Source organism: Salmo salar, unplaced genomic scaffold, assembly GCF_905237065.1.
Source record: "Salmo salar unplaced genomic scaffold, Ssal_v3.1, whole genome shotgun sequence".
NCBI classification, from domain to species: domain Eukaryota; kingdom Metazoa; phylum Chordata; class Actinopteri; order Salmoniformes; family Salmonidae; genus Salmo; species Salmo salar.
This window is the reverse complement of record NW_025550919.1, coordinates 503,210-567,500: the sequence shown is the minus strand read 5'-3', so window position 1 is coordinate 567,500 and position 64,291 is coordinate 503,210. Positions and strand designations below refer to the sequence as shown.

Below are 64,291 nucleotides of genomic sequence, written 5' to 3'. Positions count from 1 at the left end.
CTGGCTCTGTCTCAGATCAGTCCTCCCTCCCTCCTCTGGCTCCGTCTCAGATCAGTCCTCCCTCCTCTGGCTCCGTCTCAGATCAGTCCTCCCTCCCTCCTCTGACTCCGTCTCAGATCAGTCCTCCCTCCCTCCTCTGGCTCCATCTCAGATCAGTCCTCCCTCCCTCCTCTGGCTCCGTCTCAGATCAGTCCTCCCTCCCTCCTCTGGCTCCGTCTCAGATCAGTCCTCCCTCCCTCCTCTGGCTCCGTCTCAGATCAGTCCTCCCTCCCTCCTCTGGCTCTGTCTCAGATCAGTCCTCCCTCCCTCCTCTGGCTCCGTCTCAGATCAGTCCTCCCTCCCTCCTCTGGCTCCATCTCAGATCAGTCCTCCCTCCCTCCTCTGGCTCCGTCTCAGATCAGTCCTCCCTCCCTCCTCTGGCTCCGTCTCAGATCAGTCCTCCCTCCCTCCTCTGGCTCCATCTCAGATCAGTCCTCCCTCCCTCCTCTGGCTCCGTCTCAGATCAGTCCTCCCTCCCTCTCTGGCTCCGTCTCAGATCAGTCCTCCCTCCTCTGGCTCCGTCTCAGATCAGTCTTCCCTCTGGCTCCGTCTCAGATCAGTCCTCCCTCCCTCCTCTGGCTCCGTCTCAGATCAGTCTTCCCTCCTCTGGCTCCGTCTCAGATCAGTCCTCCTTCCTCTGGCTCCGTCTCAGATCAGTCCTCCCTCCCTGTTAGAGAGGTTAAAGACACTGCTATCCTCACACACTGAGATACTTCCAGGGAGAGAAGAGAGAGGAAAGGAGAGAGTGGGGAGAGAGAGGAAAGGAGAGAGCGAGGGGGAGAGAGGGCGAGGGGGGAAGAGAGGGGAGGGGGAAGAGAGGGGAGGAGAGAGGGCGAGGGGGAAGAGAGGGGAGGGGGAAGAGAGGGAAGGAGAGGGCGAGGGTGGGAAGAGAGGGAAGGAGAGGGCGAGGGGGAAGAGGGCGAGGGGGGAAGAGAGGGAAGGAGAGGGCGAGGGGGGAAGAGAGGGAAGGAGAGAGCGAGGGGGGAAGAGAGGGAAGGAGAGGGCGAGGGGGGGAAGAGAGGGAAGGAGAGAGCGAGGGGGGGAAGAGAGGGATGGAGAGGGCGAGGAGGGAAGAGAGGGATGGAGAGGGCGAGGTGGGGAAGAGAGGGAAGGAGAGGGCGAGGGGGGGGAAGAGAGGGGGGGAAGAGGAAAGGAGAGGGGGAAGGAGAGGGCGAGGGGGGGAAGAGAGGGAAGTGGAGAGAAAAATGAGGATGACATGCATTTTGATGAAGTAGGTACAACGACCCTCGTAATGTTGTCTTCCTGACGTCATCGTCCTCAGTTTCCTGTCTCTGTGTTCCCTACCGCCGTCCAATCAAACTGAAACTTCTATTGCGGGGTTGGTTTTCATACTGCTCCACCACAAATATTGTTACCTTGTATCACTGATGGGGAAAAAACACATTTTACTATGGTGAAGTCTCCTGGGGGAAATTAGGGGTTAGGGTATTGTAGAGTAGGGGTAGAGGGGGTTAGGGTATTGTAGAGTAGGGGGGTAGAGGGGTTAGGGTATTGTAGAGTAGGGGGTAGAGGGGTTAGGGTATTGTATAGTAGGGGGTTAGAGGGGGTTGTGGTATTGTATAGTAGGGGTTAGAGGGGGTTAGGGTATTGTAGTGTAGGGGTTAGATGGGGTTAGGGTATTGTATAGTAGGGGTTAGAGGGGGTTAGGGTATTGTAGTGTAGGGGTTAGAGGGGGTTAGGGTATTGTAGAGTAGAGGGGGTTAGGGTATTGTAGAGGGGGTTGGGGTATTGTAGAGGGGTAGAGAGGGTTAGGGTATTGTAGAGTAGGGGGGTAGAGGGGGTTAGGGTATTGTAGAGTAGAGGGGTTAGGGTATTGTAGAGTAGATGGGGTTAGGGTATTGTATAGTAGAGGGGGTTAAGGGTATTGTATAGTAGAGGGGTAGAGGGGTTAGGGTATTGTAGAGTAGAGGGTAGAGGGGGTTAGGGTATTGTAGAGGGGGTAGAGAGGGTTAGGGTATTGTAGTGTAGGGGGTAAAGGGGGTTTGGGTATTGTGGAGTAGGGGGTAGAGGGGGTTTGGGTATGGTAGAGTAGAGGGGTTAGGGTATTGTAGAGTAGGGGGTAGAGGGGGTTAGGGTATTGTAGAGTAGGGGGTAGAGGGGGTTTGGGTATTGTAGAGGGGTAGAGAGGGTTAGGGTATTGTAGTGTAGGGGGTAAAGGGGGTTTGGGTATTGTGGAGTAGGGGTAGAGGGGGTTAGGGTATTGTAGAGTAGAGGGGGTTAGGGTATTGTAGAGTAGAGGGGGTTAGGGTATTGTAGAGTAGAGGGGGTTAGGGTATTGTAGAGTAGGGGGTAGAGGGGGTTAGGGTATTGTAGAGGGGGTAGAGAGGGTTAGGGTATTGTAGTGTAGGGGGTAAAGGGGGTTTGGGCATTGTGGAGTAGGGGGTAGAGGGGGTTAGGGTATTGTAGAGTAGAGGGGGTTAGGGTATTGTAGAGTAGGGGGTAGAGAGGGTTAGGGTATTGTAGAGTAGGGGTAGAGGGGGTTAGGGTATTGTAGAGTAGAGTAGGGGGTAGAGGGGGTTAGGGTATTGTAGAGGGGGTAGAGAGGGTTAGGGTATTGTAGAGTAGAGGGGGTTAGGGTATTGTAGAGTAGGGGGTTAGTCCCCTCTCTCTCCACAGAGAGTGATATCTTTAAAGAGTGGACTGGGCTGGAGGGGACAATGTGCCAGATGAATAATCTCCTATTGAAGAGATAAATAACGATATCCAAATGGCCAGAGCATCACACATAAAGCAAAAATCACATGCGAGCGTGACTAAAACGAACGTAAACGTACTATGTACATAAATAGCTCCTCCACTTCCTGGTTGCTAACAGTCTAACAGTTCTCCTAATTTCAGTTGATGTGAAAAGTCTAGATAATCAGTTTCCCGTCTAACCCACCTGTGAAATATATTTTCAATAATAACCAAAACGTTGTATTTTTTAGCTGTTTCAAGCTGGTCTACAAAACTGAAAGTAAAAAGGAACCAAAAAAAAAACGAAACTTCAGAACGGCAAGCGTAGAAATAGCACACATAGAACAGATGTGCCGCTTCTTAGACTTTCAGTGAGAACGACAGATCTACATCTCGTATCTCTTTGTGAACTTGGTCGGGTCGTCCAAAAAATGACATATTGCTGCTTTTAATATTTAACAATAAAAAATTATATATATTTTTAATTGTACTTAGGGAGATACTTGGCCATGCCTGTCTATAACCACTAGTCCTCACTACCTCCTTCCCAAGGAGTGGACTAAGGAGTGAATTTAGCTGTACTGTATACTGACCCCTATACTGAGGACCCTAGAGAATCCCCCTATACTGAGGACCCTAGAGAATCCGTCCCTCTCATTCCTCTGCTCTGTGCGTGTGTGTGTGTGTGTGTGTGTGTGTGTGTGTGTGTGTGTGTGTGTGTGTGTGTGTGTGTGTGTGTGTGTGTGTGTGTGTGTGTGTGTGTGTGTGTGTGTGTGTGTGTGTGTGTGTGTGTGTGTGTGTGAGAGAGAGAGAGGACAGATTAGATAAGGATAGTATGGCCACTCATCTAATTTAGAAAGTCGTTGTTTGTTTATTGATACAAATGGATGGACGGGGTGTGTGTGTACCTGTGTGTGTGTGTTCCTGTGTTTGTGTGTTCCTGTGTGTGTGTTTGGGGGGATGACTTGTTCTTTCTCCTTTTTTTCACTGACTACGCCTCCATCTCCCCCTCTCTCTATTCTCTCCTTTACTCCCCCTCCCTCCCCTCCATCTCCCCCTCTCTCTATTCTCTCATTTACTGTCCCTCCCTCCCCTCCATCTCCCCCTCTCTCTATTCTCTCCTTTACTCTCCCTCCCTCCCCTCCATCTCCCCCTCTCTATTCTCTCATTTACTCTCCCTCCCTCCCCTCTCTATTCTCTCATTTACTCTCCCTCCCCTCCATCTCCCCCTCTCTCTCTATTCTCTCCTTTCCTCTCCTCTCCCTCCCCCTCCATCTCCCCCTCTCTCTATTCTCTCCTTTACCCTCCCTCCCTCCCCTCCCCTCCCTGTCCCCATTTCTCAATTATATGTCTTGTAATTACATAATGAGGGACACCACTTATAGCAGCCTATAAATAGTCTCAGGGGCGTTGCCTCCCTCCCTCCCTCTCTCTCCCTCCCTGCCTCTCTCCCTCCCTCTCTCTCCCTCCCTGCCTCTCTCCCTCCCTGCCTCTCTCCCTCCCTCCCTGCCTCTCTCCCTCCCTCCCTGCCTCTTTCCCTCCCTGCCTCTCTCTCTCTTCCTGCCTCTCTCTCTCACTCCTTGCCTCTCCCTCCCTGCCTCTCTCCCTCCCTCCCTCCCTGCCTCTCTCTCTCCCTCTCTCCCTCCCTGACTCTCTCTCCCTCCCTGCCTCTTTCTGCCTCCCTGCCTCTCTCTTCATCCCTGTCTCTCTCTCTCCCTCCCTGCCTCTCTCTCTCCCTCCCTGCCTCTCTCCCTCCCTGCCTCTCTCTCTCCCTCCCTGCCTCTCTCTCTCTCCCTGTCTCTCTCCCTCCCAGCCTCTCTCTCTCTTCCTGCCGCTCTCTCTCCCTCCTTGCCTCTCTCCCTCCCTCCCTGCCTCTCTCCCTCCCTGCCTCTCTCTCTCTTCCTGCCTCTCTCTCTCCCTCCTTGCCTCTCTCTCCCCCTGCCTCTCTCTCCCTCCCTGCCTCTCTCTCCCCCTCCCTGCCTCTCTCGCCCTCCCTGCCTCTCTCACCCTCCCTGCCTCTCTCTCCCTCCCTGCTTCTCTCTCTCCCTCCTTGCCTCTCTCTCCCTCCTTGCCTCTCCCTCCCTGCCTCTCCCTCCCTGTCTCTCTCTCTCCCTCCCTGCCTCTCTCTCCCTCCCTGCCTCTCTCTCCCTCCCTGCTGCTCTCCCACCCTGCCTCCATCTCTTCCGCCCTGCCTCTCTCTCTCCCTCCTTGCCTCTCTCTCCCCCTGCCTCTCTCTCCCTCCCTGCATCTCTCTCCCTCCCTGCCTCTCTCTCCCTCCCTGCCTCTCTCTCCCGCCCGCCCTGCCTCTCTCTCCCTCCCTGCCTCTCTCTCTCTCCCTCCTTGCCTCTCTCTCCCCCCTGCCTCTCTCTCCCTCCCTGCCTCTCTCTCCCTCCCTGTCTCTCTCTCTCCCTCCCTGCCTCTCTCTCCCTCCCTGCCTCTCTCTCCTTCCCTGCTGCTCTCCCACCCTGCCTCCATCTCTTCTGCCCTGCCTCTCTCTCTCCCTCCTTGCCTCCCTCTCCCTCCCTGCCTCTCTCTCCCTCCCTGCCTCTCTCTCCCTCCCTGCCTCTCTCTCCCTCCCTGTCTCTCTCTCCCTCCCTGCCTCTCTCTCCCGCCCTGCCTCCATCTCTTCCGGCCTGCCTCTCTCTCTCCCTCCTTGCCTCTCTCTCCCTCCCTGCCTCTCTCTCCCTCCCTGCCTCTCTCTCCCTCCCTGCCTCTCTCTCCCTCCTTGCCTCTCTCTCCCTCCTTGCCTCTCTCTCCCTCCCTGCCTCTCTCTCCCTCCCTGCCTCTCTCTCTCTCTCTCTCCCTCCCTGCCTCTCTCTCCATCCCTGCTGCTCTCCCACCCTGCCTCCATCTCTTCCGCCCTGCCTCGCTCTCTCCCTCCTTGCCTCTCTCTCTCCCTCCTTGCCTCGCTCTCCCTCCCTGCCTCTCTCTCCCTCCCTGCCTCGCTCTCTCCCTCCCTGCCTCTCTCTCCCTCCCTGCCTCGCTCTCTCCCTCCCTGCCTTTCTCACTCCCTCCATGCCTCTCTCTCTCCCTCTGTTCACTTCATCATCTTGTTCGCTGACTGTATTGTTCACTTTATCATCTTGTTCATTGACTGTATTGTTCACTTTATCATCTTGTTCGCTGACTGTATTGTTCACTTTATCATCTTGTTCACTGACTGTATTGTTCACTTCATCATCTTGTTCGCTGACTGTATTGTTCACTTTATCATCTTGTTCACTGACTGTATTGTTCACTTCATCATCTTGTTCGCTGACTGTATTGTTCACTTTATCATCTTGTTCACTGACTGTATTGTTCACTTTATCATCTTGTTCGTTGACTGTATTGTTCACTTTATCATCTTGTTCACTGACTGTATTGTTCACTTTATCATCTTGTTCGCTGACTGTATTGTTCACTTTATCATCTTGTTCACTTTATCATCTTGTATCTTTCACAGTCTTGTAATTGAATAGTTCCTGTGAATAGCAGGGCTCTGCTCTGGGGTAGACCAGACTTGTTGTGACAGTTTTCAGTCTTGACGGGGTCCTGGGATGGAACCAGTGAGGTCACAGAAGGGGATCCATGCAGTGTCATGTCAAGTCCCCGTCTCAGACTCGACAGCCAACCCCCCCCCTCTACCTTGCCCTTCCTGGCTTTCCCCTGTCAGAAAAGGTCCTGCAATGGGACTCACAGGGGAGAGGGTTTTTTTGAAGAAAAGAAAACACAACTGGTAAGAGATGTGGCAGTCCTGCTCTGTTCATTACACTACTGTTTCATCCCATCAAAACATCTCTGTCTCAACACAACCACCAAGGGAAGGAGATGAGGAAAGGAAGCCGTATCAGACTATTGAGACATGGCCCCGAGTCTTCTATCCAGAGATATGAGATGTCTCTGCTACATTAGGAGGTTAGGAAAGGAAGCCGTATCAGACTATTGAGACATGGCCCTGAGTCTTCTATCCAGAGATATGAGATGTCTCTGCTACATTAGGAGATGAGGAAAGGAAGTCGTATCAGACTATTGAGACATGGCCCTGAGTCTTCTATCCAGAGATATGAGATGTCTCTGCTACATTAGGAGATGAGGAAAGGAAGCCGTATCAGACTATTGAGACATGGCCCTGAGTCTTCTATCCAGAGATATGAGATGTCTCTGCTACATTAGGAAAGGAAGCCGTATCAGACTATTGAGACATGTCCCTGAGTCTTTTATCCAGAGATATGAGATGTCTCTGCTACGTTAGGAGATGAGGAAAGGAAGCCATATCAGACTATTGAGACATGGCCCTGAGTCTTCTATCCAGAGATATGAGATGTCTCTGCTACATTAGGAGATGAGGAAAGGAAGTCGTATCAGACTATTGAGACATGGCCCTGAGTCTTCTATCCAGAGATATGAGATGTCTCTGCTACATTAGGAGGTTAGGAAAGGAAGCCATATCAGACTATTGAGACATGGCCCTGAGTCTTCAATCCAGAGATATGAGATGTCTCTGCTACATTAGGAGGTTAGGAAAGGAAGCCGTATCAGACTATTGAGACATGGCCCTGAGTCTTCTATCCAGAGATATGAGATGTCTCTGCTACATTAGGAGGTGAGGAAAGGAAGCCGTATCCGACTATTGAGACATGGCCCCGAGTCTTCTATCCAGAGATATGAGATGTCTCTGCTACATTAGGAGATGAGGAAAGGAAGTCGTATCAGACTATTGAGACATGGCCCTGAGTCTTCTATCCAGAGATATGAGATGTCTCTGCTACATTAGGAGATGAGGAAAGGAAGTCGTATCAGACTATTGAGACATGGCCCTGAGTCTTCTATCCAGAGATATGAGATGTCTCTGCTACATTAGGAGATGAGGAAAGGAAGTCGTATCAGACTATTGAGACATGGCCCTGAGTCTTCTATCCAGAGATATGAGATGTCTCTGCTACATTAGGAGATGAGGAAAGGAAGTCGTATCAGACTATTGAGACATGGCCCTGAGTCTTCTATCCAGAGATATGAGATGTCTCTGCTACATTAGGAGGTTAGGAAAGGAAGCCGTATCAGACTATTGAGACATGGCCCTGAGTCTTCTATCCAGAGATATGAGATGTCTCTGCTACATTAGGAGGTGAGGAAAGGAAGCCGTATCCGACTATTGAGACATGGCCCCGAGTCTTCTATCCAGAGATATGAGATGTCTCTGCTACATTAGGAGGTGAGAAAAGGAAGCCGTATCCGACTATTGAGACATGGCCCCGAGTCTTCTATCCAGAGATATGAGATGTCTCTGCTACATTAGGAGGTTAGGAAAGGAAGCCGTATCAGACTATTGAGACATGGCCCCGAGTCTTCTATCCAGAGATATGAGATGTCTCTGCTACATTAGGAGGTTAGGAAAGGAAGCCGTATCAGACTATTGAGACATGTCCCTGAGTCTTCTATCCAGAGATATGAGATGTCTCTGCTACATTAGGAGATGAGGAAAGGAAGCCATATCAGACTATTGAGACATGGCCCTGAGTCTTCTATCCAGAGATATGAGATGTCTCTGCTACATTAGGAGATGAGGAAAGGAAGCCGTATCAGACTATTGAGACATGGCCCTGAGTCTTCTATCCAGAGATATGAGATGTCTCTGCTACATTAGGAGATGAGGAAAGGAAGCCGTATCAGACTATTGAGACATGGCCCTGAGTCTTCTATCCAGAGATATGAGATGTCTCTGCTACATTAGGAGATGAGGAAAGGAAGCCGTATCAGACTATTGAGACATGGCCCTGAGTCTTCTATCCAGAGATATGAGATGTCTCTGCTACATTAGGAGGTGAGGAAAGGAAGCCGTATCCGACTATTGTGACATGGCCCCGAGTCTTCTATCCAGAGATATGAGATGTCTCTGCTACATTAGGAGGTTAGGAAAGGAAGCCATATCAGACTATTGAGACATGGCCCTGAGTCTTCTATCCAGAGATATGAGATGTCTCTGCTACATTAGGAGATGAGGAAAGGAAGCCGTATCAGACTATTGAGACATGGCCCTGAGTCTTCTATCCAGAGATATGAGATGTCTCTGCTACATTAGGAGATGAGGAAAGGAAGCCGTATCAGACTATTGAGACATGGCCCTGAGTCTTCTATCCAGAAATATGAGATGTCTCTAATACATTAGGAGATGAGGAAAGGAAGCCGTATCAGACTATTGAGACATGGCCCTGAGTCTTCTATCCAGAGATATGAGATGTCTCTGCTACATTAGGAGGTTAGGAAAGGAAGCCATATCAGACTATTGAGACATGGCCCCGAGTCTTCTATCCAGAGATATGAGATGTCTCTGCTACATTAGGAGGTTAGGAAAGGAAGCCATATCAGACTATTGAGACATGGCCCTGAGTCTTCTATCCAGAGATATGAGATGTCTCTGCTACATTAGGAGATGAGGAAAGGAAGTCGTATCAGACTATTGAGACATGAACCTGAGTCTTCTATCCAGAGATATGAGATGTCTCTGCTACATTAGGAGATGAGGAAAGTAAGTCGTATCAGACTATTGAGACATGGCCCTGAGTCTTCTATCCAGAGATATGAGATGTCTCTGCTACATTAGGAGGTTAGGAAAGGAAGCCATATCAGACTATTGAGACATGTCCCTGAGTCTTCTATCCAGAGATATGAGATGTCTCTGCTACATTAGGAGATGAGGAAAGGAAGCCATATCAGACTATTGAGACATGGCCCTGAGTCTTCTATCCAGAGATATGAGATGTCTCTGCTACATTAGGAGATGAGGAAAGGAAGCCGTATCAGACTATTGAGACATGGCCCTGAGTCTTCTATCCAGAGATATGAGATGTCTCTGCTACATTAGGAGATGAGGAAAGGAAGCCGTATCAGACTATTGAGACATGGCCCTGAGTCTTCTATCCAGAGATATGAGATGTCTCTGCTACATTAGGAGATGAGGAAAGGAAGCCGTATCAGACTATTGAGACATGGCCCTGAGTCTTCTATCCAGAGATATGAGATGTCTCTGCTACATTAGGAAAGGAAGCCGTATCAGACTATTGAGACATGTCCCTGAGTCTTTTATCCAGAGATATGAGATGTCTCTGCTACGTTAGGAGATGAGGAAAGGAAGCCGTATCAGACTATTGAGACATGGCCCCGAGTCTTCTATCCAGAGATATGAGATGTCTCTGCTACATTAGGAGGTTAGGAAAGGAAGCCATATCAGACTATTGAGACATGGCCCTGAGTCTTCTATCCAGAGATATGAGATGTCTCTGCTACATTAGGAGATGAGGAAAGGAAGTCGTATCAGACTATTGAGACATGGCCCTGAGTCTTCTATCCAGAGATATGAGATGTCTCTGCTACATTAGGAGGTTAGGAAATGAAGCCATATCAGACTATTGAGACATGGCCCTGAGTCTTCTATCCAGAGATATGAGATGTCTCTGCTACATTAGGAGATGAGGAAAGGAAGTCGTATCAGACTATTGAGACATGGCCCTGAGTCTTCTATCCAGAGATATGAGATGTCTCTGCTACATTAGGAGGTTAGGAAAGGAAGCCGTATCAGACTATTGAGACATGTCCCTGAGTCTTCTATCCAGAGATATGAGATGTCTCTGCTACATTAGGAGATGAGGAAAGGAAGCCATATCAGACTATTGAGACATGGCCCTGAGTCTTCTATCCAGAGATATGAGATGTCTCTGCTACATTAGGAGATGAGGAAAGGAAGCCGTATCAGACTATTGAGACATGGCCCTGAGTCTTCTATCCAGAGATATGAGATGTCTCTGCTACATTAGGAGATGAGGAAAGGAAGCCGTATCAGACTATTAAGACATGGCCCTGAGTCTTCTATCCAGAGATATGAGATGTCTCTGCTACATTAAAAGATGCCGATCTTCATCAGAGTCGGTGTCATCTCCTCGTCCCGTATATCCGTCTGTGTCATGTAGGGGAACTGCATTAAAGAGCTCTGACGGGACGAAGGAGTCCGGCTCCCAGCATGCCCCATTATCTCCTCAGGTTTAAACAGGAAACTGATCAGATCACAGCTGATTACAAGCCATCTCCTGCTACAGGAGGGAAGGAGGCATACGTAGTCCATATATACAGGTCCTTCATTTAAAACTATCTGTCTCTCGCTCTGCCTCTCACTCTCTCTCTCTCTCTGTCTCCCTCTGTCTCTCTCTCTATCTGTCTCTCTCGCTGTCTCTTTCTGTCTCTCTCTGTCTGTCTCTCTCTCTGTCTCGCTCTCTGTCTATCTATATCTCTCTCTCTATCTGTCTCTCTCGCTGTCTCTTTCTGTCTCTCTCTGTCTATCTGTCTCTCTCTGTCTCGCTCTCTGTCTATCTATCTATCTCTCTCTCTATCTCTCGCTCTCTTTCTCTGTCTATCTATCTCTCTCTCTATCTCTAGCTCTCTCTCTCTGTCTATCTGTCTCTCTCTCTCAAAGTCCTAGAAACAACCTTGCCAGACCCTAGAGTCCTGAGAGTAGAATAGATTCTTCTCCAACACATGAAAGACACTTTTCACACAGGGGATTGTTCATACCTGGTCATGGTGTGGCATGTTAACATGGTCATGGTTTGGCACGTTAACCTGGTCGTGGTTTGGCACGTTAACCTGGTCGTGGTTTGGCACGTTAACCTGGTCATGGTTTGGCACGTTAACATGGTCATGGTTTGGCACGATAACCTGGTCACGGTTTGGCACGTTAACCTGGTCACGGTTTGGCACATTAACCTGGTCACGGTTTGGCACGTTAACCTGGTCACGGTTTGGCACGTTAACCTGGTCACGGTTTGGCACGTTAACCTGGTCACGGTTTGGCACGTTAACCTGGTCACGGGTTTGGCACGTTAACATGGTCATGGTTTGGCACGTTAACCTGGTCACGGTTTGGCATGTTAACCTGGTCACGGTTTGGCACGTTAACCTGGTCACGGTTTAACACGTTAACCTGGTCACGGTTTAACACGTTAACCTGGTCACGGTTTGACACGTTAACCTGGTCACGGTTTGGCACGTTAACCCGGTCACGGTTTGGCACGTTAACCCGGTCACGGTTTGGCACGTTAACCCGGTCACGGTTTGGCACGATAACCCGGTCACGGTTTGGCACGTTAACCTGGTCATGGTTTGGCACATTAACCTGGTCATGGTTTGGCACGATATCATGGTCATGGTTTGGCACGTTAACATGGTCATGGTTTGGCACGTTAACATGGTCATGGTTTGGCACGTTAACCTGGTCATGGTTTGGCACGGTAACCTGGTCATGGTTTGGCACGGTAACCTGGTATTTCAATGTATCCCCTGAGACACACAGTTTTAATAAGGTGATCGATCTATGACTGTTGGTGGGTGGAGGATGGAGAGGAGGGGAGGGGTTAGTTAGGGTCCTAGGAGAGGTTCAACAAGGTCCGGCCGGCCATGTGATTGATCCAGAACAATGGGACATCGGGTTCGGGGTTTAGAGGATGTTGTCCTGTTTATCAGTTGATGGAGAGTTCTGGAACTCGTGGAGGAAAGGTTTGTCACTTACTCCTGTGTCAAAATCCAATCCAAATTGATTTTATAATGCCCTTTTTTTTCCTGTGTCATGTCTTTGCCATAGTAGTAGAATGACATATTTGATGGTGTGCTTCTATATTCTACACTAATCTGGGACCAGTTTAGAAACTAACCCTGTTAACTTGTCATTCTGTTCCACATCCTTGTGAGTTGAATCTGGGTCTGGAAAAGCACATCGAAACTCGTAACGTCTGCAAGATATCAACGACACGTCACAAGGACCTTTTAAATACATCCAAGTTTAAAATATCCATGAATGAATCTGTATTTGGTAGCGTCCAAATGCTATTTTTTCCTCCAACATCAAGGAAGGAGAGCCAAGTTGGACATCATGAGCCCCTTCCTCCTTCCCCCTTCCTCCTTCCCTCCTTCCCCCTTCCTCCTTCCCCCTTCCCCCTTCCTCCTTCCTCCTTCCCCCTTCTTCCCATTCCCACTACCAGAGAATAAGTGGATTGACTTTTGGCTGAGTTTTTCCCTGTCATAATTGTTAATTATGGTGAGTGCACTGTGCTGTTCCTTTGTGAATGAGACTCTCTGGCTGCGTGTCTTTATGGGACTGGGTCCCGGAGCCCAAGGGCACAGCGGAGGACACAGTAGGGGGGGACAAGGGAGGGTGGTTGGGACAAGAGAGTGTTTGTGAGGCCTTTGCGTCATCCCCTCAGGGGCGACGGCTCTAACAGGCTACATTAACCCCCCCCCCCAACTCCTCTACCCCCCCTTCCGTACCAGGCGAGTGCAGCACTTAAGGTAATATAACTAACAGGATCTATTTTAAGACCACGGGTCTTTTGACTGAGGCCATCTGATGGATAAAGACGCAAGCCGAGCGTTGTAATTTTTGTCACGTTTTCGGGTCGTGTTCTCTTTCTCTCCGCCCACCAGAAGGTAGCTATCAGAGTCGCCCGACAATCGACGCTGGCTTCCAGAGTCGCCTACCAATCGACGCTAGCTTCCAGAGTCGCCTACCAATCGACGCTGGCTTCCAGAGTCGCCTACCAATCGACGCTGGCTTCCAGAGTCGCCTACCAATCGACGCTGGCTATCAGAGTCGCCCGACAATCGACGCTGGCTTCCAGAGTCGCCTACCAATCGACGCTGGCTTCCAGAGTCGCCTACCAATCGACGCTGGCTTCCAGAGTCGCCTACCAATCGACGCTGGCTATCAGAGTCGCCCGACAATCGACGCTGGCTTCCAGAGTCGCCTACCAATCGACGCTGGCTTCCAGAGTCGCCTCCCAATCGACGCTGGCTTCCAGAGTCGCCTACCAATCGAGGCTGGCTTCCAGAGTCGCCTACCAATCGAGGCTGGCTTCCAGAGTCGCCTACCAATCGACGCTGGCTTCCGGAGTCGCCTACCAACCGTCGACGCTGGCTTCCGGAGTCGCCTACCAATCGACGCTGGCTTCCGGAGTCGCCTACCAATCGACGCTGGCTTCCGGAGTCGCCTACCAATCGACGCTGGCTTCCGGAGTCGCCTACCAATCGACGCTGGCTTCCGGAGTCGCCTACCAATCGACACTGGCTTCCGGAGTCGCCTACCAATCGACGCTGGCTTCCGGAGTCGCCTACCAATCGACGCTGGCGAAAGGCTTCTAACTGGCCACTGATTTAATACGATGACCTTTTCTTGTATCAAAAGAAAGATGGGAAAACCAATCAACAACGTTGAAAACACACCATAAATAGACAATAATAGTTCCTTTATAATAAAAGGAATGTACTAGAATGCTTCAGAGTTCTGAAAGCGCCAAATGGTTTGATGAAGTTATTTGTCCATTTGTGGAAGAGGAAAGGCTCTGACAAGTGACAGGACTAGACTATAGTTAACAGGAGGGTAACCATTAGAGAGTCTTCTCTCTCTCCTCAGTGACAGGACTAGACTATAGTTAACAGGAGGGTAACCATTAGAGAGTCTTCTCTCTCTCTCCTCAGTGACAGGACTAGACTATAGTTAACAGGAGGGTAACCATTAGAGAGTCTTCTCTCTCTCTCCTCAGTGACAGGACTAGACTATAGTTAACAGGAGGGTAACCATTAGAGAGTCTTCTCTCTCTCCTCAGTGACAGGACTAGACTATAGTTAACAGGAGGGTAACCATTAGAGAGTCGTCTCTCTCTCCTCAGTGACAGGACAGAGTCTTCTCTCTCTTTCTCTCTCTCTCTCTCGCTCCCTTTCGACTGCCATTTTAAAATATCTCCCTGAGAGAGAAGAGCAACAAAGAGCTGTGGTTGGGAGGCTGGGAGGTCAGACAGGGAAAATGACAAACAGCAAAAACAGGAACATTAAAAATCCCCAAGCCCTGATGATAAACTGTACAGTACTGTATGTAGATAAACTAAACTGTACTGTATGTAGCCCTGAAAATCCAGATTCCACATGTTGATAAAGGACTATTTCTATAATGACAGCGCAACTACAAAAACATTAAACATTAAATTGTTTAAATAATAATTTATTCAATTTCAGCATTGTTTCTTTTTAAGACATCAAAAATAAATAAAGATTTTGTGAGATTTAGGGGGTCTCTGTTGTCAAACTGATATATGACTTCTACCAGCGTCGTCTAAAATGTATTTCTTCATATTATATACAGATACACATATAATTATCATATTATATACAGATACACATATTATATATAAATATACACATTATTATTATATACAGATACACGCTACACAAAACACTGTACAATGCTGTTGAAAACAAATAAATGCATACATTTCGGACTGGAACCCATGGAATAACCCAGTAAGGCTGTATATAGACAGACCTTCAGTAATAACCCAGTAAGGCTGTATATAGACAGACCTTCAGTAATAACCCAGTAAGGCTGTATATAGACAGACCTTCAGTAATAACCCAGTAAGGCTGTATATAGACAGACCTTCAGTAATAACCCAGTAAGGCTGTATATAGACTGACCTTTAGGAATAACCCAGTAAGGCTGTATACAGACAGATCTTCAGTAATAACCCAGTAAGGCTGTATACAGACAGACCTTCAGTAATAACCCAGTAAGGCTGTATATAGACAGACCTTCAGTAATAACCCAGTAAGGCTGTATATAGACAGACCTTCAGTAATAACCCAGTAAGGCTGTATATAGACAGACCTTCAGTAATAACCCAGTAAGGCTGTATATAGACAGACCTTTAGTAATATCCTAGTAACCGCTGTAGACGTTATGACATAAGTCACCATTTAAAACCAAAAGCGTGTAATTAAAGCCATTAAATTACTACATTTTACTATAAATACTTTGCTGTTTATATTCCTTCCATGTAGATTTTAAATCATTACATTTTTTTAAAAATCAGGTTTTTTATACCCAACATTGAATGAAATAAAAATGAGCATGCCTGTATTGTATTGTACAGCGCTGTAAATCGACTACCTATTTCTAAATGTTTTCTACTCAACATGGTAATAAGAGTATTGTGTGTTTTTGTTGTTGAAAGGATATTAAAATGTTTGAAATGACCTCTATGATAAGCTGCTGTCTATACTAGGATATAACTCACATTAACAGTGTTGTGGGGAAAAGCCATTTGATTTCAATACCTTTTTTTTGAGAGAGAGAGAGCATCCCAAAACGTTTTTCTACGTGTTCGTCCGTAGAGGAAGTGGTCAGAAAGTCGGTTGGCCGTTCAGGAGATAAAAGGTGCTGAAAGTTTAACAATTTTTTGGGGGTGTTTCCCCCCACATGTATATCTTCATCACTGGAAAATACGAATTGTTGAGTTTGATATCATTTAAAAAAAGCTTACAATAAGGGTTGTCAAACAATTTAAATAATTTCTGTAAAATATTAAGACATTTTTTTTGTGTTGTGCCTGACATAGTTTTGTTGTTGTTGAAATTATTAAATAGTTTGACAGCCCTGTTGGTAAACTTTTAAATGACATCAATCTCAGCCATTTTGTATTTTCCAGTCTCATGGTATGGTAAGGCGGAATATCTCAGCCGTTTTGTATTTTCCAGTCTCATGGTATGGTAAGGTGGAATATCTCAGCCGTTTTGTCTTTTCCAGTCTCATGGTATGGTAAGGCGGGATATCTCAGCCGTTTTGTCTTTTCCAGTCTCATGGTATGGTAAGGCGGGATATCTCAGCCGTTTGTATTTTCCAGTCTCATGGTATGGTAAGGCGGGATATCTCAGCCGTTTTGTATTTTCCAGTCTCATGGTATGGTAAGGCTGGATATCTCTGCCGTTTTGTCTTTTCCAGTCTCATGGTAAGGGTAGGGAAAGTAGGTCAATTTGATCTCTTTCTGTCACTTTCTGCCCAATTCTACAATGGAAGGTTTTGTTCAAATCAAAAGGGAGTGGAGTACAGTGGACTTCCCCTTTATCCATCATCCTGAACCAATCATATAACAGTACAGTGGACTTCCCCTTTATCCATCATCCTGAACCAGTTATATAACAGTACAGTGGACTTCCCCTTTATCCATCATCCTGAACCAGTCATATAACAGTACAGTGGACTTCCCCTTTATCCATCATCCTGAACCAGTCATATAACAGTACAGTGGACTTCCCCTTTATCCATCATCCTGAACCAATCATATAACAGTACAGTGGACTTCCCCTTTATCCATCATCCTGAACCAGTCATATAACAGTACAGTGGACTTCCCCTTTATCCATCATCCTGAACCAGTCATATAACAGTACAGTGGACTTCCCCTTTATCCATCATCCTGAACCAGTCATATAACAGTACAGTGGACTTCCCCTTTATCCATCATCCTGAACCAATCATATAACAGTACAGTGGACTTCCCCTTTATCCATCATCCTGAACCAATCATATAACAGTACAGTGGACTTCCCCTTTATCCATCATCCTGAACCAGTTATATAACAGTACAGTGGACTTCCCCTTTATCCATCATCCTGAACCAGTCATATAACAGTACAGTGGACTTCCCCTTTAACCATCATCCTGAACCAATCAGTACAGTGGACTTCCCCTTTATCCATTATCCTGAACCAATCATATAACAGTACAGTGGACTTCCCCTTTATCCATCATCCTGAACCAGTCATATAACAGTACAGTGGACTTCCCCTTTATCCATCATCCTGAACCAATCAGTACAGTGGACTTCCCCTTTATCCATCATCCTGAACCAATCAGTACAGTGGACTTCCCCTTTATCCATCATCCTGAACCAATCATATAACAGTACAGTGGGTTGAACACAGGAATATGCCATGTCACAAAAATATCCAAAAATCCAGATTTGATAATTGATAAATTATTGTCCGTCTGCTTATTTGGTTATTTGATGTTTATCTTTCTACAATACGACTCAGAACATTACACTTCCCATTCAGACCAAAACTTAATTCATCAGTCAAATTAAAAACTAAGTGTTGCTGTTTGTAACTAAAATAACAGTGACAAATTATTTTAATCTTTATACTCGGAACTATTTATCTTTCCTGTCATTATTACATCTGTAAGTTTGTCTGTCCATTTTGGCTCAATACAATTTCTATTGGATCAAAACTAGGTTTTTAAGTCTCTGTACATGTCCAATAGTTATAACTGCTTTATCCCGTTATGACCCACTGTCATTTCATCACAGACTGAGACCAGGGAGAGTTCAGGTCTGATACGTACCAACATGACGGTCCGTTCTCCACTGGTGACTCACATTCAGAAGCAACATTAGTCTTGTCTCGTTGCCAATGATGTCCTCTTATCTCTATCTTCTATTCTGTTCCATCTTCATAATGTCTTCTTATTTTTAACCTTTATTTAACTAGTCAGTTAAAATAAAAAAGTATTATTTTCAACAACGGCCTACAGGGGGTTAACTGCTTTGTTCAGGGGGCAGAACGATAGATTTTTACCTTGTCGGCTCGGGGATTCGATCTTGCAACCTTTCGGTTACTAGTGCAACGCTCTAACCACTAGGCTACCCTGCCTCCCCCAATAGATGGCGTTATCTCCATGTCATCTATTCTGTTCCATCTTCATAACTCACTTGGCCATGATGGGGATCAAATCAAATCAAAGTGGTTAAATATCAAACTAGTAAAATGTGTATTTCAGTCTCCGTCACTTCAGTCTCTTTACTTCAGTCTCTTTACGTTCCCAGACGTTCCTGTTTAAAGGTCCCGGGGTTTTTAGTCCAGGGTCTTGTGGTTGGGGCTGTCTTCAGGACTAGAGTCCTCCTCGGCCAGAGTGTCTTTACGGGTGAACGTAGCAGCCAGTTGAACGCTGAGCCGTGGTTTGACAGGCGCCATCTCAGACAACACGATGTTGTTACGATTGACCAACGTGGTCTTGTCCATGTTCTCTATGCTGTGCTGGGCCAACACCGCATCCAAGAAGTCATACTTGGGCAACAACTTGCCGCTCTCAAACAGATACTTGGCCAGGTAGGAGAAAGCCACGTTGCCTAAGAAGGAGGCCAACATGGAGACGGTTTTAAACGGGAACTTCTGCACCACTATGTGCTCCACCTCTCCAGTCAGATGATGAATCCGGTCCTCCAGCTGCCAGCCTGGGTAGTAGATGAAGGGGGGTAGTGAGAGGTAAGGCTCCCCTCCTCCGATCCTCAGGATCAGACCGAAGACGTAAGCGGCGACGGAACCGTATGTGTTGGTTCCCTTGACGAAGAGAACAGAGATGAGCTGAGGGAAGATAATAACGTAGACCAGGTCGGAGCTCAGGTACCACAACCCGTACACTGTCCCCGTTAGCAACGCCATCGCCGTGGCCAGGCCACCGAACACAAAGATGGTGACACGCATTACCCACACGATCTCCGTGTCCGATGCCTGAGGGGAGGAGGAGGAGTGTACAACGTTACACACACACACACAAATACACACAACAACAACAACAACACAGAGAACAGCGTCTCAACTGCTTCTATGAAGTTGAGATATTTTGTGAACAGGAAGTAGCAAGTGGTGTTTTTTAGTCCCGCCCCCCCTTCCAACTAACCGATTGGCGGAAGGCCAGCTGGTAGATGTTCCGAGCGAACATGGAGCTAGCCGATAGGATGGAGGAGTCGGCGGATGACATCACAGCAGCAGAGACCGCCCCCAGGCCGAAGAAGGAGACGAAGGGAGGACAGAGGTACTGGAGGACTATGGGTAATATCATGTCTGCCTGGTCCCTCTCCTTGGGAGGTACAGGTCCATACGCAGTCTGGTTCCAGTCTGAAGAACATGAGGAACACAACATATCGTTTGGAACCTGGAACCACAGCTGAATCTAAAGGACTCCCCTTTCTCTGGTTCTAGTCTGAGGAACATGAGGGTCAGTACACACAACCGTCAAGAACCCAGAACCAAGAACTTAGAACCAGAAAAACAGGTAGACAGTAGTCAAACTAAGGAACCTACTGAAGAACTACAACTGTGGAAGAACAGCTGTCAAAGGAACCTATTAAAGAACTACAACTGTGGAAGAACAGCGGTCAAAGGAACCTACTAAAGAACTACAACTGTGGAAGAACAGCGGTCAAAGAAACCTACTAAAGAACTACAACTGTGGAAGAACAGCGGTCAAAGGAACCTACTAAAGAACTACAACTGTGGAAGAACAACGGTCAAAGGAACCTACTAAAGAACTACAACTGTGGAAGAACAGCGGTCAAAGGAACCTACTAAAGAACTACAACTGTGGAAGAACAGCGGTCAAAGGAACCTATTAAAGAACTACAACTGTGGAAGAACAGCGGTCAAAGGAACCTACTAAAGAACTACAACTGTGGAAGAACAGCGGTCAAAGGAACCTACTAAAGAACTACAACTGTGGAAGAACAGCGGTCAAAGGAACCTACTAAAGAACTACAACTGTGGAAGAACAGCGGTCAAAGGAACCTACTAAAGAACTACAACTGTGGAAGAACAGCGGTCAAAGGAACCTACTAAAGAACTACAACTGTGGAAGAACAGCGGTCAAAGGAACCTACTAAAGAACTACAACTGTGGCAGAACAGCGGTCAAAGGAACCTACTGAAGAACTACAACTATGGAAGAACAGCAGTCAAAGGAACCTACTAAAGAACTACAACTGTGGAAGAACTCGTGTGTCAGGTTAGAAAGACCAATGTGGAACTTCCATAACAGTACAACCCTATTACAGCTTTATACATGATGCTAAACAGTCATGTCAGATTGTCTGTTCTACTGTAACTATATATCATCCCTTAACATAGCATTTCACCTCCCATCACTGGACGTAGTCCTACTGTAACTATATATCATCCCTTAACGTAGCAATTCACCTCCCGTCACTGGACGTAGTCCTACTGTAACTATATATCATCCCTTAACGTAGCATTTCACCTCCCGTCAATGGACGTAGTCCTACTGTAACTATATATCATCCCTTAACGTAGCATTTCACCTCCCGTCACTGGACGCAGTCCTACTGTAACTATATATCATCCCTTAACGTAGCATTTCACCTCCCGTCACTGGACGTAGTCCTACTGTAACTATATATCATCCCTTAACGTAGCATTTCACCTCCCGTCACTGGACGTAGTCCTACTGTAACTATATATCATCCCTTAACGTAGCATTTCACCTCCCATCACTGGACGTAGTCCTACTGTAACCATATATCATCCCTTAAACGTAGCATTTCACCTCCCATTCCTGACTCTGTAACTGAGTGTACAAACAGGGATTCAGCAGGACTTTGATGCTGGAGTTAAAACCTGGAGATCAAACCTAATTCAGTCCCTTCTGCTTCTCCTCAGTAGTAAACGGAGAGATGGAGAGAGAGACGGATAGAGAGAGTGAGATATTGAGAGATTGAGAGGGAGAGAGACGGATAGAGAGAGAGAGATTGAGAGGGAGAGAACGATCCTCCATAATGGATGAAGGGACCAGCTGCTGATGTTTTTTTTTTGAGCTTTCCAGAGATCTGAGGGGGAACACGGTTACACCCTGAGGTGTCCCCCGGACCCCCTCCCTCCCCCCCCAACGCCCAGCAGGGGGACATACCTCTGGAATATGTGTCATCATTAGGCTACCAGATGAGGAACTCTCAATCAGACGTTTGGGAATGTTAAGATCAAGCAACGCGACAGAACGAGATGTCCCAGGTAGAACCGCTCAGACATAAAGTAACTGTAGCCCAGCTGTGTGTGTGTGTGTGTGTGTGTGTGTGTGTGTGTGTGTGTGTGTGTGTGTGTGTGTGTGTGTGTGTGTGTGTGTGTGTGTGTGTGTGTGTGTGTGTGTGTGTGTGTGTGTGTGTGTGTGTCCTGCGTGTCTCACCTGTGGAAGCCCCTATAGCCCCGATCATTACTGAGGGCACAGCCATGACCAGGCACCCTGCAGCCGCGATGAACGAGAGCACCTGGGCGTACGTAGCTGAAGAGGCAGAGAGAACTCGTTGAAAATATACCTGCCAGGGAATCCCCCCCAACATCTAGAACACAGAGAGGAGACAGTGAATTCATCAAGAACACAGAGAGGAGACAGTGAATTAATCTAGAACACAGAGAGGAGACAGTGAATTAATCTAGAACACAGAGAGGAGACAGTGAATTAATCTAGAACACAGAGAGGAGACAGTGAATTCATCTAGAACACAGAGAGGAGACAGTGAATTCATCCAGAACACAGAGAGGAGACAGTGAATTAATCTAGAACACAGAGAGGAGACAGTGAATTCATCTAGAACACAGAGAGGAGACAGTGAATTCAACAGAACACAGAGAGGAGACAGTGAATTCATCTAGAACAGAGAGGAGACAGTGAATTCATCTAGAACACAGAGAAGAGACAGTGAATTCATCCAGAACACAGAGAGGAGGAGTGAATTCATCTAGAACAGAGAGGAGACAGTGAATTCATCCAGAACACAGAGAGGAGACAGTGAATTCATCCAGAACACAGAGAGGAGACAGTGAATTCAGCTAGAACACAGAGAGGAGACAGTGAATTCATCCAGAACACAGAGAGGAGACAGTGAATTCATCTAGAACACAGTACTAGACCCAGTCCTATCCAGACACAGTATTATCCAGAACCAGTCCCAGTCCTATCCAGAACCAGTCCCAGTCCTATCCAGAACCAGTATTATCCAGAACCAGTATTATCCAGAACCAGTCCTATCCAGTACTGTACATACCAGCAGACAGAAGTTGTCTATCCAGACCCAGTCCTATCCAGAACCAGTATTATCCAGACCCAGTCCTATCCAGAACCAGTATTATCCAGAACTAATCCTATCCAGACCCAGTATTACCCAGAACCAGTCCAATCCAGACCCAGTATTATCCAGACCCAGTCCTATCCAGACCCAGTCCTATCCAGACCCAGTATTATCCAGAACCAGTATTATCCAGACCCAGTCCTATCCAGACCCAGTATTATCCAGAACCAGTATTATCCAGACCCAGTCCTATCCAGACCCAGTCCTATCCAGACCCAGTATTATCCAGAACCAGTATTATCCAGACCCAGTCCTATCCAGACCCAGTATTATCCAGAACCAGTATTATCCAGACCCAGTCCTATCCAGACCCAGTCTTATCCAGAACCAGTCTTATCCAGACCCAGTCTTATCCAGACCCAGTATTATCCAGAACCAGTCCTGTCCAGAACCAGTATTATCCAGAACCAGTCCTATCCAAAACCAGCATTATCCAGAACCAGTCCTATCCAGAACCAGCATTATCCAGACCTAGTCCTATCCAGAACCAGTATTATCCAGACCCAATCCTATCCAGAACCAGTATTATCCAGACCCAGTCCTATCCAGACCCAGTCCTATCCAGACCCAATCCTATCCAGAACCAGTCCTATCCAGACCCAGTCCTATCCAGAACCAGTCCTATCCAGAACCAGTATTATCCAGACCCAGTCCTATCCAGAACCAGTATTATCCAGAACCAGTATTATCCAGAACCAGTCCTATCCAGACACAGTCCTATCCAGAACCAGTCCTATCCAGAACCAGTCTTATCCAGACCCAATCCTATCCAGAACCAGTCCTATCCAGAACCAGTCCTATTCAGAACCAGTCCTATCCAGAACCAGTATTATCTAGAACCAGTCCTATCCAGAACCAGTCCTATCCAGACCCAGTCTTATCCAGACCCAGTCCTATCCAGAACCAGTCCTATCCAGAACCAGTCTTATCCAGACCCAGTCCTATCCAGAACTAGTATTATCCAGACCCAGTCCTATCCAGACCCAGTCCTATCCAGACCCAGTATTATCCAGAACCAGTCCTATCCAGAACCAGTATTATCCAGAACCAGTCCTATCCAGACCCAGTCCTATCCAGACCCAGTTTTATCCAGAACCAGTATTATCCAAACCCAGTCCTATCCAGAACCAGTATTATCCCGACCCAGTCCTATCCAGAACCAGTCCTATCCAGAACCAGTCCTATCCAGAACTGTACGTACCAGCAGACAGAAGTTGTCTATCCAGACCCAGGCGTCTTCTCTCTTGATGTTTCCCTTCCAGGGAGCTTGGTAGATCTCCTTCACTGCACTGATCTTGATGTCAGACACGGCTGGGTTGTTCAGAGCGAACGGTACTGAAACCCACTGACACAGAGGCAGAGACAGCGACACACAGGAACACGTCAAACCCGGGTCAAACACACACTGCTACAGCCAGAATGTCACGTTTTAAGTAGTTGTAGAAATATAGTATAATGTATTAAATAGCTGTAGAAATATAGTATAATGTATTAAATAGTTGTAGAAATATAGTATAATGTATTAAATAGCTGTAGAAATATAGTATAATGTATTAAATAGTTGTAGAAATATAGTATAATGTATTAAATAGTTGTAGAAATAGAGAATCGTGTTTTAGTAGTTGTAGAAATATAGTATAATGTATTAAATAGTTGTAGAAATATAGTATAATGTATTAAATAGTTGTAGAAATATAGTATAATGTATTAAATAGTTGTAGAAATATAGTATAATGTATTAAATAGTTGTAGAAATATAGTATAATATATTAAATAGTTGTAGAAATATAGTATAATGTATTAAATAGTTGTAGAAATATAGTATAATGTATTAAATTGTTGTAGAAATATAGTATAAGGTTTTTAATAGTTGTAGAAATATAGTATAATGTATTAAATGGTTGTAGAAATATAGTATAATGTATTAAATAGTTGTAGAAATATAGTTTCATGTTTTAAATAGTTGTAGAAATATAGTATAATGTATTAAATAGTTGTAGAAATATAGTATAAGGTTTTTAATAGTTGTAGAAATATAGTATAATGTATTAAATAGTTGTAGAAATAGAGAATCGTGTTTTTAGTAGTTGTAGAAATATAGTATAATGTATTAAATAGTGAGAGTTGTCCCTACTCCTTCTCAAATTCTTTCAAATGTTTCAGCTACAATGGAACCCAACGGAATTGGTCCCCAAAGTACAAACTCCCAGGCAAAAATGAAATCCAGCTGAAATAAGTATTTCGTACGGGCCGAGTGTCTCACCAGTCCCAGGAAGATACAGAAGAGTTGCACCACGTCGGTGTAGGCTACAGAATACAGACCTCCAACTAACGTGTAGAAGATGGCAATACAGGCAGAGATCACCACAGACATCTTGATGTTTATGTCTATGATCACACTCAGCGTGGCTCCTAGAGGGACAGACAGACAGGGACCTGATCAGAGATAGTAACAACACAGACAAGAGATGACCACAGACATCTTGATGTTTATGTCTATGATCACACTCAGCGTGGCTCCTAGAGGAACAGACAGACAGGGACCTGATCAGAGATAGTAACAACACAGACAAGAGATCACCACAGACATCTTGATGTGTATGTCTATGATCACACTCAGTGTGGCTCCTAGAGGAACAGACAGACAGGGACCTGATCAGAGATAGTAACAACACAGACAAGAGATCACCACAGACATCTTGATGTTTATGTCTATGATCACACTCAGTGTGGCTCCTAGAGGAACAGACAGACAGGGACCTGATCAGAGATAGTAACAACACAGACAAGAGATCACACTGTGCTGTAATATATCATTCATAATAACTTGCCCAGAGCAGATAAAATGGCCGCAGACCAGAAGATCTCTCCCATTAGAGCAGGTATGAAGAGCAGACCACCCATTCTCTTCCCATACTTCTGCTGGAAAGGGTCCAGCATGGTGACATAACCTCGGGAACGCATGGGCTTGGCGAAGAACAGGCCTCCTGCACACGGGAGGAATGTTGGCAGGTTTAAACGCACAGAATATTGGGGATTTTCAGAAGAATGTAAAATATATTTGGATTATTTCACAAGTAAGTCTACATTGTTAATTTGTATATTCCAAACTGTAGTCTATTATACAGTGGCATTCTGAAAGTATTCAGACCCCTTGACTTTTTCCACATTTTGTTACGTTACAGTCTTATTCTAAAATGGATTAAATTAAATGTTTTCCTCATCAATCTACACACATACCCCATAATGACATCACAATACCCCATAATGACATCACAATACCCCATGATGACATCACAATACCTCATGATGACAAAGCGAAAACAGGTTTTGAGAAATGTTTGCAAATGTATAAACAATGAAAAACAGAAATACCTGATTTACATAAGTATTCAGACCCTTTGCTATGAGACTCGAAATTGAGCTCAGGTGCATCCTGTTTCCATTGATCATCGTTGAGATGTTTCTACAACTTGATTGGAGTCCACCTGTGATAAATTCAATTGATTGGACATGATTTGGAAAGGCACACACCTGTCTATATAAGGTCCCACTGTTGACAGTGCATGTCAGAGCAAAGACCAAGTAATGAGGTTGAAGGAATTGTCCTTAGAACTCCGAGACAGGATTGTGTCGAGGCACAGATCTGGGGAAGGGTACCAAAAAATGTCTGCAGCATTGAAGGTCCCCAAGAACACAGTGGCCTCCATCATTCTTAAATGGAAGAAGTTTGGAACCACCAAGACTCTTCCTAGAGCTGCCTGTCTAGGGAGAAGGGCCTTGGTCAGAGAGGTGACCAAGAACCTGATGATCCAGAGTTCCTCTGTGGAGATGGGGGAACCTTCCAGAAGGACAACCATCTCTGCAGCACTCAAACAATCTGGCCTTTATGGTAGAGTGGCCAGATGGAAGCCACTCCTCAGTAAAAGACACATGACAGCCCACTTGGAGTTTGCCAAAAGGCACCTAAAGACTCGCAGAGCACGAGAAACAAGATTCTCTTATCTTGAGTGGCCCAGCCAGAGACCGGACTTGAACCCTATCGAACATCTCTGGAGAGACCTGAAAATAGCTGTGCAGCGACGCTCCCCATCCAACCTGACAGAGCTTGAGAGGATCTGCAGAGAAGAATGGGAGAAACTCCCCAAATACAGGTGTGCCAAACTTGTAGCTTTATACCCAAGAAGACTCTAGGCTGTAATCGCTGCCAAAGGTGCTACAACAAAGTACTGAGTAAAGGGTCTGAATACATATGTAAATGTGATTTTTCCGTTTTCTATTTTAATTTATTTTGTAACATTTTCTAAAAACCTGTTTTTGCTTTGTCATTATGGGGTATTGTGATGTCATTATGGGGTATTGTGATATCATTATGGGGTATTGTGATGTCATTATGTGGTATTGTGATGTCATTATGGGGTATTGTGTGTAGATTAATGGGGGGGGGGACCATTCAATCCATTTTAGAATAAGGCTGTAAGGTAACACAATTTGGAAAAATTGAAGGGGTCTGAATACTTTCCAAACACACCGTTTATATTGAGATGACTCACCTACGACTAGACTTAGCGCATATCCAAAAGGCGCTTGTGCCCAAGCCAAGCCATACCCAGGAAGATAGACGTACTCCGCTGTTCCGTTTATATATCCACCACCAACCCAGGTCGCTACAATGACAACAACAACTAAATGTAAATGTTCAGCCTACAGTAATTCAGAGAGTAAAATCACGATTACCCGATGCGCGTAAAACCAAACGACAAGGTTACAACATTGCGCTTATTTTGAATTGTGCTTGAAAATGAACGCTTGGTCCGATTATGAGTTTCTTCACGGAATAATGTATTTAAAAAAATTAAAATCTGTAAACTAAAGATGTTCAATGTTGCAATTCAAACATGTTAGTTAGCGTCTTTAGTTAAAGCATTTCTCCTAACCATCGAGCATGAGTTATCAAATTGAAGTAGCCTTTATATGTTTTTACAACCGGTTTTTATATCAGTCAAGTAAAACATGTTTTTAAAAGGGTGTATCGTCCTAGAACATTCTGTTAGTAAACTTCTAGAATCCAGAATCACCTTCATTTAGAAATCAACTTACAAATAGGAAATCGACTAACCTATCTCAATCATTCACACACAACGAAACTCACCGGTCATGGTAAAACCACCAACAAATAAACCAATGTCTCTGCCACCGACCATGATGGTTTCACTGCGGTCTGTACCCTCCGCTTCCCCGGCGTGTTTGTTCTTCCACGCTGCCCAGATCCCCACCGCAAGGATCAGAACGTAGAAGAGGGCGATCGCCGCCAGTCCCTCCACGTGGATGCCAGTCATCTTGTCTTGTTTTTGTTTTGTTTTTTTAGCTCGTAGCTGAGCCGTGTGTCCTCGCTAGGAACCGGATGGCATTGAGACCTGCCTGGTGGGGTGCGGAGAGAAAGTGGACATTGAATTGAGTGCTAGTGAAGGATAGATGAATAGCCTAAAAGACCAAATAAAGACAAAACATTATACTTGTAATTATCTTTTGTTATGCTATTTCGTTAGATTTATTATGTTACTATTTTATAACATCAGAAATAAGACAACAATCTTAATTTTTTTTAAATCCCCAGACTAGTTTCCAAAATCTCTATGTATGTGCGCAAAAAGCCCATTACGCACAACCCTCAGACAGACAACCCTCAAACATCTATTTAAAATATCAAATGTGTCCTTTTTAACACAACCCTCCTCAAATCGGAAAATGATTATATAGGCTATATCTGGAGCAATGGTATATATTTTTTTAAATAATAATAATACAGACTGATTTACTTTACAATGATGTAGAGATTCCTTTACATGGCCTAACATGTCTTCAGCAGCAACAACAACAACAACAACAAAAAATGAGAAAATAGACAAGTTACCTGAAATGTCTCTTGGCTCTACCGGAAACTTGAGGTTTAAAGCTGCTTCTCAACGAGCTGAGTGTACAGATAGACACTGGCCCCGGTGCGTTATCCTCCGGTAACCCTGCTTGAAAACTAAGTAATGATCAACTCAAGAGCTCGTGCTGGGATCGTCCCTCCCGGTGACTTTTATAAGAGTGGCGTCAGATGTCCGGTGTTCACGCGCGGTCAGAGAGAGAAAAGTGAACATCCTTTTGATGAGAATAATGAGCACGAGAAACGTCACTGGGTTTTTCCTACCGTTACTAGTGGTGTACGAGAGAGAGAGACCACTGTGACTGACCCCAAATTAAGGAAATCTTAGACTAGGTACAGACTCAGTGAGCATAGCCTTGCTATTGAGAAAGGTCGCTGTGGGCAGACCGGGCTCTCAAGAGAAGACAGGCTATGTGCAACACTGCCCACAATATGAGGTGGAAACTGAGCTGCATTTCCTAACCTCCTGCCCAAATGTATAACCATATTAGAGACACATATTTCCCTCATATTACACAGATCCACAAAGAATTAAAAAACACATTTTTATCAACTCACATATCAATTGGTTGAATGGTCACTGTCCATGCTTCTGAACTGGGTACAATTTTTAAAAACAAATTTAATCAGTTAAGAACAAATTCTTATTTATAATGACGGCCTACCGGGGAACAGGAGCAGAACGACAGATGTTAGGCCACCTTGTTCAGCTCGGGGAATCGATCCAGCAACCTTTCGGTTACTGGCCCAATGCTCTAACCACTAGGCTACCTGCTGGTTACTGGCCCAACGCTCTAACCACTAGGCTACCTGCTGGTTACTGGCCCAACGCTCTAACCACTAGGCTACCTGCTGGTTACTGGCCTAACGCTCTAACCACTAGGCTACCTGCTGGTTACTGGCCCAACGCTCTAACCACTAGGCAACCTGCTGGTTACTGGCCCAACGCTCTAACCACTAGGCAACCTGCTGGTTACTGGCCCAACGCTCTAACCACTAGGCTACCTGCTGGTTACTGGCCCAACGCTCTAACCACTAGGCTACCTGCTGGTTACTGGCCCAACGCTCTAACCACTAGGCTACCTGCTGGTTACTGGCCCAACGCTCTAACCACTAGGCTACCTGCTAGTTACTGGCCCAACGCTCTAACCACTAGGCTACCTGCTGGTTACTGGCCCAACGCTCTAACCACTAGGCTACCTGCTGGTTACTGGCCCAACGCTCTAACCACTGGCTACTTGCTGGTTACTGGCCCAACGCTCTAACCACTAGGCTACCTGCTGGTTACTGGCCCAACGCACTAACCACTAGGCTACCTGCTGGTTACTGGCCCAACGCTCTAACCACTAGGCTACCTGCTGGTTACTGGCCTAACGCTCTAACCACCAGGTTACCTGTCGTAATTGATACACATTCTAACCGAAAGTGTTGAGTTGCCTCTGTGAACAGCCAGGTCTGGTCTAACGATAACTCCTTGCACGGAGTTCAAACCCTAATTGACGGATTCGGACGTGGTTGTTTTCTGAATAAATAAAAACAACAATTTAGCCACTTTAAATAGAGAAAAGAGAAGCCTTGGTTTCAGAAAAAAAATCTTTCTTGAAAAAGAGTCGTAATTTCTCCCATCTCTTTTTTGACTGAGCTGTGAGTCAATTTAATTGCTACAATCTTGTGTCCTGGTATGATGTGAGACGCCTGATTTATCTTTGACCAACCTGACAGACAGCCCAATTAAGATAGAAGAACTGACAGACAGTCCAATTAAGATAGAAGAACTGACAGACAGTCCAATTAAGATAGAAGAACTGACAGACAGTCCAATTAAGATAGAAGAACTGACAGACAGTCCAATTAAGATAGAAGAACTGACAGACAGCCCAATTAAGATAGAAGAACTGACAGACAGTCCAATTAAGATAGAAGAACTGACAGACAGTCCAATTAAGATAGAAGAACTGACAGACAGTCCAATTAAGATAGAAGAACTGACAGACAGTCCAATTAAGATAGAAGAACTGACAGACAGCCCAATTAAGATAGAAGAACTGACAGACAGCCCAATTAAGATAGAAGAACTGACAGTAGATCCATACAGAAGTTGTGTTTCCAGAGTGAAGAAGCATCGTTTAGATCCAACAGACCAGCCTAAAAAGCTTTTTATGTGTCCACAGTATTTATCCCATCTTGTCCATCAAGTTTTGTCCTTGAGCTTTTCTGATATGAACATATATATATATTTTTTAATGCTTAAAATGACAAAAGAGCTTTTGCATAATACTACACACATAATGTAACTGTATCCCATGAATGGAGGTGACAGCTTCTTCACATCCCAAACCTTCTTGGCACCAGTCTGGAAGGCAGCATCGTGCAGGCAGACTGCTCATGTTCCCCCCAGTCCCAGAGAGACAGAGACAGAGAGAAAGAAAGACAGATAGAGGTAAGAGAGAGAGAGAGAGAGAGAGAGAGAGAGAGAGAGAGAGAGAGAGAGAGAGAGAGTAAGAGAGAGAGAGAATCAGTCAGAGAGAAGAGGACAGGTTTGGGGACTAGGAGTGGTTGGTAGGGAACTAATGTATTTCCTCACTGAGGAGGCGTCGTTAGGGAACTACTTCCTCACTGAGGAGCCGTCGTTAGGGAACTCTCTCTCTCCCCATCCTCTTTCTCTCTCTCTCTCTCTCTCTCCCATTCTTCCTTCTCTCACTGTCTCTCTCCCTATCTCCACCCACCCTCTGTCTCTCTCCCTATCTCCCCCCACACTCTCTCTCTCTCCCTATCTCCCCCCACCCCACCCCACCCTCTGTCTCTCTCCATATCTCCCCATCCTCTTTCTCTCCCCCCACCCCACCCTCTGTCTCTCTCTGTCTCTCTCCCTATCCTCCCTCTGTCCCCCCCCGATGTAGCAGCTGATTGGTTAGTACCAGGTGCTGTCTGGTCTAACGTAGCAGCTGATTGGTTAGTAACAGGTGCTGTCTGGTCTGGTGTAGCAGCTGATTGGTTAGTAACAGGTGCTGTCTGGTCTGATGTAGCAGCTGATTGGTTAGTAACAGGTGCTGTCTGGTCTGGTGTAGCAGCTGATTGGTTAGTAGAGAGAGAGAGAGAGAGAGAGAGAGAGAGAGAGAGACAGAGAGAGAGAGAGGGAGACAGAGAGGGAGACAGAGAGAGAGAGATTAAGAGGAGAAAAGGATCTCATCATTGCTTTAAACAACTCCAGTGGTTTCCGTATTTTGCCCTTGAGGGATGGAGAGAGAAAACATGTGTTGAACCGTGACCACATCAGTTCCCTGTGGTTTAGTTTATGAGATAAAGGCCATGGATGAGATCACTGGAGACAGGAGTCTGAGAATGGAAACAGGAAGAGGGGTTGAGTGTGTGGTATGTGGTGACAGTGGCTCCCTTCGTTCTACCTGTCTCTACCTGTATACCGCAATACCTGTCTATGCTGACAGTGTGTGTGCCTGGGTGTGCGTTGTGATAGAGTGGGGGTAGAGGCAGAGCAGTAACCCTCCTTTCCTCTCCCTTCCTGACTGACAGGCTCTGCCCGATGTGTGTGTGTGTCTCTCGCCCCGCGTCGTCTCTGGGTCACATAACAACAGTCTGACTGATGGGTGAAGAGATGTAACCAAACACAGTTTAAACACACTCAAGTAAAAACCCGACAAAACTTTATTTTGTCTTGTCAGACCTTTCAGAAAGAAGAAATACATTTGATTTCAAAAACTTTATATTCAAAAACTTAACAAAAATAAAAAAAATAAACATATTTCCTTTCTCACAAACAAACATTTTTCTGTTTGTAGGTCATTCTGAGTGTCCGTGTCAGAGACCTGCTGTTCTCGCACTGAGAAACAGAAACTTGGGAAAAAGCTCCTTTTCACCCAAAACATAATTATAAATGAATTAATAGTAAAAAAACAGAAACAGTCAAAACAAAATACGTAAAAAAAAAAAACACGTGTTTATTTTGGACCTGTGCAAAAAATATCTATACACATGAAAACCTCCGGGTCAGAATGACCTACAGCATCATGTTCGTATACAAAATCTACACAGACATTTCACAACACATCAGTGTGTCCAACATTTTGAAGTTAGGTTCACGACCCTGAATGAGGAAAAGTTATTTAATGGAGAAAAAGAGAGGTTAACTAGTATTTTAGAAAATTCAGAAGTGGAAAATAGGTGCAATTGACCCGCAACATAATAGGAGGGTTATTAAACAGGGTAGAGGGAGATCCATTATATTGTCCTCTTATTCAGCAGGGTAGAGGGAGATCCATTATATTGTCCTCTTATTCAGCAGGGTAGAGGGAGATCCATTATATTGTCCTCTTATTCAGCAGGGTAGAGGGAGATCCATTATATTGTCCTCTTATTCAGCAGGGTAGAGGGAGATCCATTATATTGTCCTCTTATTCAGCAAGGGTAGAGGGAGATCCATTATATTGTCCTCTTATTCAGCAGGGTAGAGGGAGATCCATTATATTGTCCTCTTATTCAGCAGGGTAGAGGGAGATCCATTATATTGTCCTCTTATTCAGCAGGGTAGAGGGAGATCCATTATATTGTCCTCTTATTCAGCAGGGTAGAGGGAGATCCATTATATTGTCCTCTTATTCAGCAAGGGTAGAGGGAGATCCATTATATTGTCCTCTTATTCAGCAGGGTAGAGGGAGATGCATTATATTGTCCTCTTATTCAGCAGGGTAGAGGGAGATCCATTATATTGTCCTCTTATTCAGCAGGGTAGAGGGAGATCCATTATATTGTCCTCTTATTCAGCAGGGTAGAGGGAGATCCATTATATTGTCCTCTTATTCAGCAGGGTAGAGGGAGATCCATTATATTGTCCTCTTATTAAACAGGGTAGAGTGAGAGATCCATTATATTGTCCTCTTATTAAACAGGGTAGAGGGAGATCCATTATATTGTCCTCTTATTCAGCAGGGTAGAGGGAGATCCATTATATTGTCCTCTTATTAAACAGGGTAGAGGGAGATCCATTATATTGTCCTCTTATTAAACACAGTAGAGGGAGATCCATTATATTGTCCTCTTATTAAACAGGGTAGAGGGAGATCCATTATATTGTCCTCTTATTAAACAGGGTAGAGGGAGATCCATTATATTGTCCTCTTATTAAACACAGTAGAGGGAGATCCATTATATTGTCCTCTTATTCAGCAGGGTAGAGGGAGAGAGCCAAACGTATCGTTCATCCCAAATATCACCCTCTCCCCTATGAGCCTGGGTCAAAGGTAGTGCTCCACATAGGGAATAGGGTGCTATTTGGGCCGTCGTCATACATGGTTTTCATCCTCCTGGTGCCCAATTATCATCCTGTATCCCTCCATGTGCCTGTGTGACCTTCTGCTAATGGAGCTAGAGGCATGGGATCTCTCTCTCTCTCTCTCTCTCTCTCTCTCTCTCTCTCTCTCGACACCTGCTCGTCCAACATCTTATTCCATATTTAGGGGCATTAATATGGAGTTGGTCCCCCCCTTTGCTTCTATAACAGCCTCCACTCTTCAGGGAAGGCATTAATATGGTCCCCCCCCCCTTTGCTGCTATAACAGCCTCCACTCTTCAGGGAAGGCATTAATATGGAGTTGGTCCCCTCCCACCTTTGCTGCTATAACAGCCTCCACTCTTCAGGGAAGTCATTAATATGGAGTTGGTCCCCCCCTTTGCTGCTATAACAGCCTCCTCTCTTCTGGGAAGTCATTAATATGGAGTTGGTCCCCCCCTTTGCTGCTATAACAGCCTCCACTCTTCAGGGAAGGCATTAATATGCCCCCCCCCCTTTGCTGCTATAACAGCCTCCACTCTTCAGGGAAGTCATTAATATGGAGTTGGTCCCCCCCTTTGCTGCTATAACAGCCTCCACTCTTCAGGGAAGTAATTAATATGGAGTTGGTCCCCCCCTTTGCTGCTATAACAGCCTCCACTCTTCAGGGAAGGCATTAATATAGAGTTGGTCCCCCCTTTGCTTCTATAACAGCCTCCACTCTTCAGGGCAGGCATTAATATGGTACCCCCCCCCTTTGCTGCTATAACAGCCTCCACTCTTCAGGGAAGGCATTAATATGGAGTTGGTCCCCTCCCCCTTTGCTGCTATAACAGCCTCCTCTCTTCTGGGAAGTCATTAATATGGAGTTGGTCCCCCCCCTTTGCTGCTATAACAGCCTCCACTCTTCAGGGAAGGCATTAATATGGATTTGGTCCCCCCCTTTGCTGCTATAACAGCCTCCACTCTTCAAGGAAGTCATTAATATGGAGTTGGTCCCCCCTTTGCTGCTATAACAGCCTCCACTCTTCAGGGAAGTCATTAATATGGAGTTGGTCCCCCCCTTTGCTGCTATAACAGCCTCCACTCTTCAGGGAAGGCATTAATATAGAGTTGGTCCCCCCCTTTGCTTCTATAACAGCCTCCACTCTTCAGGGCAGGCATTAATATGGTACCCCCCTTTGCTGCTATAACAGCCTCCACTCTTCAGGGAAGGCATTAATATGGAGTTGGTCCCCTCCCCCCTTTGCTGCTATAACAGCCTCCACTCTTCAGGGAAGTCATTAATATGGAGTTGGTCCCCTCCCCCCTTTGCTGCTATAACAGCCTCCACTCTTCAGGGAAGTCATTAATATGGATTTGGTCCCCCCCTTTGCTGCTATAACAGCCTCCACTCTTCAGGGCAGGCATTAATATGGTACCCCCCCCCTTTGCTGCTATAACAGCCTCCACTCTTCAGGGAAGGCATTAATATGGAGTTGGTCCCCTCCCCCCTTTGCTGCTATAACAGCCTCCACTCTTCAGGGAAGTCATTAATATGGAGTTGGTCCCCCCTTTGCTGCTATAACAGCCTCCACTCTTCAGGGAAGTCATTAATATCGAGTTGGTCCCCCCCTTTGCTGCTATAACAGCCTCCACTCTTCAGGGAAGTCATTAATATGGATTTGGTCCCCCCCTTTGCTGCTATAACAGCCTCCACTCTTCAGGGAAGTCATTAATATGGAGTTGGTCCCCTCCCCCTTTGCTGCTATAACAGCCTCCACTCTTCAGGGAAGTCATTAATATGGAGTTGGTCCCCTCCCCCTTTGCTGCTATAACAGCCTCCACTCTTCAGGGAAGTCATTAATATGGATTTGGTCCCCCCCTTTGCTGCTATAACAGCCTCCACTCTTCAGGGCAGGCATTAATATGGTACCCCCCCTTTGCTGCTATAACAGCCTCCACTCTTCAGGGAAGGCATTAATATGGAGTTGGTCCCCTCCCCCTTTGCTGCTATAACAGCCTCCACTCTTCAGGGAAGTCATTAATATGGAGTTGGTCCCCCCTTTGCTGCTATAACAGCCTCCACTCTTCAGGGAAGTCATTAATATCGAGTTGGTCCCCCCCCTTTGCTGCTATAACAGCCTCCACTCTTCAGGGAAGTCATTAATATGGATTTGGTCCCCCCTTTGCTGCTATAACAGCCTCCACTCTTCAGGGAAGTCATTAATATGGAGTTGGTCGCCCCCCTTTGCTGCTATAACAGCCTCCACTCTTCAGGGAAGTCATTAATATGGAGTTGGTCCCCCCCTTTGCTGCTATAACAGCCTCCACTCTTCAGGGAAGGCATTAATATAGAGTTGGTCCCCCCTTTGCTTCTATAACAGCCTCCACTCTTCAGGGCAGGCATTAATATGGTACCCCCCCTTTGCTGCTATAACAGCCTCCACTCTTCAGGGAAGGCATTAATATGGAGTTGGTCCCCTCCCCCTTTGCTGCTATAACAGCCTCCACTCTTCAGGGAAGTCATTAATATGGAGTTGGTCCCCTCCCCCTTTGCTGCTATAACAGCCTCCACTCTTCAGGGAAGTCATTAATATGGATTTGGTCCCCCCCTTTGCTGCTATAACAGCCTCCACTCTTCAGGGAAGTCATTAATATGGAGTTGGTCGCCCCCCTTTGCTGCTATAACAGCCTCCACTCTTCAGGGAAGTCATTATTATGGAGTTGGTCCCCCCCTTTGCTGCTATAACAGCCTCCACTCTTCAGGGAAGGCTTTAATATGGAGTTGGTCCCCCCCTTTGCTGCTATAACAGCCTCCACTCTTCAGGGAAGGCTTTAATATGGAGTTGGTCGCCCCCTTTGCTGCTATAACAGCCTCCACTCTTCAGGGAAGTCATTAATATGGAGTTGGTCCCCCCCTTTGCTGCTATAACAGCCTCCACTCTTCAGGGAAGGCTTTAATATGGAGTTGGTCCCCCCCTTTGCTGCTATAACAGCCTCCACTCTTCAGGGAAGGCATTAATATGGAGTTGGTCCCCCCCCTTTGCTGCTATAACAGCCTCCACTCTTCAGGGAAGGCTTTAATATGGAGTTGGTCCCCACCTTTGCTGCTATAACAGCCTCCACTCTTCAGGGAAGGCATTAATATGGAGTTGGTCCCCCCCCTTTGCTGCTATAACAGCCTCCACTCTTCAGGGAAGGCTTTCCACTAGATGTTGGAACATTGCTGCGGGGACTTGATTCCATTCAGCCACAAGAGCATTAGTGAGGTTGGGCCCTGATGTTGGGCGATTAGGCCTAGCTCGCAGTCGGCGTTCCGATTCATCCCAAAGGTGTTCGAGTGGGTTGAGGTCAGGGCTCTGTGCCGGCCAGTCAAGTTCTTCCACGCTGAGCTTGACAAACCATTTCTGTATGGACACGGCTTCTGTGCACAGGGGCGTTGTCATCCTGAAAAAGGGAAGGGCATTATGGGGTATTGTGGGTAGATTACTGAGGATTTTTTTGGTATTTAATCCATTTTAGAATAAGACTGTAATGTAACAAATGTGGAAAAAGCCGAGGGGTCTGAATACTTTCCGAAGGCACTGTATAGGATGAAATGATTTGAGAATTGGTCTAACCAGGAATGTCCAATCTAGAAGAGATACTGATGGACAGAGATATGGAGGTTCTTAGTTATTCTATGCTATTCTGTTCTATGCTAATATGTTCTAATCTATTCTGTTCTATTATAATCTTTGCTTTTCTATGATATGCTATTCTATGCTAGTCTATGCTATTCTGGTCTATTTTATTCTGCTCTATTCTGTTCTTTGCTTTTCTATGATATGCTATGCTAGTCTATGCTATTCTGGTCTGTTCTGTTCTGTTCTATTTCATTCTGCTCTATTCTGTTCTGTTCTATTTTATTCTGTTCTATTTTATTCTATTTTATTCTGTTTTATTCTATTCTATTCTATTGTATTCTATTCTATTATTTTCTGTTGTATTCTATTCTATTCTGTTGTATTCTATTATGTTGTATTCTATTCTATTCTGTTGTATTCTATTATGTTGTATTTTATTCTATTTTATTATATTCTGTTCTGTTTTATTCTATTCTGTTGTATTCTATTCTATTCTATTTTAGGAACAGGGACTGTCTAGGAGTCCCTGTTCAGTCACTTACTGTAGATAGCCTGCTCTCAGACCACTATCGGGACTGTCTAGTAGTCCCTGTTCAGCCACTTACTGTTGATAGCCTGTGCTACTGCTCTCAGACCACTATTGGGACTGTCTAGTAGTCCCTGTTCAGTCACTTACTGTTGATAGCCTGTGCTACTGCTCTCTCCACTGGTGATACGTGATAAGAATGAAGATGTGCTCAAGTCATGTTCCTATCTGCATTTTTCTACATTGGACACTAGATGTCACTCTTGTTCAATTATCTGGAGGGTCTCTGTATATTGAGAACCACTGAAGGCTTGGAGGGTCTCTGTCTATTGAGAACCACTGTTGGCTTGGAGGGTCTCTGTCTATTGAGAACCACTGTAGGCTTGGAGGGTCTCTGTCTATTGAGAACCACTGTAGGCTTGGAGGGTCTCTGTCTATTGAGAACCACTGAAGGCTTGGAGGGTCTCTCTCTATTGAGAACCACTGTAGACTTGGAGGGTCTCTGTCTATTGACTTGGAGGGTCTCTGTCTATTGACTTGGAGGGTCTCTGTCTATTGAGAACCACTGAAGGCTTGGAGGGTCTCTGTCTATTGAGAACCACTGTTTATACAGGCAGCCCAATTCTGATCCTTTTTTCCCAATTATTGGCAAAAGATCTGATGAGATTGGTCAAAAATAACAATTTACTTTACACCTCCGGTCTTGAGTGGATTCATAGCTTTACTTGTAATAAAAGAGAAGTCTTCCATACTGACTGAAGGGGAAGTCACAAACTCTGTCCGTGAAGAGTTAACTTTTCAGCAATATTCTGCTGCCTCTCCTGTCTGTCTCCTCCTCCTCTCTGCTCCTCCTCTCTCCTCCCACACAACTCCAGCCATATAAACAAAACCCGTTACATTTGTACTGTTGTTATTTTTTGTTCGTTTCCTGGATTCTCCAAGTCAGTTGGAGTTCTACCCAGCCAGGCGCGCAGGAGAGAGATGGCACACAGCGAGAACCAACAGTCGTCCTTTTCTGATATAATAGAATTAAACGTCGGCGGACAAGTGTATGTAACTCGACATGCAACTTTAGTCTCCGTCCCAAACTCTCTCCTGTGGACTATGTTCAGACAGAAGAGCCCTACAGAACTACCGAAAGATCGCAAAGGACGATACTTCTTTGACCGGGATGGATTTCTGTTCAGGTATATTCTGGATTATCTGCGGGAAAGGGACATCGTCCTACCGGACTTCTTTAAAGAGAGAGGTCGGTTACAGAAGGAGGCAGAGTTCTTCCAGCTGCATGAGCTCACACAGCGTCTCAGACGGACAGTGGGTAAAGACGTCTCTCTCGGGGACGAGCTGGGCGCCCATGGGGACCCGGAAGAGGCTTCGCTTGCGTGCGCTCTGAGTAGTAGCAGCATCACCGCGACGGCCGTGAGCAGCCCGACACCGAGCCTTCCCTCCCCGTTCCAGAAGCATGGCTTTATTACCATTGGTTACCGGGGTTCCTACACCATCGGGAGGGATATTCAAACGGACGCCAAGTTCAGACGAGTGGCCAGAATAACGGTTTGCGGAAAGACGTCCCTGGCCAAAGAAGTTTTCGGAGAGACTCTGAACGAGAGCAGAGACCCGGACAAACCACCTGAGAGGTACACCTCCCGGTATTATCTGAAGTATAATTTTCTCGAGCAGGCGTTCGACAGGCTCGCGGAGGTCGGTTTCCACATGGTGGCTTGCAGCTCCACGGGGACGTGCGCGTACGCGAGCAGCGACCCGAACGAGGACAAAATCTGGACCAGCTACACCGAATACGTGTTCTCCCGGGACTGACCAACCCGTTCCGTTACCCGGCCGTTAGGTAGCCTTACTACCCGACGGTACTGGGACAGTGACGTCATGTGACGCTCACCTGTAAGGTAGAGAGACTACCTGCGGAAATGTGAAAACTCCTATCTTCTTTATATTGTCCCATGTGATTGTGGGAAAGGTTAAAGGTTACTGAGGATTATTCTGAAAGTATGGACGTATTGGTTGTTGTTTTGCCGAGGCCTATATAAGTCTAACGGAGGTATATTTCATGTTGCAGACCAGTCTATATTATACAGTTATACGACTGTTGTGACAGGAGAAAGCTGTTCTCAATGTTTTTCTACTAACATGCCAACACACACACACTACAAACATTTACACACACACCGCAAAAACATTTACACACACACCGCAAAAACACTTACACACACACACCGCAAAAACATTTACACACACACACCACACAAACATTTACACACACACACACACCACACAAACATTTACACACACACACCACACAAACATTTACACACACGCACACACCACACAAACATTTACACACACGCACACACCACACAAACATTTACACACACACACACACGACACACAAACATTTACACACACACACACCACACACAAACATTTACACACACACACACCACACAAACATTTACACACACACACCACACAAACATTTACACACACACACACACACCACACAAACATTTACACACACACCACACAAACATTTACACACACACCACACAAACATTTACACAGAACAAGCACAAGGTAAGGCGTGTGAGGGTTGACATGCTGTTGAACCTAACTCTCTCTGGGCTGTTGAACCTAACTCCCTTTTGGCTTTGTCTTGGGTTGACATGCTGTTGAACCTAACTCCCTCTTGGCTTTGTCTTGGGTTGACAGGCCTCTACTGGATAAGTTGCGTTATTTGTGTTTCAACATCTAAAGCTGTATTTTCAATTTTAAAATAAATCATATCAAAGTAATATTTGTATTTATGTGTTCCTGAATTTGTTTGTATCATGTCTAGAACAGACCAAAACATCTGGGCTAAAGATTATGATGACAAAGTCATTCTAGGATTTAATCGAGCAGCCGAGAGATATTTTTCAGTAGGGGAAAAAGGAGCCATATTCCCAACACTCTGCAGTCACTATGAAAGTTATACATTGTTTCACACCCTTGTTAATCTCATGTGGACAGACTAACCAAACTACATGAGATTTCACTTCTGGGTAAACAGAGAATACACCCTCATAAATGTTTATTTTATGTTGGTGTCAAGCATTGAAACAGGATGGAATCCACTCTGACAGGAAAGTGTTCTATAGAATCCACTCCGACAGGAAAGTGTTCTGTAGAATCCACTCTGACAGGAAAGTGTTCTATAGAATCCACTCTGACAGGAAAGTGTTCTATAGAATCCACTCCGACAGGAAAGTGTTCTATAGAATCCACTCCGACAGGAAAGTGTTCTATAGAATCCACTCTGACAGGAAAGGGTTCTATAGAATCCACTCCGACAGGAAAGTATTCTATAGAATCCACTCCGACAAGAAAGTGTTCTATAGAATCCACTCCGACAAGAAAGTGTTCTATAGAATCCACTCTGACAGGAAAGTGTTCTGTAGAATCCACTCTGACAGGAAAGGGTTCAATAGAATCCACTCTGACAGGAAAGTGTTCTATAGAATCCACTCTGACAGGAAAGTGTTCTGTAGAATCCACTCTGACAGGAAAGTGTTCTATAGAATCCACTCTGACAGGAAAGTGTTCTGAAGAATCCACTCTGACAGGAAAGTGTTCTATAGAATCCACTCTGACAGGAAAGTGTTCTATAGAATCCACTCCGACAGGAAAGTGTTCTATAGAATCCACTCCGACAAGAAAGTGTTCTATAGAATCCACTCTGACAGGAAAGTGTTCTGTAGAATCTACTCTGACAGGAAAGTGTTCAATAGAATCCACTCTGACAGGAAAGTGTTCTATAGAATCCACTCTGACAGGAAAGTGTTCTGTAGAATCCACTCTGACAGGAAAGTGTTCTATAGAATCCACTCTGACAGGAAAGTGTTCTGAAGAATCCACTCTGACAGGAAAGTGTTCTATAGAATCCACTCTGACAGGAAAGTGTTCTGTAGAATCCACTCTGACAGGAAAGTGTTCTATAGAATCCACTCCGACAGGAAAGTGTTCTATAGAATCCACTCTGATAGGAAAGTGTTCTATAGAATCCACTCCGACAGGAAAGTGTTCTATAGAATCCACTCTGATAGGAAAGTCTTCTATAGAATCCACTCTGACAGGAAAGTGTTCTGTAGAATCCACTCTGACAGGAAAGTCTTGTATAGAATCCACTCTGACAGGAAAGTGTTCTGTAGGTATCCACTCCGACAGGAAAGTGTTCTATAGAATCCACTCCGACAGGAAAGTGTTCTATATAATCAACTCTGACAGGAAAGTGTTCTATAGAATCCACTCTGACAGGAAAGTGTTCTAAACTTCCTCTCACAGAGCTCAACAGCAACACTGTATGGAGTTAATGTCTGTATCTGATAAGGTTTCTGATCTCTCACACACACACACACACACACACACACACACACACACACACACACACACACACACACACACACACACACACACACACACACACACACACACACACACACACACACACACACACACACACACACACACACACACACACAGCAGATTGTGTACTGTGTGGTCTGTGGAAACAGATGTAGAGACGCCACAAAAGGAAAGAGGAACAAGACTTTTACCCAGATGATGAAAGACTATGGTCAATGCTTCTCTATAGCTCTACCGTATTTACATGTGGGTTGTGGCAATCCTGCAGATACAGGCTTCATTTAGACATTTTTGCTACACGTTTCCTCCCCCAGCCTGTTCATACAAACAAACACACATTTGTTTTTCTATCCTTGTTAGGACCAAACAATGGATTCCCACTCAAATCCTATTTCCCCTAAACCTAAACCAACCTTAACCTCAAATCTAACCTGAATTCTAATTCTAACCCTAACCTCAAATCTAACCTGAATTCTAATTCTAACCCTAACCTCAAATCTAACTTGAATTCTAATTCTAACCCTAACCTCAAATCTAACCTGAATTCTAATTCTAACCCTAACCCTTAACCTAACTCTAACCTCAAATCTAACCTGAATTCTAATTCTAACCCTAAACCTAACTCTAACCTAACCTCAAATCTAACCCTAACTCTAATTCTAGCCCTAAACCTAACTCTAACCTTAACCTCAAATCTAACTCTAATTCTAACCCTAACTCTAACCTTAACCTCAAATCTAACCCTAACTCTTAACCTAACTCCAACCTTAACCTGAAATCTAACCCTAACTCTAATTGTAACCATAACCCTTAACCTAACTCTAACCTTAACCTACCTCTAACCCTAACCTCAAATCTAACCCTAACCCTAGATGTAAACCTAACCATAAACCTAACCCCTAAGCCTAAAATAGCCTTTTTCCTTTTGGGAACCGACAAAATGTCCCCACATTGTCCTTATTAGACTGTCCTTTTGAGGACTTCTGGTCCAGGATAGTAAAACCAAAAACAAACAAACATAGCCGAGCTGCTTTGAATCCATTTCCCTGTCTAGAGTCAGCTGATGTCCCCCATCAACCATCTGTACAGGAATCCATTTCCCTGTCTAGAGTCAGCTGATGTCCCCCATCAACCATCTGTACAGGAATCCATTTCCCTGTCTAGAGTCAGCTGATGTCCCCATCAACCATCTGTACAGGAATCCATTTCCCTGTGTAGAGTCAGCTGATGTCCCCTTCAACCATCTGTACAGGAATCCATTTCCCTGTCTAGAGTCAGCTGATGTCCCCATCAACCATCTATACAGGAATCCATTTCCCTGTCTAGAGTCAGCTGATGTCCCCATCAACCATCTGTACAGGAATCCATTTCCCTGTCTAGAGTCAGCTGATGTCCCCATCAACCATCTGTACAGGAATCCATTTCCCTGTCTAGAGTCAGCTGATGCCCCCATCAACCATCTGTACAGGAATCCATTTCCCTGTCTAGAGTCAGCTGATTTCCCCCATCAACCATCTGTACAGGAATCCAGTTCCCTTTCTAGAGTCAGCTGATGCCCCCATCAACCATCTGTACAGGAATCCATTTCCCTGTCTAGAGTCAGCTGATGCCCCCATCAACCATCTGTACAGGAATCCATTTCCCTGTCTAGAGTCAGCTGATGTCGCCATCAACCATCTGTACAGGAATCCATTTCCCTGTCTAGAGTCAGCTGATTCCCCCCATCAACCATCTGTACAGGAATCCATTTCCCTGTCTAGAGTCAGCTGATGCCCCCATCAACCATCTGTACAGGAATCCATTCCCCTGTCTAGAGTCAGCTGATGTCCCCATCAACCATCTGTACAGGAATCCAATTCCCTGTGTAGAGTCAGCAGATTTCCCATCAACCATCTGTACAGGAATCCATTGCCCTGTCTAGAGTCAGCTGATGTCCCCTTCAACCATCTGTACAGGAATCCATTTCCCTGTCTAGAGTCAGCTGATGTCCCCATCAACCATCTATACAGGAATCCATTTCCCTGTCTAAAGTCAGCTGATGTCCCCATCAACCATCTGTACAGGAATCAATTTCCCTGTCTAGAGTCAGCTGATGTCCCCATCAACCATCTGTACAGGAATCCATTTCCCTGTCTAGAGTCAGCTGATGTCCCATCAACCATCTGTACAGGAATCCATTCCCCTGTCTAGAGTCAGCTGATGTCCCCATCAACCATCTGTACAGGAATCCATTTCCCTGTGTAGAGTCAGCTGATTTCCCATCAACCATCTGTACAGGAATCCATTTCCCTGTCTAGAGTCAGCTGATGTCCCCTTCAACCATCTGTACAGGAATCCATTTCCCTGTCTAGAGTCAGCTGATGTCCCCATCAACCATCTATACAGGAATCCATTTCCCTGTCTAGAGTCAGCTGATGTCCCATCAACCATCTGTACAGGAATCCATTTCCCTGTCTAGAGTCAGCTGATTTCCCCCATCAACCATCTGTACAGGAATCCATTTCCCTTTCTAGAGTCAGCTGATGCCCCCATCAACCATCTGTACAGGAATCCATTTCCCTGTCTAGAGTCAGCTGATGCCCCCAACAACCATCTGTACAGGAATCCATTGCCCTGTCTAGAGTCAGCTGATGTCCCCTTCAACCATCTGTACAGGAATCCATTTCCCTGTCTAGAGTCAGCTGATGTCCCCATCAACCATCTATACAGGAATCCATTTCCCTGTCTAGAGTCAGCTGATGTCCCCATCAACCATCTGTACAGGAATCCATTTCCCTGTCTAGAGTCAGCTGATGTCCCCATCAACCATCTGTACAGGAATCAATTTCCCTGTCTAGAGTCAGCTGATGTCCCCATCAACCATCTGTACAGGAATCCATTTCCCTGTCTAGAGTCAGCTGATTTCCCCCATCAACCATCTGTACAGGAATCCATTTCCCTTTCTAGAGTCAGCTGATGCTCCATCAACCATCTGTACAGGAATCCATTTCCCTGTCTAGAGTCAGCTGATGCCCCCAACAACCATCTGTACAGGAATCCATTGCCCTGTCTAGAGTCAGCTGATGTCCCCTTCAACCATCTGTACAGGAATCAATTTCCCTGTCTAGAGTCAGCTGATGTCCCCATCAACCATCTATACAGGAATCCATTTCCCTGTCTAGAGTCAGCTGATGTCCCCATCAACCATCTGTACAGGAATCCATTTCCCTGTCTAGAGTCAGCTGATGTCCCCATCAACCATCTGTACAGGAATCCATTTCCCTGTCTAGAGTCAGCTGATGTCCCCATCAACCATCTGTACAGGAATCCATTTCCCTGTCTAGAGTCAGCTGATTTCCCCCATCAACCATCTGTACAGGAATCCATTTCCCTTTCTAGAGTCAGCTGATGCCCCCATCAACCATCTGTACAGGAATCCATTTCCCTGTCTAGAGTCAGCTGATGCCCCCATCAACCATCTGTACAGGAATCCATTTCCCTGTCTAGAGTCAGCTGATGTCCCCTTCAACCATCTGTACAGGAATCCATTTCCCTGTCTAGAGTCAGCTGATGTCCCCATCAACCATCTGTACAGGAATCCATTTCCCTGTCTCGAGTCAGCTGATGCCCCCATCAACCATCTGTACAGGAACAGGAAACGATTTCCTTTGTTCCTCTTGGTGTCTGGTGAACACAGGAAGAGCCGTTGTCAGCTTCTCTCCCTGGTGGATAAAAGGAGAGGGATAGGCTGTCTCCCAAATGGCTCCCTATTCCCTATGTAGTGCACTACTTTTGACCAGGGCCCACAGGGTAGTGCGCTATGTAGGGACGCAGACAACGGGACAGGGTTAGAGCCTTTCTCTCTCCACAACAAAACACTCAGTCTGTGTACCAACTTGCCCCTGGTTAAAATTAGTGCACTACATAGGGAATAGGGTGCCTCACAGTCCAGCAGAACACGTATTTCCTCTGGGTAATCTGTATTCCTTCTATTCATGTAGTACAGTCCTCTGGGTAACCTATATTCCTTCTATTCATGTAGTACAGTCCTCTGGGTAATCTGTATTCCTTCTATTCATGTAGTACAGTCCTCTGGGTAATCTATATTCCCTTCTATTCATGTAGTACAGTCCTCTGGGTAATCTGTATTCCTTCTATTCATGTAGTACAGTCCTCTGGGTAATCTATATTCCCTTCTATTCATGTAGTACAATCCTCTGGGTAATCTGTATTCCTTCTATTCATGTAGTCCAGACCTCTGGGTAATCTGTATTCCCTTCTATTCATGTAGTACAGACCTCTGGGTAATCTGTATTCCCTTCTATTCATGTAGTCCAGACCTCTGGGTAATCTATATTCCCTTCTATACATGTAGTATAGACCTCTGGGTAATCTGTATTCCCTTCTGTTCATGTAGTCCAGACCTCTGGGTAATCTGTATTCCTTCTATTCATGTAGTCCAGACCTCTGGGTAATCTGTATTCCCTTCTATTCATGTAGTCCAGACCTCTGGGTAATCTATATTCCCTTCTATACATGTAGTACAGACCTCTGGGTAATCTGTATTCCTTCTATTCATGTAGTATAGACCTCTGGGTAATCTGTATTCCCTTCTGTTCATGTAGTACAGACCTCTGGGTAATCTGTATTCCTTCTATTCATGTAGTACAGACCTCTGGGTAATCTGTATTTCTTCTATTAATGTAGTCCAGACCTCTGGGTAATCTGTATTCCCTTCTATTCATGTAGTCCAGACCTCTGGGTAATCTATATTCCCTTCTATTCATGTAGTACAGACCTCTGGGTAATCTGTATTCCCTTCTATTCATGTAGTACAGACCTCTGGGTAATCTGTATTCCCTTCTATTCATGTAGTACAGACCTCTGGGTAATCTGTATTCCCTTCTATTCATGTAGTACAGACCTCTGGGTAATCTGTATTCCCTTCTATTCATGTAGTACAGACCTCTGGGTAATCTGTATTCCCTTCTATTCATGTAGTACAGACCTCTGGGTAATCTGTATTCCCTTCTATTCATGTAGGACGAAGCGGAGGATGTTGCGCAACATAAGACAGCCAGTGAGAGATGTCCTGTGTTAGTGCTGAAGCAACTTTCACACAATAAATACAGGAAAAGAGATTTTCAGGAATTCTACATCTTTTAAATAGAAATATCCTCAGGGACATTGTCATTACAAGGAATTTTCCTACAGTACATGGACATGTCATTGGGGACGTCTTGAGAACAAGGAATCCTCCAACATGGAAATGTCCTTGAGATCAGACATGTTCAACCTCTCCATGACTCAGTCTGTAATACCAACATGTTTCACGCAGACCACCATAGTACCTGAACCCAAGAAACGCCAAGGTAACCTGTCTAAATGACTCTCACCCTATAGCCCTCACATCTGTAGCCATGAAATACTCTGAAAGGCTGGTTATGGCTCACATCAACACCATTATCCCTGGACTGGTACCTCAGAATTTGGTGTGACTGAACAGTGGCCATTCCACCCCAGATAACTCAGTTTCACCTTCTAGACTGGTCTGACTAACCTCAACCCCAGGCTTCAGCTTCACCTTCTAGACTGGTCTGACTAACCTCAACCCCAGGCTTCAGCTTCCCCTTCTAGACTGGTCTGACTAACCTCAACCCCAGGCTTCAGCTTCACCTTCTAGACTGGTCTGACTAACCTCAACCCCAGGCTTCAGCTTCACCTTCTAGACTGGTCAGACTAACCTCAACCCCAGGCTTCAGTTTCACCTTCTAGACTGGTCTGACTAACCTCAACCCCAGGCTTCAGCTTCACCTTCTAGACTGGTCAGGACTTCTGCCCATTCATTTCTATTCTGCTTGTTTACAGGGATATTAGCCAGTGCCACAGACTACCAAATAGACATCTATGTTGATACCCACCACAAGACAGTTTGAGTTCACCATAGACTTAAAGCCACAATGTGTAATTTTACTGTGGCTGTTTCCCACTGATGTAACAGTATGTCCTTGTTCCTGTTCCCAGACTGTTTGCTACTGTGTGTATGTGTACCCAATGTTGTCTTTTCACATGAAGTGGTTGTCTATAACCCCCTGCTGTGTGTGTTTAACAGTCTCAGTGTTTTCTGTGATACCAGGCAGAGGAGGAATGTGGAGTGGTTGTGGCTGGCTAGGGGCTGTTTAGACCATCTGGGCATGTATTCATCCTTGTCTTGTTGGACTGCTGATCTGGGATCAGTTCTGACCTTTAAATCCCACTGTATCAAATGGATATATGGACAGGAAGGACCTGATCCCAGCTCAGTACTGCTACTCTAAGACTTCCACATATTGGTTTCTTGTTTATCCATTTCAGGAACATTACATCTGTGACTAAATCACAGCTTCAAGAGCATTAAGTTTAACTTCAGTTCATTTCTTATTCTTCTGTTTTCCATGGTGTGAAACTAACACGGGTTTGGACTTTCATGGACGGATGACGAGTTCAAAGATTCTCACAACCGCAATTGGAAAAAAACATCATTTGTCTTTAAAAAAGGAGGGTCTCTATCTATTGAGAACCACTGCCAAGCTATCATTGACTAGGTCCTGGTAACATGTGTATAAAGCCAAGCTATTTTTATTCATTGTGGATTTATTCCTGGTGTTACTATTTTTTACTTTACATTTTTATCCTGCTTTACATGTTTTTTTATCATCATGTTAAAGTTCCCCTTTTTTAAAGACAAAGGATGTTTTTTTTCCCCAATTGTGGTTGTGAGAATCTTTGAACTCGTCATCCGTCCATGAAAGTCCAAACCCGTGTTAGTTTCACACCATGGAAAACAGAAGAATGAGAAATGAACTGAAGTTAAACTTAAGGCTCTTGAATCTGTGATTTAGTCACAGATGTAATGTTCCCAGAGATGGATAAACAAGAAACCAATATGTGGAAGTCTTAGAGTAGCAGTACTGAGCTGGGATCAGGTCCTTCCTGTCCATATATCCATCTGATACAGTGGGATTTAAAGGTCAGAACTGATCCCAGATCAGCAGTCCAACAAGACAAGGATGAATACATGCCCAGATGGTCTAAACAGCCCCTAGCCAGCCACAACCACTCCACATTCCTCCTCTGCCTGGTATCACAGTAAACACTGAGACTGTTAAACACACTTAGCAGGGGGTTATAGACAACCACTTCATGTGAAAAGACAACGTTGGGTACACATACACACAGTAGCATACAGTCTGGAAACAGGAACAAGGACATACTGTTACATCAGTGGGAAACAGCCACAGTAAAATTACACATTGTGGCTTTAAGTCTATGGTGAACTCAAATTGTCTTGTGGTGGGTATCAACCTAGATGTCTATTTGGAAGTCTGTGGCACTGGCTAATATCCCTGTAAACAAGCAGAATAGAAATGAATGGGCAGAAGTCCTGACCAGTCTAGAAGGTGAAGCTGAAGCCTGGGGTTGAGGTTAGTCAGACCAGTCTAGAAGGTGAAGCTGAAGCCTGGAGTTGAGGTTAGTCAGACCAGTCTAGAGGGTGAAGCTGAAGCCTGCGGTTGAGGTTAGTCAGACCAGTCTAGATGGGGAAGCTGAAGCCTGGGGTTGAGGTTAGTCAGACCAGTCTAGAAGGTGAAGCTGAAGCCTGGGGTTGAGGTTAGTCCTGACCAGTCTAGAAGGTGAAGCTGAAGCCTGGGGTTGAGGTTAGTCAGACCAGTCTAGAAGGTGAAGCTGAAGCCTGGGATTGAGGTTAGTCAGACCAGTCTAGAAGGTGAAGCTGAAGCCTGGGGTTGAGGTTAGTCAGACCAGTCTAGAAGGTGAAGCTGAAGCCTGGGGTTGAGGTTAGTCAGACCAGTCTAGAAGGTGAAGCTGAAGCCTGGGGTTGAGGTTAGCCAGACCAGTCTAGAGGGTGAAGCTGAAGCCTGGGGTTGAGGTTAGTCAGACCAGTCTAGAAGGTGAAGCTGAAGCCTGGGGTTGAGGTTTGTCAGACCAGTCTAGAAGATGAAGCTGAAGCCTGGGGTTGAGGTTAGTCTGACCAGTCTAGAGGGTGAAGCTGAAGCCTGGGGTTGAGGTTAGTCAAAGCCTGTATATTATCCCAACATCCAGCTGTACAACAGCATCTCTGCTCTCATGAACCCCTCTGTGTAAACTGAGGGGGGCACCGGTTAGTCGGGGGCACCAGTTAGTCGGGGGCACCGGTTAGTCGTGGGCACCGGTTAGTCGGGGGCACCGGTTAGTCGGGGGCACCGGTTAGTCGGGGGCACCAGTTAGTCGAGGTAATTGAGGTAATATGTAGATGTAGGTAGAGTTATTAAATTGACTATGCATAGATAATAACAGAGAGTAGCAGCGGTGTAAAAGGGAGGGGGGTGTAAATAGTCTGGGTAGCCATTTGATTAGATGTTCAGCAGTCGTATGGCTTGGGGGTAGAAGCTGTTTAGAAGCCTCTTGGACCCAGACTTGGCGCTCAGGTACCGCTTGCCATGTGGCAGCAGAGAGAACAGTCTATGACTAGGGTGGCTGGAGTCTTTGAATTTTTAGGGCCTTCCTCTGACACCGCCTGGTATAGAGGTCCTGGATGGCAGGAAGCTTGGCCTCAGTGATATACTGGGCTGTACGCACAACCTCTGTAGTGCCTTGCGGTCGGAGGCCGAGCAGTTGCCATACCAGGCGGTGATGCAACCGGTCAGGATGCTCTCGATGGTGCAGCTGTAGAACCTTTTTAGCATCTGGGGACCCATGCCAAATCTTTTCAGTCTCCTGAGGGGGAATAGGTTTTGTCGTGCCCTCTTCACGACTGTCTTGGTGTACTTGGACCATGTTAGTTTGTTGGTGATGTGGACACCAAGGAACCTGAAGCTCTCAACCTGCTCCACTACAGCCCCATCGATGAGAATGGGGGCGTGCTAGAAGCTGTTTATCAGTCTGATGGCCTGGAGATAGAAGCTGTTTATCAGTCTGATGGTCTGGAGATAGAAGCTGTTTATCAGTCTGATGGCCAGGAGATAGAAGCTGTTTACCAGTCTGATGGCCTGGAGATAAAAGCTGTTTACCAGTCTGATGGCCTGGAGATAGAAGCTGTTTATCAGTCTGGTGGTCTGGAGATAGAAGCTGTTTACCAGTCTGATGGCCTGGAGATAAAAGCTGTTTCTCTCGTTCCCTGTTTTGTTTTGTCTGCACTTTCAAACCAGAAGCATCATATCCTCTTTCACATGTAGTTCCTGAAAGAGAATAATTTCATGCCTCTCTCTCCCTCTCTCCACATTGTTTAACACAAGCCATCTTTGTTCTGCAAACTGCCCTGGAAGAAGGAAAAACACATTTAGCAATTACTGTTCTGCTGTGTAACACACAGGCTGATCTGAAACTCAAATGGCTCCCTATTCCCTATGTAGTGACCAGATGAGCACGAGGACAAAAGTAGTGAACATTTTGTCCCCCCCCAAAAAACAAAATAAGTTGTGCACTACATAAGAGGTTCCAATGTGGACACGTCCCATTTCCCCACACAACCTCGTTGATCAGAAGGAGGAAGTGAAGGTAATAAAGTTGAGATTTGGTTTAGATCTTAAACCCACCTTATCCTGTATAAACCTAGAGAGACACTGCTGCCCGCGCACGCAGTTCTACCTCGGCAACAGTGACCTCATCCAGAGCGGTAGCCAACCAATGACCTCTGTGAATTTCCCGCAGGGTTTCATTTGTAATACCACATCATGTCCACATCCCCAATGGCACCTTGTTCAGTCTATAGTACACTATTTTTTTGGGGGGGGGGACCAGGGCTCATAGGGAATGGGGTTGTCATTTGGGACGCAGACGTAACAGAGGCCAGTTTCATATGGAAAACATCAATAATATATACAGGTACTGTTATCATCTCTGTTCCCTATAGATCAATAAGATATACAGCTGTTATCATCTCTGTTCCCTATAGTTCAATAATATATACAGCTGTTATCATCTCTGTTCCCTATAGATCAATAATATATACAGCTGTTATCATCTCTGTTCCCTATAGATCAATAATATATACAGGTACTGTTATCATCTCTGTTCCCTGTAGATCAATAAGATATACAGCTGTTATCAACTCTGTTCCCTATAGTTCAATAATATATACAGCTGTTATCATCTCTGTTCCCTATAGATCAATAATATATACAGCTGTTATCATCTCTGTTCCCTATAGATCAATAATATATACAGGTACTGTTATCATCTCTGTTCCCTATAGATCAATAATATATACAGGTACTGTTATCATCTCTGTTCCCTATAGATCAATAATATATACAGCTGTTATCATCTCTGTTCCCTATAGTTCAATAATATATACAGCCACTGTTACCATCTCTGTTCCCTATAGATCAATAATATATACAGCCACTGTTATCATCTCTGTTCCCTATAGATCAATAATATATACAGGTACTGTTATCATCTCTGTTCCCTATAGATCAATAATATATACAGGTGTTATCATCTCTGTTCCCTATAGATCAATAATATATACAGGTACTGTTATCTCTGTTCCCTATAGATCAATAATATATACAGGTACTGTTATCATCTCTGTTCCCTATAGATCAATAATATATACAGCTGTTATCATCTCTGTTCCCTATAGATCAATAATGTATACAGCTGTTATCATCTCTGTTCCCTATAGTTCAATAAGATATACAGCTGTTATCATCTCTGTTCCCTATAGATCAATAATATATACAGCTGTTATCATCTCTGTTCCCTATAGATCAATAATATATACAGCTGTTATCATCTCTGTTCCCTATAGATCAATAATATATACAGGTACTGTTATCATCTCTGTTCCCTATAGATCAATAATATATACAGCTGTTTTCATCTCTGTTCCCTATAATATGTTCTTCACTTTACTCAGCAGTCTCTGTGCTTCTTCAGTTACCACGGTCTGCCTCCCCCCTCCCTTCCTCCCCTTTAACTCTCTCCCTCTCCTCTTCTCCCTCTCCTCCTCTCCCTCTCCTCCTCTCCCTCTCCTTCTCCTCCTCTCCCTCTTCTCCTCTCCCTCTCCCTCTCCTCCTCTCCCTCCCTCCCTCTCCTCCTCTCCCTCTTCTCCTCTCCCTCTCCCTATCCTCCTCTCTCTCCCTCTCCCTCTCCCTCTCCTCCTCTCCTCCTCCTCTCCTCCTCTCCCTCTCCCTCTTCTCCTCTCGCTCTCCTCCTCTTCTCCTCTCCCTCTCCCTCTCCCTCTCCTCCTCTCCCTCTTCTCCTCTCCCTCTCTTTCTCCTCCCTCTCCCTCTTCTCCTCTCCCTCTCCTCCTCTCCCTCTTCTCCTCTCCCTCTCCTCCTCTCCCTCTCCCTCTCCCTCTCCTCCTCTCCCTCTCCCTCTCCCCATCCTCCTCTCCCTCTCTTTCTCCTCCTCTCTCTCTCCTCCTCTCCCTCTCCCTCTCCCTCTCTTTCTCCTCCTCTCCCTCTCCTCCTCTCACTCTCTCCTCCTCTCACTCTCCCTCTCCCCATCCTCCTCTCCCTCTCTTTCTCCTCCTCTCCCTCTCCTCCTCTCCCTCTCTCCTCCTCTCCCTCTCCTCCATAGTAAATCTAAGAGAGAGAGGTTATATCCAGTGTAAACGTTGCCTGGCTCTCTGCTGTGTCAGTTTCCTACCCAGACCCACTAGGAGACCGGTACTGATGTCTGTGCAGCAGCTGAATCTGGAAAGCTGAAGAGCTTCAATAAGCCACAGGAAACAGAAGATGAGAGCACAGCGGAGGAGAAAGAACAGAGGGATGAGATCACAGGGGAGGAGAAAGAGCATCCTCCGTCCTGCTGGGACCAACCCTCTTTTAAATTAAAATTAAATAGCTTTTAAGTTTACCGAAAAGGCCAAGGAAGAGTGAGTGAGTGAGTGAGTGTGTGTGTGTGTGTGTGTGTGTGTGTGTGTGTGTGTGTGTGTGTATGTGTGTGTATGTGTGTGTATGTGTGTGTATGTGTGTGTGTGTGTGTGTGTAGCCTAGTGATCGTATGGGTCCAGTGAGTGGTTGGGCTGGCTGGGGACACGGCGATTCAGACAGTTAGCAGGCCGGGGATAGCAAGCTAGCAGTTAGCAGGCCGGGGATAGCTAGCTAGCAGTTAGCAGGCCGGGGATAGCAAGCTAGCAGTTAGCAGGCCAGGGATAGCTAGCTAGCAGTTAGCAGGCCGGGGATAGCTAGCTAGCAGTTAGCAGGCCGGGGATAGCAAGCTAGCAGTTAGCTAGAGGGACGTCGCGATGGGGTAAAGTCTTTTTTTTTTTTACGTCGATAGACCAGTCGTGGAATTAGTAGGGTTCCAAGTAGCAGAGGGGTCCAAATCCAATTGGCAAAATGGGTATAGTGGTCCAAGAAACTGGCCGATCGGCTAACAGTCCAATATGCTATAGATAGCTAGCAGGCCGCGGTTAGCAGAATGGGCATTCAGGGGACGTTGCACCTGAGAGACCTGTTGGAATCCTCGGGCAGATTATGTCGGTAGTCCAGTCGTGAAGGATCGGCGGGGTTCCGTGCCCCGTACCGGCAGTAGAAGGGGTCCGGATATTGTAGCCCAGCAGTGGGCTTCAGGAGTAGCCCAGGAGCCCTAGCCGGGAGATGGGTCTAGCATGGGCTAACCCCAGGCTAGTTGGTGCTTTCTCTGGGACGGAAACGTTAGCCAGGAGTAGTCAACCCGGGTCGTGGTTAGCTAGCTGCCGTGATGTTGGTCCCACCATATTGTTGTTATATGTATACTTTGACAATATAAGTGATTTAACTCACTGTGTCAATAAAGTGTACTGCATTGAATTGAATTGAATTGAATTGAATTGAAGAGAGACAGAGCGAGGAGGAGAGAGACAGAGACAGAGACAGAGGAGAGAGAGCAGAGAGAGATAGAGAGAGGAGAGAGAAAGAGAGAGAGAGAGACACAGACAGAGGCGAGAGACAGAGCAAGGAGGCGAGAGAGAAGAGAGAGAGACACAGACAGAGGCGAGAGACAGAGACAGAGAGAGACAGAGAGAGACAGACAGAGCAAGGAGGAGAGAGAGAGAGACAGACAGAGAGAGAGGAGAGTGAGAGCAGAGAGAGACAGAGAGAGGAGAGAGACAGAGAGAGGTGAGAGAGAGAGAGAGAGAGAGAGCAAGGAGGCGAGAGAGAAGAGAGAGACAGAGACAGAGACAGAGAGCAGAGAGACAGAGACAGAGAGAGGCTCACAGCACCACACACTGACACCTGTGTTAGCAAAGGTAATTTTCCTCCCAGCAGTAAATATAATTAAAAGTCTCCCAAAAGAAATCAGAGTGAAAGCACTAGCAGTATGGTCCCAGTTAGTAAACAAACACAGCAGCTCTCTTCTCTGTTAATTACAGCGGAATGAATGAAACTCCTGATTGGAGGGACACAAAGTGGTTGTCCTCGTCACTAGACCTGCGTCACAGCAGATCACCAAGGAGATACGGCTGGCTGGGGCTCTGTCTCAATTGTCTCTCCTTGATTCCTCGATTGTGTCCTCTTTGGTATTCGGTAGTTTACTAGGATCCGGATTAGGTGTGTGAAAACCAGCATCTTCATCTTCCTGCGGTCAACAAGAGCCTCTCTCCCAGCCTCCTCCTCAAACCCCCCCTCCCCCTCCCCCCCTTGCCCTCAGCTCTAGCCCCTTCCAACTGTGTGAGGAAAGGTGGGGGGGAATGAGGACGCAAGGAACCAAGGAATTGAGAAAGAACCCACCCACGGACCAGGTCAAGAACACAGCTAAACTCTGCCTCCTCCCTGCCCGATGACAGCTCAGCGATGGACTGAGTAATGACATGAATCTGATCTTCTATGTTTTCTGGAGGCAGGAAGCAGTGGAGAGGATGGATGGAAGGAAGAGGGGAGAGGAGAGGAGATGAGGAGGAGAGGAGGAGAGGATGGATGGATGGAAGGAAGAGAGGCGGAGAGGAGAGGAGGAGAGGAGGCAGGAGGCAGTGGAGAGGATGGATGGAAGGAAGAGAGGAGAGGAGGAGAGGAGGAGAGGAGGCAGGAGGCAGTGGACAGGATGGATGGAAGGAAGAGAGGAGGAGAGGAGAGGAGGAGAGGATGGATGGAAGGAAGAGAGGAGGAGGAGAGGAGGATGGATGGAAGGAAGAGAGGAGGAGGAGAGGAGGCAGGAGGCAGTGGAGAGGATGGATGAAAGGAAGAGAGGAGGAGAGGATGGATGGAAGGAAGAGAGGAGAGGAGGCAGGGAAGAGGATGGATGGAAGGAAGAGAGGAGGAGGAGAAGAGGACAAGGTTTGTGGAGTGTCTCCATCAGAGGAACGCTGTATACTTCCCAAAGGGTACCCTATTCCCTATTAAGTGCACTACATTTGACCAGAGCTCCTGTCCACATTAGTCTACAAGGGTTTAATTTGGGACACAGACGCTGTAATAGCAGCTAGTGGACACTGTCCAGACCGACAGGACAGCTGCTGTTGACAGAGACGGTGTACTGTAACCTACTGTGCTGTGGTTCTCATGCTTATTCAGTGTTTCTCTGAAACCAGCCAGACTGGCTCTACACAGTCTGTAAGGCTCTCACCTCTGCACCATAGGATCTCTGACTGTGTGTGTGTGTGTGTGAGTGAGTGAGTGAGTGAGTGAGTGAGTGAGTGAGTGAGTGAGTGAGTGAGTGAGTGAGTGAGTGAGTGAGTGAGTGAGTGAGTGAGTGAGTGAGTGAGTGAGACAGAGAGACAGAGAGACAGAGAGACAGAGAGACAGAGAGACAGACAGACAGACAGACAGACAGACAGACAGACAGACAGACAGACAGACAGACAGACAGACAGACAGACAGACAGACAGACAGACAGACAGACAGAGATGAAGGGGTTGAGGGAGGCAGACAGAGAGAGAGAGACAGAGAGAGAGACAGAGAAAGAGAGAGAGAGAGATGAAGGGGTTGAGAGAGAGAGAGAGATGAAGGGGTTGAGGGAGAGAGACAGTACTGTAGGGCCGCATCTTAAAGGTTAGTGAAAAGAAGGAAGAGAAGATGTGTCTCACACTAACATGTTCAATCAGATTGAGATGATTCACTTTGGGCACTATTCTATTTTATTAAGTTAAATCAGACACTTAGGAAGAACAATAGATCTGAAAGGTGACGTGATGTGGAAAAAACCTGATGATGTCAACAGACATCAGATTTGGCTGGAAAATACACAACACAACGTTAAAGTACAGGGCCGCATGCCAAATGGCACCCTATTCCCTATATAGTGCACTACTTTAGACCAGGGCCCTATAGAACCCTATTCCCTATATAGTGCACTACTTTACAGACTCTGTAAAGGGGATAGGGTACCATTTATATAGACTACAGCTCTATGAGCTCTGTAAAGGGGATAGGGTACCATTAATATAGACTACAGCTCTATGGGCTCTGTAAAGGGGATAGAGTACCATTTATATAGACTACAGGCTCTGTAAAGGGGATAGGGTAGCATTTATATAGACTACAGCTCTATGGACTCTGTAAAGGTGATAGGGTACCATTTATATAGGCTACAGCTCTATGGACTCTGTAAAGGGGATAGGGTACAATTTATATAGACTACAGCTCTATGGACTCTCTAAAGGGGATAGGGTACCATTTATATAGACTACAGCTCTATAAAGGGGATAGGGTACCATTTATATAGACTACAGCTCTATGGACTCTGTAAAGGGGATAGGGTATCATTTATATAGACTACAGCTCTGTAAAGGGGTTAGGGTGCCATTTATATAGACTACAGCTCTATGGACTCTGTAAAGGGGATAGGGTACCATTTATATAGACTACAGGCTCTGTAAAGGGGATAGGGTACCATTTATATAGACTACAGCTCTGTAAAGGATAGGGTACCATTTATATAGACTACAGCTCTATGGACTCTGTAAAGGGGATAGCGTACCATTTATATAGACTATAGGCTCTATGGACTCTGTTTTGGGGATATGGTACCATTTATATAGACTACAGCTCTGTAAAGGGGATAGGGTACCATTTATACAGACTACAGCTCTGTAAAGGGGATAGGGTAGCATTTATATAAACTACAGGCTCTGTAAAGGGGAAAGGGTACCATTTATATAGACTACAGCTCTATAAAGGGGATAGGGTACCATTTATATAGACTACAGCTCTATGGACTCTGTAAAGGGGATAGGGTACCATTTATATAGACTACAGCTCTATAAAGGGGATAGGGTACCATTTATATAGACTACAGCTCTGTAAAGGGGATAGGGAACCATTTATATAGACTACAGCTCTGTAAAGGGGATAGGGTACCATTTATATAGACTACAGGCTCTGTAAAGGGGATAGGGTACCATTTATATAGACTACAGGCTGTATGGACTCTGTAAAGGGGATAGGGTAGCATTTATATAAACTACAGGCTCTGTAAAGGGGAAAGGGTACCATTTATATAGACTACAGCTCTATAAAGGGGATAGGGTACCATTTATATAGACTACAGCTCTATGGACTCTGTAAAGGGGATAGGGTACCATTTATATAGACTACAGCTCTATAAAGGGGATAGGGTACCATTTATATAGACTACAGCTCTGTAAAGGGGATAGGGTACCATTTATATAGACTACAGCTCTGTAAAGGGGATAGGGTACCATTTATATAGACTACAGGCTCTGTAAAGGGGATAGGGTACCATTTATATAGACTACAGGCTGTATGGACTCTGTAAAGGGGATAGGGTACCATGTATATAGACTACAGCTCTGGAAAGGGGATAGGGTACCATTTATACAGACTACAGCTCTGTAAAGGGGATAGGGTTCCATTTATATAGACTACAGCTCTATGGACTCTGTAAAGGGGATAGGGTACCATTTATATAGACTACAGCTCTGTAAAGGGGATAGGGTACCATTTATACAGACTACAGCTCTGTAAAGGGGAAAGGGAACCATTTATATAGACTACAGGCTCTGTAAAGGGGATATGGTACCATTTATATAGACTACAGCTCTGTAAAGGGGATAGGGTACCATTTATATAGACTACAGGCTCTGTAAAGGGGATAGGGTACCATTTATATAGACTACAGTCTCTGTAAAGGGGATATTGAACCATTTATATAGACTACAGCTCTGTAAAGGGGATACGGTACCATTTATATAGACTACAGCTCTATGGACTCTGTAAAGGGGATAGGGTACCATTTATATAGACTACAGCTTTGTAAAGGGGATAGGGTACCATTTATATAGACGACAGCTCTATGGACTCTGTAAAGGGGATAGGGTACCATTTATATAGACTACAGGCTCTGTAAAGGGGATAGGGTACCATTTATATAGACTACAGGCTCTATGGACTCTGTAATGGGGATAGGGTACCATTTATATAGACTACAGCTCTGTAAAGGGGATAGGGTACCATTTATACAGACTACAGCTCTGTAAAGGGGATAGGGTACCATTTATATAGACTACAGGCTCTGTAAAGGGGAAAGGGTACCATTTATGTAGACTACAGCTCTATAAAGGGGATAGGGTACCATTTATATAGACTACAGCTCTATTCACTCTGTAAAGGGGATAGGGTACCATTTATATAGACTACAGCTCTATAAAGGGGATAGGGTACCATTTATATAGACTACAGCTCTGTAAAGGGGATAGGGTACCATTTATATAGACTACAGCTCTGTAAAGGGGATAGGGTACCATTTATATAGACTACAGGCTCTGTAAAGGGGATAGGGTACCATTTATATAGACTACAGGCTGTATGGACTCTGTAAAGGGGATAGGGTACCATTTATATAGACTACAGCTCTGTAAAGGGGATAGGGTACCATTTATACAGACTACAGCTCTGTAAAGGGGATAGGGTAGCATTTATATAGACTACAGGCTCTGTAAAGGGGAAATGGTACCATTTATATAGACTACAGCTCTATAAAGGGGATAGGGTACCATTTATATAGACTACAGCTCTATGGACTCTGTAAAGGGGATTGGGTACCATTTATATAGACTACAGACTGTAAAGGGGATAGGGTACCATTTATATAGACTACAGCTCTATGGGGTCTGTAAAGGGGATAGGGTGCCATTTTGGACGCAGTCTAAATCTTTTCAATCACACTCCTCCGATGAGATGACATGGTGTATATTACTGACAAGGTCGGCTGAATATTTATGAAATCTGTCTCTGTCTCTGGCATCCTGCCAGGATGAAGGTTCTGGCAAGGATGTGGAACCAAACTTCAGCCAGAGAGATGGGGAGAGAGAGAAAGAGAGAGAGATAGAGAGATAGATAGAGACAGAAATAGAAAGAGAGAGAGAGATAGAGAGACAGAAAGAGAGACAGAAAGAGAGAGCGAGATAGAGACAGAAAGAGAAAGAGAGAGATAGAGACCGAGACAGAAGGAGAGAGAGAACTTTTGTGAGTGTACTGTTTACTGTTAATTGTTTTATTGTTTATTTCACTTTAATTTATTACCTACTTTAAGTGCTTTGGCAATGTAAACATGCTAATAAACCCCTGAAATTGAAATGAATTGAGAGAGACAGACAGAGAGAGAGAAAGGAGAGAGACAGAGAGAGAGAGAGTGTGTGAGAGAGAGAGAGAGAGGGCGAGAGAGAGAGAGAGAAAGAGAGAGAGAGAGAGAGAGAGCGAGAGAGAGAGAGACAGAGAGAGATAAAGGAGAGAGAGAGATGGCACCCTATTCCATTTATAGTGCGTGACTTTCGACCAGGGTCTATAGGGAATAACCAGGATGCCATAGGGAATAACCAGGATGCCATAGGGAGTAACCAGGATCCATAGGGAATAACCAGGATCCATAGGGAATAACCAGGGTCCATGGGGAATAACCAGGGTCCATGGGGAATAACCAGGATCCATAGGGAACAGCCAGGGTCCATAGGGAACAGCCAGGGTCCATAGGGAATAACCAGGATCCATAGGGAATAACCAGGGTCCATGGGGAATAGCCAGGATCCATAGGGAATAACTAGGATCCATAGGGAATAGCCAGGGTCCATAGGGAATAGCCAGGGTCCATAGGGAATAGCCAGGGTCCATAGGGAATAGCCAGGATCAATAGGGAATAACCAGGATCCATGGGGAATAACCAGGATCCATAGGGAATAACCAGGGTCCATAGGGAATAGCCAGGGTCCATAGGGAATAACCAGGATCCATAGGGAATAACCAGGATCCATAGGGAATAGCCAGGATCCATAGGGAATAACCAGGGTCCGTAGGGAATGACCAGGGTGCCATAGGGAATAGGGTGCCATTTGAGACCTGTGTTCTGCATGGCCAGATAGTGACAGTGGACCATTCTGACTCTTTCCTGTACAGATACATCATGAGACTTTCTACACAGGAAGTGAAAGCTGTAATTATAACACAGGCTAGAGCACAGTGACATGTTTAAACTGAATAAATACACATCCTATTGAATCACCTAGCTGCTGTTGAAATACATCTGGCTTTACAGAGAAGTCGTTAATACTGGTAAAATAGGGTCTGTGTCCCAAATGGCCCCCTATTCCCTATATAGTGCACTACTTTAGAACAGGGCGCTATAGAACGCTATTCCCTATATAGTGCACTACTTTAGACCAGGGCCCTATAGAACCCTATTCCCTATATAGTACACTACTTTAGACCAGAGCCCTATAGAACCCTATTCCCTATATAGTGCACTACTTTAGACCAGGGCCCTATATAACCCTATTCCCTATATAATGCACTACTTTATAGGGGGCCGTTTGGGATGAGTCCTCAATTATGTAATATTGTTTTTTTGTGTTAGTGTACACTAGACTAGATACAGTAGTAGTATGGTATCATATTGGTATCATTACACCTGTACAGTAGTATTATGGTATCATATTGGTATCATTACACCAGTACAGTAGTAGTATGGTATCATATTGGTATCATTACGCCAGTACAGTAGTAGTATGGTATCATTACACCAGTACAGTAGTATGGTATCATTACACTAGACACAGTAGTATTATGGTATCATATTGGTATCATTACACCAGTACAGTAGTATTATGGTATTATATTGGTATCATTACACCAGTACAGTAGTAGTATGGTATCATATTGGTATCATTACACCAGTATAGTAGTATGGTATCATATTGGGATCATTACACCAGTACAGTAGTATGGTATCATATTGGTATCATTACACCAGTACAGTATTATGGTATCATATTGGTATCATTACACCAGCACAGTAGTATGGTATCATATTGGTATCATTACACCAGTACAGTATTATGGTATCATATTGGTATCATTACACCAGTACAGTAGTATGGTATCATATTGGTATCATTACACCGGTACAGTAGTATGGTATCATATTGGTATCATTACACCAGTACAGTAGTATGGTATCATATTGGTATCATTACACCAGTACAGTAGTAGTATGATATCATATTGGTATCATTACACCAGTACAGTAGTATGGTATCAGATTGGTATCATCACACCAGTACAGTAGTAGTATGGTATCATATTGGTATCATTACACCAGTACAGTAGTAGTATGGTATCATATTGGGATCATCACACCAGTACAGTAGTAGTATGGTATCATATTGGGATCATCACACCAGTACAGTAGTAGTATGGTATCATATTGGTATCATTACACCAGTACAGTAGTATGATATCATATTGGGATCATTACACCAGTACAGTATTATGGTATCATATTGGGATCATTACACCAGTACAGTAGTAGTATGGTATCATATTGGTATCATTACACCAGTACAGTAGTATGGTATCATATTAGGATCATTACACCAGTACAGTAGTATGGTATCATATTAGGATCATTACACCAGTACAGTAGTATGGTATCATATTGGTATCATTACACCAGTACAGTATTATGGTATGATATTGGTATCATTACACCAGTACAGTATTATGGTATCATATTGGTATCATTACACCAGTACAGTAGTATGGTATCATATTGGTATCATTACACCAGTACAGTAGTATGGTATCATATTGGTATCATTACACCAGTACAGTATTATGGTATCATATTGGTATCATTACACCAGTACAGTAGTAGTATGGTATCATATTGGTATCATTACACCAGTACAGTAGTAGTATGGTATCATATTGGGATCATCACACCAGTACAGTAGTAGTATGGTATCATATTGGGATCATCACACCAGTACAGTAGTAGTATGGTATCATATTGGTATCATTACACCAGTACAGTAGTATGATATCATATTGGGATCATTACACCAGTACAGTATTATGGTATCATATTGGGATCATTACACCAGTACAGTAGTAGTATGGTATCATATTGGTATCATTACACCAGTACAGTAGTATGGTATCATATTAGGATCATTACACCAGTACAGTAGTATGGTATCATATTGGTATCATTACACCAGTACAGTATTATGGTATGATATTGGTATCATTACACCAGTACAGTATTATGGTATCATATTGGTATCATTACACCAGTACAGTAGTATGGTATCATATTGGTATCATTACACCAGTACAGTAGTATGGTATCATATTGGTATCATTACACCAGTACAGTATTATGGTATCATATTGGTATCATTACACCAGTACAGTAGTATGGTATCATATTGGTATCATTACACCAGTACAGTATTATGGTATCATTACACCAGTACAGTAGTATGGTATCATATTGGTATCATTACACCAGTACAGTATTATGGTATCATATTGGTATCATTACACCAGTACAGTAGTATGGTATCATATTGGGATCATTACACCAGTACAGTAGTGTGGTATCATATTGGTATCATTACACCAGTACAGTATTATGGTATCATATTGGTATCATTACACCGGTACAGTATTATGGTATCATATTGGTATCATTACACCAGTACAGTAGTATGGTATCATATTGGTATCATTACACCAGTACAGTAGTATGATATCATATTGGTATCATTACACCAGTACAGTAGTATGATATCATATTGGTATCATTACACCAGTACAGTATTATGGTATCATATTGGTA

At 45.1% G+C, this 64,291-nt stretch overlaps 2 protein-coding genes across 2 annotated transcripts; one reads left to right on the top strand and one right to left on the bottom strand.

Annotated features, from left to right (window-relative positions):
• Positions 1–14,739: 14,739 nt before the first annotated feature.
• Positions 14,740–28,737, bottom strand: LOC106575929 (high-affinity choline transporter 1). Its single transcript, XM_045714019.1, has 9 exons — positions 28,419–28,737; positions 27,657–27,925; positions 27,058–27,171; positions 25,336–25,491; positions 24,768–24,916; positions 23,706–23,849; positions 21,562–21,715; positions 19,271–19,488; positions 14,740–19,101 (listed from the first exon to the last, which is right to left on the bottom strand). Exons 2-9 carry the CDS (start codon positions 27,841–27,843, stop codon positions 18,445–18,447), a joined length of 1,779 nt encoding a protein of 592 aa, XP_045569975.1. The 5' UTR covers positions 27,844–27,925; positions 28,419–28,737; the 3' UTR covers positions 14,740–18,444.
• Positions 28,738–38,719: 9,982 nt separating this feature from the next.
• On the top strand, positions 38,720–40,661 carry LOC106575925 (BTB/POZ domain-containing protein KCTD12). Its single transcript, XM_014152663.2, has one exon. The coding sequence runs from the start codon at positions 38,836–38,838 to the stop codon at positions 39,670–39,672; it is 837 nt and encodes a 278-aa protein (XP_014008138.1). The 5' UTR covers positions 38,720–38,835; the 3' UTR covers positions 39,673–40,661.
• Positions 40,662–64,291: the final 23,630 nt, after the last annotated feature.

Coding starts and splice junctions, on each gene's coding strand:
- LOC106575929 (XM_045714019.1), bottom strand. CDS start 27,843: ATGACTGGCATCCACGTGGAGGGACTGGCGGCGATCGCCCTCTTCTAC. Junction 23,850..24,767: donor TCTGTATCTTCCTGGGACTG/GTGAGACACTCG, acceptor CCTCTGTGTCAG/TGGGTTTCAGTACCGTTCGC. Junction 19,102..19,270: donor AGCTGGCCTTCCGCCAATCG/GTTAGTTGGAAG, acceptor TCCTCCCCTCAG/GCATCGGACACGGAGATCGT.
- LOC106575925 (XM_014152663.2), top strand. CDS start 38,836: ATGGCACACAGCGAGAACCAACAGTCGTCCTTTTCTGATATAATAGAA.